Here is a 72,089-nt window from a genome sequence, read left to right on the forward strand (position 1 = left end):
ACTTAGGCTAGACCTCCAACCTGTTCTCCCCAAAATTTATAAATTGGTGCTTCCCATCTTTCCTAGTGTAAAATGCCGAATTCCAAAGCTGTTTGAAGAAGCATGATTCAATTATTCTGGGAAATGGCTAAAGTTGTCCTCAGATTTTATTTGTAAACAATTATTACAAACGTATAGAAGCAGCTGTGGTGGTTGACTGACTGCCGAGACATGAAAACATGTCAACATTAAATGGAGTGGTGTAAAGCACACAGACACTGGACTGTGGAGCAGAGGAAATGTGTTCTGTGCAGTGATTAATCCCGCTTCTCTGTTTGGTAGTCAGATGGGCGAGTCTGGGTTTGGCGGATGCTGGGAGAACGTTACCTACCTGACTGTATTATGCCAACTGTGAAGTTTGGTAGAGAAGGAATAATGGTATGGGGCTGTTTTTCAGGGTTTCGGCTAGGCCCCTTATCGCCAGTGAAGGGCAGTCTTAATGCTTCAGCATACCAAGTCATTTTGAACAATGCTATGCTTCCAACTTTGTGGCAACTGTTTGGGGAAGGCCCTTTTCTATTCCAACATGACTGTGTCTAGTGCACAAAGCAAGGACTACAAAGACATGGTTTGATGAGTTGGGTGTGGAAGAACTTGACTGGCCCGCACAGAGCCCTTACCTCAACCCCATCAAACACCTTTGGGATGAACTGGAACGAAGATGGTGAGCCAGGCCTTCTTGTCCAACATCAGTGCCTTACCTCATAAATGCTCTACAGATAGAATGGGCACAAATTCCAACAAAAACTCTCCAATATCTTGTGGAAAGCCTTCCAAGAAGAGTGGAAGCTGTTATCGCTGCAAAAGGGGGACCAACTACATATTAAAATATATATATTTGAATATAATGTCATTGGTGTAATGGTTAAGCATCTGAATACTTTTGTCCATATAGTGTATATACGGGTGGCTGTAGATTTGGACATATGTCTGCTTTTTGTGTGTGTGTGTGTGTGTAAAATATGCAGTTTTGTATTCTGCATGGGCAACAAAAATGTATACATATATGTCCACGTGCAGATTTCTTTGCATTTTACACTTATGGTTAGGGATGTGGAATGGAGGGTGGATGGGTGTGTGAGCGAGGCTGTGTACAGTAAGAGTGATTCATGTAATTGTGACTGATGGAGACCTGTGAACATATACACTTGTCAGGAGGCGTGTATCTTATAGGTGCTGGAAGGATGATGGAATGAGATGTAATGATAATGATGATGATCAGCAGCACTAGTTAGCTGATTCTGGTTGGCTGTTTGAGGATTATCCATGAGAAATGTGATTTTGCTTTGCTGACACCATCTTGTTGCCTTATAGCCATTGTGTTCTCTTATAGCTTAAAGACAGATTAGATACAGCTAGTTTGTAGGAGTTATTCATTGTTTGCAGGAGTCTGTGCCCATGACCTTGAATATAGCAGAAACAGGAGATAAACCAACTCCCCCCGGGGAGTATCCCTGTGTGAAAATGAAAGAAGGTAGCAACATCTGTGTAAAGGGAGCATGAGTGGATAAAACATTTGGTGGCATAGTTTTCTGTAATACGTGATTTTTGCTATATAGATATGGACTTGTAACTAATAAAGCAGAGCTAATTGTACACGCAAACCATGCCGTTGTTGAAGTCGTATAATTGGATGAACGAAAGTATATTGGTTTAATATTGGTTTGCCGTGCGTATTGCGAAGCGTACGCTACGTGTTATGTGACGTGGTGCGTTCGCACGGTAAAATACGCATGCACACACTCGCATTACAACAGTTAGTTATATATATAATTTCATATTGGTTCTGTTACACTGTAATTCAGGAGCAGATAGTATTCGGTTTATTATTAGTCTATATATATATATATATATATATATATATATATATATATATATTGTAATTATATGTACATTGTAGTGTTATTAAAGGTTTAGGTAATAGGAAAGGTGTCATGCCTGAAATCATATTAAAGCCCTAATCATCAGCAGCTGACCGGTGCAGTCGGCGAAGAGATCGCACATTGCATACTTTAGTTATTGATATTAGAAAGTAAACCTTTGTATGATACTGGCTATGAAAGGAGCAGACCCCCTGGAGAGAAGACCCCCACCTTTGGATTCCTTAGATTGAATCAACCTATTACCTGTCTGGCCTGGACCCACCCAACGTCTGGACCTATAGAAACAATCTACGTCATCTCTATTGTTCACAATGAAACACTGACTGTATATATATTAGCTGCATCTCACTGGGGCCTCAGTCAACTCTGACACAGTATTCTAAACAGAATGTTGTCCATCGGGTCCCGTGGGTGCGCAGCGTGCGCAAGCGATTGCATTTGGTATGTATTATCTTTTGGTATTGGCTGTGCTGTACTGTACTTTATCATAATATAATAATGTATTGAATTGTTGACTATTTACATCTGCTAAAATAAATCACTTTGTGCTTTGGACACACATACAATTGATTGGGCAATTCTTATTTTAAAACGATAGAATTACTTTAATAATTTGGGGGCTCGTGAGTTAGGAGTTACGTTACCGGCAGGTATGCAATGCTTATGATATTCGGTTCCTCAACAAAGGGTGGATTGACGGACGCGTCGCATAAAGCAGGAAAGAACGTAATGTGTTCAAGACCTGTGGTTCACTGTGTGTTGCGAAACCGAATGTCCGTTGTTGCATAGACTGAAGGAACGCTAATTAGAATCTAGGGACAAGAAAGAAAAATGTTTCTTTTTATTGTCGTTTTATGTTTTAAAGTGAATTGCATTGCTGTGCGTATGTGTACTTCCTGCTGTGCGTACGCGAACTTCCGGTAGATTTGCCACGTGGTTGAACAATCGTTTTGATAGTTATTATATGCATAGTATAATTACTTGTGAAAGCCTCTGAGACATTATTACGGTTGTTGGGAACTTTCAATTTTCTGCGCAGAAAAGGTGTATAGTGTGCAATTTTGTAACGTAGATACACTGTTATTATTCATTGTACTCAGTTGCTGTCTGACGAGGCGGATTGCCCAACTGAAGGACGGTATACAGGGCAGGTATACCGAATGCGAAAACCGGGTTTTCGCAAAAGCGCTACCAATAGATCGCAAGGTTTGCTAATAATTAGTATTGGTAGGCAGTGCGATCTAATCGCACCGTTAGTGCGAATTGGTGAAGCAGCTATGAGGAATTATATTGGAAAGGCTGGTTGATTGTATTGACTTTGTTCTCCCAGTTATAATAAACTCAGCAGATTTTGTGGTTGAGCCAGGGTATCGAGGAGCTGATAGCCCTTGGGGCCCACGGTGATATTTCTGTATTAGGGATCCTCGCCAGGGGCGAGAAAAGCGAGTGAACGCGGCTAAAGGAAATACCTTCACCGAGCATTAGAGATCTCTAGCGGTGATTATAGCAACATAGTTGAAATTGTCAGCATGGGTGCTAAGCATACGCTAGAGATTGCCAATTTACTGCCTAAGGAAGGTCCTATTGAGTCAGCGAGATTTCTCATGTGTGAAAAATATGGTGCATACGCAACTGTGTATTGTGACACGTGGGTCGAAATGACCAAAAATTGTGATAGGCCTTTCCCAACAACAGGGAGTTTTAATGCAGAGGTACTAAATACCGTAAAAGATAAAGTACGGTTGATTAAGTCAACGAAAGTGAGAAATGCACATAATCATTGTTTAAAATCGTGGCAAATGGAAGGCAACACGTGGCAGAGCAGCGAACGCACAGCGGAAATGAGTGTAGCGAAAAACACGTGTTCAGCGGAAGTAAGCGTACCGGAAACAAGCATTCCGGAAGTGTGCGTTGCAAAGCGTGGCGAACTGAGCGCAAACACGCCCCCGATAAATTCGGTCGGGGCGGGAAGTACAGCCAATACCAAAAATGTAAAAATGGTAACTAGTAACTTGTATGTTGTTTTAAGTAATGTTAAAAGTAATGTTTCAGGACAAAGAAGAGGAACGGTCCCACCAGCAGGGGCAGCTGCTGAAAGTGGTGAGAATAATGAAAAAGTTAACACAGGGGGAGACATCCATTGTACTGCAGCAGCAATTTCAGCAACTAGTTTTAATGATTTGGTAGACTTACATCCTGTCTGCACAACAGCAGTTCCCAATGGGAAAGCAGACAGGAATAGTGATGTTCCCTTAAAACATGTAGCAAAGCATGATCCATGCACTAGGCCTGAAACATTTTCAATTTTGTCTGATTTCCCTGATCCTAGGAAAGATTTGACCAAATGTCAGCAGTTTATTAGATATTATGGTAATGTGTATGAGCCAACTAATAACGATTGGCGAGTATTATTGAAGACCTGTCTTCCTCTCAATACTGATATACAAAAGTTCATTAAGGATTGTATGTTGGAGGAGGATGAATCCTTAACCGAGGATGATAATCAGGACAATATTAAACAAATAATCACACGGTTGGCCATATATTTCCCAGTGATAGTGGACTGAAGTAAAATTTTTAGTATCCAGCAAAAAGATAGTGAAAATGCAACAGACTATTTTTGCAGTGCTCTGATAGCAATGGGCAAATATACTGGGGTACCAGACATAAAAGATAATGTATATTACAGAGAGGTTGCTGTTAAAGTTCTAATGGATGGCCTCAGGGAAAACTTGAAAAGAAGGGTGCAAACTTCATTACCATACTGGAAAGGAACCACTGTAAGTGCTCTCAGGGAGTCAGCTATAGAACATGATAAAAGTATAAATAAACAGAAAGAGACACTAAGTGATATGGTAATGATGGTAAGTATCCCAGCACTAGAGGGACTGCACACACGACCACCAGCATACAACCCACATAACAGGAAACCCAGAATAGTGAGATGTTACAATTGCAGAGAAGAAGGACACATTAGGAGAGATTGTAAAAAGGAAGAGAAACAACATGAGTTGAGGAAGTGTTTTCAAGGCAATAAAATAGGACACCTAGCAAAACAGTGTGCAGACATGACAGGGACGTGTTTCTACTGCCGTAAGAAGGGACACATGAGTAGGAACTGTGTAGAGAGACGAATGGATACCTGGGTTGGAAATCACATAGACATCCACAAAGGAGACGTACACTTCTCTCAGAGGTTCCCCTACAATTGATTGCACACTCTGTAACAACTAATATTCTGGGGGGAGAAATATAGTCGATTCTAGGGTTTAAACTGTGGTAAGTAGTAGTGTGCAGGAAACTGATTTTTAAAAGGTAACCTTTGTTGATTTTGTTTGTTCATTTTATGTTGTCACATGTTTGTTTCCCTAAATCGCTAGCCGATGGCAAAGAATAGAAATGTTTGTTTTGTTTGCTGTTTTAAGATAACTATCTTGTTTTTCTTCTCACAGGTAAAGGGGACACAAAAGGAGTATAGACTTAGTGATCAAAAGGGGAGATAGAGAAATAAAAGAATCACTCTTGAAAGACAAATTAACAATAGACAATTGGAACACTCTTTTGTTTTAGGCTGCAGTGTCTCATGATAATTTGTTTGGCTGAGAATCATTATCCAACAATGAAGTATGTACATACTTTGCTCCAAAATATCGTTTTATGTATTTCAGAGAAAACATGAGTCACTAAGAGTAAATTTTTCATTTCTCTATCATAAGTTAGAAAAGTCCATTGAAAAGGTATGTAGTCAATGAGATACTGAGTTCTTAATGAACAAATGACGGACGACACTGGATTGCACTGTTAAGACCCCCTAGTCAAGTATGGGGAGGGGTCATAGTTAGCAAATAGCTAAGGGGAGCAGTGGAATGAATACAGCCATTTCCCCATAGAGTCAGAGTCCAATCCAGCTGTAATTTTGTTGTAAAAATCTCCCTTTCTACATGTATGTTTGTATTCAAACCTTTGTATTCCCATCATTCATTGCTTTCCTATTTCCCATTCTTTACACAAACACTAGTCTCTCTCTCCCTCTCTCCCTCTCTCCCTCCCTCCCTCTCTCTCTCTCTCTCCTTCTCTCTCTCTCTCTCTCTCTCTCTCTGCTCTGGTAGAGATAAAATCAGGCACAGTCTCAACAATGGGGCTAAAACATATTTTTTATTTTTTTACATGAGACAAATTCAGAGATACACACACTAGATTGACATGAGTTACAGAAACAGTCAGGGGTTTTGTTTTCATGTGTATAGAAACTGCTGATTTTTAAGCAGAAAGGTTCTGTTGTGGAAATACGATTCATGTGTTATAGATTGCATATCTGTTTTGGTTTTTTTTTATTTTGGTTCGTGCCTCCTGTACAAAAATGTGCCTTTATATGGATGCACAAAGGGTGGGGAGGACAGGAGGACAGAAGAATGCTAGAGGTTAGGCATACAGATATGCAACTCTGTATAGAACATTGGAGTAGGATTTTTACCACAAGATACGACATAATGTGAAACCCTAGAAAATGTAGAATTTTCATGTTTTATATTTTTTCACTTTTTCACAGGCATGTACTGGATACTGTTATATTTGAAGAAAGTGTTATAGAAATAAACCCCTTTGCCTTTCCCACTTAGTCAAGTAGCTGAATATGAGGTACTGAGAATGGCATGTGAGTTGGCAGAAGGAAAATCGATTGATATACATTGGTCTTTAGCATTTTTCTAGTCTAGAGGGCGATGTTGAGGTGACTGAGAAATCGTTTTATAGCAATACCAGCACATGATTAGGACACTACATAGAGGACTTTATACAGTGACACAGTTACCAACTGAAGTAGCTGCTAGTAAGGTCCACACTTACACGCACAACCATACATGGCTGTCACAACAGGGAGAACATAGCTGTCAAATAGACAGCAGGGTTTTATGTGACAGCTAACAAATCTATGTTTTGTTTTGTTTTTTGTTGTATTGTTTTAGTTTTAAAAATGTGAACACACACACACACATGCACGCATACACATATTGGTTAATATAGGAAGATTTGTGTTACCTGAGGGATAAACTGTCTGGAAGGTGAAGAGATGTGGTGAGGAGTCTGGCGGACTCTGGAAAGATGGACAAGGTAGACCAATAGAGCCATCCCATATCCCTCCTGCTGATGGGTTTTCCTCCAGGTAAAACAAATACACGTCATCCAATTACCACCATGCAGGATCCTCAAGTATACACTGGTGTACCAATGAAAAATGTCTGGGTAGAGGTGTATTGAAATGTGTCTAATGTATTACTGTATCATACTCAAAGCTTTTGTTATTTAATGTGATAGTCCTAGAGTTATAATAGATGATAGGGGTATTCATGTTATTGATAATAGAGGTATAATGTATGAGTAGTGGTAACAAATCACATACTTTCAATTAGCCATAAACCAGTGTGAACATAAAGTAGTGGTACTCGGTAGAACGAATTGAATAGAATAAGAGTTGGAACTTGATTGAAGTGACTGATAGCTTCGGCCACTAGCCCTTTCCCGCTACCAAGAGATCACCCCTGGGCAGACTCCTAACCTGTCAGTTTTTGAAATGTTTTTGACCCCTCGTGAGATAAGATTGTAAATGGGAGGCTAGGTTAGATCTTGAGAGAAGGTAAATAGTGAGACAGCAACCAAGAATGTCCAAAACACTGTTTCCTGAAAGGTCACACTAACTGTCAGGATGTTGGATCAGGAGAGTAAGTTGTGGAGCAGAAATTTCTTAAGCTTAGGTTATTTGACAGACAGGTACCAGGTGTAGGCTACCAGCATCACGGCTTCAAGGGTAGCAGAGACACACTGGTGCCCATTCCACCCACTGCAGAGGGGCCAACACTCAGAGAAGGGTCCAAGGGCACTCATGAGTTTGTACTGGAAGGCCTCGAATGCAGTTATTAGCACCTGAGCCAAAGGCTAAGACTGTTGTCCAGCATGAAATTGTAGTTTTTCCTGTTTTGTGTTCTCTCATTTCACTCTCTTCTCAGGACGGTTAATTCTTTTGATTATTAGCAGGTGACAGAGACTGGTTCAGGTAATGATAAGGAGGTATTGGGGAGGAAGAAGTTAGTAGCATAATCAGTCCAGTCAATTACTCTATTCAATTCAGGGGTAAAGGAAAATTTGGAAACCTTGGAGCTTGGAGAAAGTGCGAGGGGCTATTGTCTGAGTAGCATTACGTCCGTAAGTACGGCGACCCCATGGTTAGAAAAGAGATACACCCAGCGATGCCAGTCCAGTAATATCCGGACTTGAGCAGGCATCCTTGAGAATGATTATCATTCTTGGGAGGGTAAGGTTTTAGACCAAACAAAGTGCTGGGCGTGCTCACACGTGCCTCAGTGATTATATCAAGTAGGATTAGTTCTCTTTCCACTAAGTATTCTTGAGGTACCCAAACTATAGGCGGGAGGTCACTAAGGGAAAAAGTAGGACACCTAGGTCACTTAGTCTGAAGTCTCCCAATGCTTTGCAAGCCGATCACTGTTAAATCCGAGTATTGAGAGACTGGGAAGAACGAACAGACAATAGCCCGCCCACAAGTGTTGATGAAAAGAACTGGTGACATTATTAGATGTGTGTATATTAACGCAAGCTGAAGGAGATTGCATATGACATTATTGATAGACATAGGATGATGCTATTAATGAACATGAAGTGTTTAGATGTATTTTGAGCTTAAAGACATGCGTTGGACAGAAGAACCTGTTAAACTTGAAGAACTGTAGTAGAGAATTCTGTATAGCTGATACACGTTCTACTGTACCTTGTACCTTTCCAAATAATGTATTAAGTGTTTTATTGCACCCTTGAAGGGCATACAAAAGGTTATCTCCAAGCTCCAGAAGTGTACGGTTTATAGTAAAAGAAGAAGTCGTTTAGAGGATTAAGACTTTCTCTTATGATAACTTGTTTAGATCTACGAACAGCGTGGACATACACCAAGGGGGATTTGTATTACATAACAATGAAACGTGGTACTGAGATCCTGCTTATAACATCCTTAAGGTGATAGTTTATTGTACTATCAAAGGGTGGACTGTTGAAGTCGTATAATTGGATGAACGAAAGTATATTGGTTTAATATTGGTTTGCCGTGCGTATTGCGAAGCGTACGCCACGTGTTACGTGATGTGGTGCGTTTGCACGGTAAAATACGCACGCACACACTCGCATTACAACAGTTAGTTATTTATATAATTTCATATTGGTTCTGTTACACTGTAATTCAGGAGCAGATAGTATTCGGTTTATTATTAGTCTATATATATATATATATATATATATATATATATATATATATATATATTGTGATTATATGTACATTGTAGTGTTATTAAAGGTTTAGGTAATAGGAAAGGTGTCATGCCTGATATCATATTAAAGCCCTAATCATCAGCAGCTGTCCGGTGCAGTCGGCGAAGAGATCGCACATGGCATACTTTAGTTATTGATATTAGAAAGTAAACCTTTGTATGATACTGGCTATGAAAGGAGCAGACCCCCTGGGGAGAAGACCCCCACCTTTGGATTCCTTAGATTGAATCAACCTATTACCTGTCTGGCCTGGACCCACCCAACGTCTGGACCTATAGAAACAATCTACGTCATCTCTATTGTTCACAATGAAACACTGACTGTATATATATTAGCTGCATCTCACTGGGGCCTCAGTCAACTCTGACACAGTATTCTAAACAGAATATTGTCCATCGGGTCCCGTGGGTGCGCAGCGTGCGCAAGCGATTGCATTTGGTATGTATTATCTTTTGGTATTGGCTGTGCTGTACTGTACTTTATCATAATATAATAATGTATTGAATTGTTGACTATTTACATCTGCTAAAATAAATCACTTTGTGCTTTGGACACACATACAATTGATTGGGCAATGCTTATTTTAAAACGATGGAATTACTTTGATACCATGTATTTAATTCTCACCAGCTGATGAGCTTATAACTGATAAACTGACACTTACAGGTGAACAATCTGATTTAGATTTGACAGCATTGGAGGTCCACACCGAGACTGCTGACCTGAGCCAAGGACAGAAAAAACTGGAGGTCGCCCTGGACACAGGACTCTGACTATAACCCGGGTGAGTAGAGTTTTCTACTCGTCAGGCTCCTCTGTTTAGAGCTTCCTGATGTCCGTCTAAGGTATCAGGCACGCAGATCTGTAAGCCTCAGAATTATACAGTAATTACTAACTCAATTTGTTTACTGTAATTGTATTGGTAATTAGATTTATGAAAGATGAGTGAATTTTGAGTGCATGTGTAATACATCAACATCATCCCCAGAACTTTGTCAAGAAGTTTAGAAAGAGTTTTCAGACCTTCGTCCCAGATGCTGTTAGGCTATTCTGCAAAAGGGGCATCCAGTGCACAGAGCCCACAGAACCGGACATCCAGTGTAAGGAGTCCAAAAGGGGCATCCAGTGTATGGAGCCCAAAAGGGGCATCTAGTCTACGGAGCCCAAAGAACTGGACATCCAGTGTCTGGAGTCCAAAGAACCGGACATCCACCCCAAGGTGTCCACAGAACGGGACGTCCACTATTGGGACAACCCACAGAAACTAGAACAGAGTCTCTATTGGGACTCAAAAGTACTGTCAATATAGGGGAATATAGACAGTAAGCAGATAGATGACAGCAACCCCCCCCCCCATAGAAATGATGCGCAGATTTCTAGGATGTAAGGGGAGAAGGTCTGCAAGTAATTTGGCAAGAAAGCGGGGATAGCCAAAGAAGGAATTGATATGTGTGGATGGAGGAACAAGGGTGTTACAAGTGGTAATGTGACAAGAACAAAGGGGTATTGAGACCAAACCCCAAGAGATAGTTTGAGGTGGCAAAGGAAAGTTAAGAGATCTGGAAAGTCGCAATATATGTGGATAGGCTAAATGTATCACAAGCTAAATGATATAATGACTAAAATAATGAATCAAGTAGGTTGTGTACTAAAAATGTATGTTTAATGCTACGCAGCTGAAAGAGTGAATGTGCCCCTCCCTTATTCTGTGTAAAAGATTTCAGTGTGTTGAGATAAGAAGGACTCTATATTTTGTTATCTGGCAATGTATGTAACATTGATAAAAAGGTTCTTCAAGTATTTCAAGAGTTAAAAATATGTCCGGAGTGCTGAGTGATAATAATGTTGAAGCTAATTTGTATTTAGTCGGATGCTGGGACTTGTAGTTCCACAGCAGTAGGCTGGAAGTTAACTTTTCTTTCTCTGTATGTGAGCTTTATCTCCGTCTTACTGCGTGTGAGGGAGATCAATGTTTGTCTGTCTTTACTGTTTTAAAAGAGACATGTTTCAAGGTTGAAAAAGTTGTACATTTGAAAATGTAATGCCTGCATTGCTCAATTGTAAGCTTTTGAAGAGATACAAAAGAAGTTTTAAAATCTTTGGTCCGTCACTGCACGATTCAGTGGACGGACAAGACTGTAAATAATGTACATTATTACTACTATTATTATCAGAAGAAAGCTGGCTGGGGTCCAACAAGCCGTTTCTGTATTTGAACAAAATAATTTTGTTTCTGAAGTTGAGAAAAATAGCTTTCTCTTTAATGAAGTTGAGAATTGTGGGAGTGAACTTTTACATGCAGATATATTTGAAGCGGTTTTAATCTGTGTTCAAATTGCGTTGATGAATGTTCTCAGAAATCAGGAGGGTTTGTTATGCCCATAAATGGGACTGTCAGAATGAGGAGGATGTTGATTGTAGACAAAGGAAATTCACATGGTCCCTGCTTGGAATAGTTGGAGTGCTGGTGCTTGTGGCTGGAATTCTGGCACTTCCACACTAGGATTGTGGAAGACACAGGTAAGATTTAACCACAGGCCGCTTTAACAATCAGTAAACGCTGAGATTGTGCAAATGTTCAGTAACCCATAGCAACCAATGTCAATTAGATTTTCTCAAACTATTGCAAGTGAGACAATGGAAACCTATACCTCCTATGGTTACAGCACATGTGTACTTTGTCGGTGAGTAACCCCCAAAATGAAGATTCTTGCAGCCACTGTGTTAATGGCAATATTCTGATTTAACTAATTGGAAACCATTGTATTTTCTCTTACACCTCAGCTGAGGTTGAAATACTAAAATCTTAAATGGGAGATAATGGTTTGTAAAGAAAAAGTAATATGAATACTTGATTACATGTTTCACAATCACTGACAAGTAATGGTAACGCACTAAATCGTGGGGATCTCACTTGAGGTTTCTTTTGCCTGACTTGTAATTTCAAGTGATTTTGTAGACCAATATTATAATATTGCACATATGTCGAAAAGATAATAGTGGGGTTTATGGTGCATAGACCAATGTTAGGACCTAACTTACAGCAACCAATCAAATACCAGCTTCAATTAGTAGCAACCAATCAGATATCAAGTTTTGACAGTAGATTTCTAATATCTGATTGGATCCTATGAGCACATTATAAAAAATAAATGAAAGCTAGAATCTGGACGCTAATGGCAACATTTGCACTTTTTCAAACCTGCAGTTTAGTAAATATACCCCAAAGAGGTAATAAACCAATGTTAAAATATTGTCATTTTTTAATTAACTATTTCAACTCTATAGGATATAAGGTAAGGGTACAGACGTGCTGATATTTTTATTAACCCTTTGAGGATCAGTGGTTCCTTTGTTTTAAGATGTTGTACAGTTGTCAGATACATACATATAACATACGGACATATATAACGGTTATCTGAAACTGGATTTACGCATGTGTCCGAAACGGATCCTTCTGATTTTGATGTTATTTTTCACAGCAGTCGCACTTGGTTTAGGATCACACATGATAATTATGTCAGGCCAATTTGTGGCTAGCGCCAATAACATGATTGCAAGCGGTCTGCTTAACTGCAATAAACTGATTTACAGAGTTTCAGGCTTAGGTTAATACATAAATTAAGGAAACTAATAACATAATTTAACTTACCCCTGTGCCCCAGACCAGGACCATAACAAAAACTATAGAAGGAGAAACACGCCACCTGACCTGTCTCAAGGAACAGTGGACGGTCCAGTCTTTTCATTTGCACCCCATCATTGAGAGGGGGATGGCAAGTCACATTCTCATATAATTACACATTCACACATAATTACACTGAGACAGGGTCTATGAGGTTTTGTGTGTGTACGTATATATATATATATATTTCATGCACTTGGCAGATCATCATGATTTTGCAAATGTGTGTAACTGAGAATTCTTTCAGTAAAGTGCTAGCCACAACCCCAGTAGGTTGATCACGCCCCTTTGACAAATGTCACTCCCACTTGGATGGGGGCGCCGCTGCTCTGTCTCACCCAGGGCACTGAAATGTCTAGTTACGGCACTAATTGTGAAATAAGTGACATATAACACTTGCCGAGCGCACTATGTATTTTCTCCCTCCCTTTCCTTTTTTCCTTCCCTAAGAAATCCACAGTTAGAAGATAAAAAGGAAGCACAAGAGGCTCCATAGCCTCTCATGTTCACTGATATATCATCATCATCATCACCATTTATTTATATAGCGCCGCTGATTCTGCAGCACTGTACAGAGAACTCATTCACATCAGTCCCTGCCCCATTGGAGCTTACAGTCTAAATTCCCTAAAACACACACACAGGCAGAGAGAGAGACACTACGGGCAATTTTTGATAGCAGCCACATAACCTACCAGTATAGTTTTGGATATATGTGAAGATCTGACATCAGGACATGCATCGGGTGCAAGAAGGTTGTCGACTCATTGACCATGGACCAGGGATCATGGACTTGCTATTGGTGGGGGATGGGTTGTTCTATGTATCCAATTTTAGGCATCCCTATTCATATGTTCTGTTAGAAGGGTGTATGTGTATAAGTACCCATTAAAAGTGACAGCAAGAATGTGATAAGCCAACTCCCCCCTGGGAAGTATTCCTGTGTGAAAATGAAAGAATGTAGCAACATCTGTGTAAAGGGAGCATGAGTGGTTAAAACCTTTTGGGGCGTAGTTTTCTGTAATACGGGATTTTTGCTATATAGATATGGACTTGTAACTAATAAAGCAGAGCTAATTGTACATGCAAACCATGCCGTGTATTTAATTCTCTCCAGCTGATGAGCTCATAACTGATAAACTGACACTTACAGGTGAACAATCTGATTTAGATTCGACAACCACTTCCACTTAATTCATTATTATGGTTGCTATATTATATGATGTCACCACTGTCTATTTGTCTTACTTAATTAATATTACAATTTGGACTGTGGCAGGACAGTATATTATATATATATATATATATATATATATATTAATTATTTTATTATTTTTTATAGTATAAATGCGACTTCGGTATTTAGTAATAACACTGTGCAGACACTATTCTCTCTTGTGTATATGACACTTGTTTACATTATTGTATTTTTTGTGTAATCAGTGTTTATTGAAACAGATACAACAATGCAAACATATGCCATACAGTAAATTGGTACAATACAGTTGTCTCTATTAGCAAAAGGTATATATATATATATATATGGTCATAATCGATTCGCAAAACCTACATTTTCTTTAGCTAATAATAAAACATAAAAATAAACACCGAAAAAGCAGAAACAAAAACTAAACAAAGGGAAAAAAGATTGAAAGAGAGAAAAACAGAAGCCAAGCACATGAGGGGGGTAATGGGAAGGGAGGATGGCAGGACTATGGCTCTGCAAGGTGAGGTTTAGAAAATAAGAGGTATACTACATTATTATTTTGTGTACAAATAGGTTAATGCGACTTTAGTGTTTACTTCTAACACTGTCTACGCTAGCTATACGCTATATATACACTTTCTTTGTGCTACTGTGGTATGCAAGTATAACCACTTGTCACTCCTGATGTAAACATGGCGCATATGCCACTGATGTACAGATGAAAACATCATGAAATGTGCTACATATGGTATATATGCAGGTAAATGCGCTTGTTCATGCGTGCATGTTTCCTGCTTACTTTCAGGGTGCAAATACTACTCTGTATGATAACTCAATCAAAAGTATGGTAATTAAATTAAAGATCATAATCAACTCCAACCTGCCCGCTGCTTCATATCGCAGAACAGCTACGACCCACAGAACAAGACCACTTGTGGCCTCTTCCTGAACCCTACCTACTGCTGGCTGCCTGGACAGAGAACTTCCTACTACTATCTGTGTGTCCCTGCTACCGAGACTCACATCCTCATCATTTTCCTAGCTGGAACAACCAAGGGCCCTTCAGTTCAACTACTAGTCCTCACAGTGCCATAGCTCAATGGTGTAGAGTTACATCACTAGTATGGAGAAACTTTGCCCTGGTCCAGCCTGCTTCTGATACCCAGCCTAGTACCCAGTGGAATCTGTTTTGCACCTGTAAAACAATTGTTGGGAGAGGAGCGCTATGCTCTGTCCCTGGTGGTCTAGTGGCCCAAGTGGGGCATTGCCGGGTGCCGTTTTTTTGTTAGTTCCCAGCTCTCCTGTGATATATCCAGGCAAGCAGCATGTCTGAGCTGCATATGCCTTTATTTGTGTTCCACCAATAACGGAACATGCACGGACGTTCAGATTACCAGTGTCTCAGCCTCCCAAGTACTATTTGTGTGCTGAATAAATGTGCTACATGGCTGTGTAGTATACAACCTCCACGGAGACTGTATATATCCAATACAAGTTGTGCCTGTGTTCTGAAAGATCTACTGCATGCTGCAAGGTACATGATATTGTGTATCCCGTACAACTGTTACTTCATATATCCTGAAAATAAACCAACGTTCCTGGCTAAGTTGATAAATGTGTGGACTCATCGTCCTTCTCACATTTCGCTATAGCCTATTCAAGACCTCAGCCCAAATCATCAGCCAATAGGTTATCCCAAAAAGTTATGGGCCCAGAATCCAGAAGTGTAAGAAACATGTTGAACGGGAGACACAACTTTGAATAAAAGGAAAGTATTGCAAAGTCCTTTGTTTAAATTGAAGTAAAAATGTATACTCCAAGTGCGAGCATGGGCTTCATAAAATTGAAAGGCTCAGAGAATGATTCCACGTGGAAAACGCTATGGAGATGTAGTTAAAGCGTGAAATTTTTTTGAAGGGCACAAGTGACCCAGGAGACAACCCAAACCCTGATGATATGGATAGGGCCATTGGAACCATTGGCTTAGCTGTAGAACTGCACGTTTATTCAATCATTAAAAGGAAAGTGTCAGCAAAAGACACGTGGATTGCCCTGCAGACAGCATATAAAGATAAAGGTCTCATGAGGAGGATAAACCTGAGGCATACTTTGTACTGTACTATGTTAAGTGAATGCAAAGACATGAACAAATACATTGATAAAATATTGTCAGTTTCACAGTGGACGATGAAGAAGTTGCCATGGTCATGTTATAGAACCTGACCCCTGAGTTCGACTTATCTACAGTAGTTGTGAGGTCAAAGCTGTTTAAATTCCAAGACCGTATACCTGTGTACACTAAAGGTGAAATGACTGCATCAAAAGTTGAGACAGTTACAGTCCGCCTGAGGATAAAAGGTAAAACTGTAATGACAGATATTGAAAAAGTTTTGATTGTGCCAGATTTAGGAACCAACTTACCGTATTTCCCCATGTATAAGGCGCTCCCATGTATAAGACGCACCTTAATTTTGGCTCAGAAATGTGAAAAAAAAACACATTACGGTAGCTGTCAAAAGAGGCAGGGAGAGTGTAATGGCCGGCTGCTCTGATTGTGATCAGAGCAGCCGGGCAGCACACTCTCCCTGCAATCGCCCCCCCCCTTCCCCCACACTGCCACTGTGCCTCTGTCTCCCTTCTCCGTGATCCCCGCTGCCACTCTGCCTGTCTCCCACATGCTGGATCCCCGCTGCCACTCTCTGCCTGTCCCCGCCTGCTGGATCCCAGCTGCCACTCTCTGCCTGTCCCCGCCTGCTGGATCCCCGCTGCCACTCTCTGCCTGTCCCCGCCTGCTGGATCCCCACTGCCACTCTCTGCCTGTTCCCCTCCTCCTGGATCACCCCCGCTGCCACTGTAATGCTGCCCCGCTCCCCCTCGACCCCCCCCCTGCATCCCCGCTACCCCTTTATAAGACGCACCCAGATTTTAGACCCAAATTTTTTGGGAAAAAGGTGCGTCTTATACATGGGGAAATACGGTAATTGCCATTAAACTGCAGATTGTAGATGCTTCACTTTCACTGCGCCAAACTCACACGTTAAGTCTTAAACTATACTTATAATAAAATAACGACACTGACACAAGAATTTGTTGCCAATTAATAGGTCACACTTTTTTAAAAACAGCTACAAGTCAGCTACAACTAATAGTAGTAACCAAACAGTGTATGGCCATCCGGCACTAACCACTGACCCAAGATATAATCCTTTACAATTGGCTGGTGCTACATCCGACATCAGTGTGAATACACCTCCTCTGGACTCACAATGACGTTCCCTCACAAAGCAGGTCAAGGGATCCCCCTCGCAAAGGGACCAAGAGCTAAAGTACTTTGAAGAGGGCAGTAACCTGCCGTCAATCGGCGGAAGCACCGTATGAATTAGTCACCAACTCACAAATGCCTCGCTGCCAAAGCTGTAGTCCTTTAACGGCGTTCAGCCAACCACCAAGTAACTAAACTACCACCCAAACCTCCAGTAGATCTGCTCTATTAAAAAAAATATATAAAGCCACCGTAAGGTGTACCCCGTCTGCCCTATATAGGTGTTTCTGTTCTGAGGTGACCAGTGAGTGCCTAATGCACACACATCATAGTGCCTGGACCACTTTTCCCTTGGACCTGTTTAACTTTTTAATCACACCCTGCATTACAGGGGCCAGGATCTAACATCTCCAGACAAGTCTGGGTATTACGTCTGACTAACATATAGTTACCACTGGCCAGCGTGCCTGGTTGGTCCGCAAATAATCCCTAATGGAAATAATTAAATCAAGGGGCTTACACTTCCCCAGATCGATACCCCCCAAATGAAGGACCTGTATGTCAGGAAGACCAGCCTATAAGAAATGCATGAGGGCCGACCACCTTAATCCCCACCTACCTAGCCATCTTATGGCTACGGGACGTGCAATTGAGTACCAATTGCTTGCCATTGAGTGCATGGATGCCCAGTGCACATATGGGTGACCAACCACCCATATTCATATCTTCTCCATGCGATTATGTAGGAGCAAACAAAGCAAATGTACGTCAGAGCATGGCCATAGCCGTTCAAGCACTGTCCTACACCGACACAGAGGTAGTACTGGATCCTTAGGAGGGAAAAGAAGGGGGTAAGGGAGATATATGAAGGGGGAAAACCCATAAAACCCTGGAGACACATAGCTAATCAGGCCTTGATCAGAGGAGAAAATGGGAAAAATCCATTCATGCCCTCATTAAAAGCGATGACCAGCCAAGCCCTGGGTTATCGAAGGAGGAGGAAGGGAGGAGAGGAAGCTATCAGTGAAGTAACCCTTTCTTGTAGGCATCAGACTTTCATCTACCCTGGGATTTAATGGCTGCGATGGAAGCTCCCATCTCAGCCATGGCAGTATCCACCCCAATCCTAAAGGAGTGGATGCTGTAAAGGGCCGGGTCTAGACCCTCATATTCCATGAAACATTTTAATTAAATCAAAATTTGGTGGGGAAGGATCAATCCACATATACCAACCATAGATCACCCATAAGGGGTCAAACCATTGCAAATTGTGTACCCAGAGCCACTGGGCATTTAGTGGAGTCCCCGTGTGCAGGTAAGGCCTTACTCAAATTTCAATTGTCTTAGACTGAAGCAGTTGCCTCCAAACTTCCAGCTGCCCAGCGACTTAAATGCAGCCATGGAAGAACCTGCCACCGGTATATATAGTCAAAACTGATGTCATTTTATCAGTGTTTCTTTTTTTTTTAATGTGCAGTATCAATGCTAGTTTCAGGGACGGGCTGGGACGGGGAGCTGGGTGGCATATGCCCACTGGGCCGGACAGAAAAAAAAGACTATTTTGAGCGAGTCCCTGCACTCCTATGGAGACTGAGTCAATTAGTGATTACCACTACTTTATGACACTGATTGATGATTGCACGAGGATGACTCAAGTATATTTCCTAAAAGCAAAAAGTAAAGTTATACACAAGGTCAAAGAATACAAAACGCTGGTGGAGACTCAAACGGGTCATAAGCTAAAAGTTTTAAGATCTGATAACGGAGGAGAATAGTTGAACAAGAACTTTAACAACTTTCTTAAAAATCATGAAGTTCAACATCAGTTGACTATGTCGCACACGCCTGGTGTATGTGAGCATGCAGGTCGTACAATAGTTGAGAGAGCACGTACGATGCTGTTTGACGCTGGACTAGAGAAGAAATTTTGGGCTGAAGCTGTACAACCAGCAGTTTACTTGAAAAACTATGCACCCACTGTTGCAGTGAAAGGCAAAACACCAATTTAAGCATCATCTGTAAGAAAGTCTAACGTCAGCCACCTTAGGATGTTGGGGTGCAAAGCATACGTACATATACCTAAAGAGAGAAGGTGTAAACTGAGCTTTAAATCACATGACTGTATTTTACTTGGATATTGTCTTGAGAGTAAAGGCTACAGGCTTTGGGACGTTGTAAACAAAAAACTCAAAATCCACCGACGTCATACATATTCCATAAAACAGTACCACCTAGTGGAGAAAAAGAAAGTAAATTTTAAGAGACTTTCAATCTCGACAAGCAGCAGGAGGCAAGAACTTCTGCCTGGAGCAATAAGGGAAAACGTCCTAGGAGATACAGTGAGGAATATATGCCAAGATTGTATTGTCAGAAGCACAAAATTTGAAAGAGGCAAAAATCAGTGATGAGTGGGAATACTGGAAATCACCTGTAGATAAAGAAATGACATCTTTGGATGAAAACGAATCCTGGACTGTTGTCAACAGGCCAAGCCACTGTAAAACAATTAAAAACAAATGCATCTTCTGTAAAAAAGCTAAATACAGATGGATCGATTGTCCGTTACAAGGCTCGTGCAAAGGGGTTTACTCTAAGATTCAGAATTCATTACAGGGAAATCTTCTCACCTGCGGCAAGGTACAGTATACCTCGTTTAGTCATTGCCATATCTATGTTGCATGATTTGTTGCTCTACCAGTTAGATTTTGATTCTGGTTTCCTAAATGGGAAATTAGTTGAGGAAATCTATATGGAACCCCCTGAGCATTATAATGAGAACATGTTTCTGGAGGGAAGAGTGTGTCTATTAAAGAAATCTCTGTACGGCTTGAAACAAAGTGGCCGGTGTTGGTACATAAAACTTGATAATATGTTGATTGACATTGACTTTGTACGTTCAGAGACTGATCACAAAATGATAGATGGAAAGCTGTTCATCATTATTGTATATATGGATAACTTGTTGCTAGCAGGCCAGAAAAATGACATAGACAGTTGTAACAAAAGGAGGCATTTAGCTGGCAATATGCAGAGAAAGCAGGGAAGTAGAGTAAAACATTGGCACAGTTATGTACCTAGGTGGAGATTAAACCAGGTAAAAACATATGTGTAGTTTAAAATTGGTTTACTTACATGATTTAAAAGCTGCTTCCTCTCAGCAAACAGACAGGGTGTGTCTGATAGTCTAAACAGAGCCAGGGATGGGCGTTTCCTTTTAAAGAGAAGGTGGGTGTGTCACCTGTCCATCAAGCTAGGCCTGTGGGAGGAGTGTCAGTTATAAAACCCTGCTTGTTTCATTGTTTAGGGAGATCAACGCTGGGCTAGCTGGCTGATCTGGACAGAGAGCTGGACTATGTATAGTAAGCGTTGAGGGTCTCCATAATTGCTGTGCAAGTATACGGTGTCAAAACATTATTACCATCCTGACAATAAAGAACCATAAAAAGGAAGAAGTTGTACGCGTGTGCTTCTGCAGTAGAGGGCTCTTGCCACAAGTGGTGTCAGGAGTGGGATGCTCCGGGAAGCAAGTTTCCGCTACCCAACCCGCGCAGACGTCAACATAGAGGAAGTACTGAGAACCCTCGTGAATGTGGCCGCTGCGCAGCAACAGCAGCAAGCTCAGATGCTACAAGTCGCTGAGGCACAGGTGGAAAACACAAGGCTCTTAAGAGAAGAGTTAAGCCAGGTGAGGCATGACAGAAATGAACCACTTGGTCCTGTTCTCCAGAAAATGTCACCAGCTGATGACGTAGAAGCATATCTGGTGTCTTTCGAGAGACTTGCAAAAAGGGCAAAATGGCCTTCTAAAGATTGGGCTGAGAGACTGGCGCCATATCTGACTGGTGAAGCTCAGCGAGCTTATATGGATCTAGATGACGAACTGGCCTCTGATTTTTTGTGTCTAAAGTAGAGCGCAAGTGGCTGAGCTTTCTAACATTTTAAAGAAATGGCTGCAGCCTGAGGAGAATTCGCCTTCTCGGATTATTGAAGTTCTGGCGATAGATCACTGCATCCGAGGGCTGAACCGCGATTTGCAAAGGTGGGTTCTGCAATCAGACCCACAAACTTATGAAGAGCTTGCCACCGTGGTAGAAAGGTTTTGTGCGCTACAGCAAATGACTAAAGAACCTGCATTTGTGCCAAAGCCGCTGCCATGCCAAAAGCCGGGTTTGACAATCCTTGTCACAGGGTCCAATGGCAAAACTGCTACGGACAGAGGGCCAGGTGCAAAGTTGTCTAATCTGAAGTGTTTTGAATGTGGTGAGCCAGGCCACTTTAAGGCAGAGTGTCCTAAACTACAGGAACCCATGGACTGTTCTGTAGCACATATTGGACCTGCATTTCCAAACTGTTTTACCATGAGTCCCACATCAGGGAGTCCTTGTTTGTTCCGGGTGACTGTGCTAGTCAACCAAAACCTTGTTCTGGCCTTGGTTGACTCGGGGAGTGAACTCTCATTTGTTTCCAGCTCTGCTTTACCCTAAACCATAACTTCTCGGTTGCCCAAAGTGAAAGTTCTTTGCGTACATGGCACAACAGAGGAGTATGAAAGAACAATACTACCAGTCACACTCAAAGACAAAACTGTTATGGTGATAGCTGCCATAGCACCTAAACTCCCATATTCACTCATTTTGGGGCGAGACTTCCCACTGTTTAATGATGTCCTCGGTGAGCGGATCCGGCCGGACATGCCGGCAACTGATGCAACGGTCGGAAGCCCGGTCTTAAAGGAACCGCCTAAGAATCCACAACATCTGGACATCGATCTTTGGGAACCGAATAACCGGAATGCCATCCTGGGAGTCACAGCAGGAGTTCCACAAAAGCATCCAACTGTGGGGAAACATGGACAGTCCAAACTAGCATTGGTCGGTGATGTCGCAGATGAGCCCACCCCGCCTGTCAGTGAGGATACGGACTGGTCCGCAATACCAATTTTGTTTCCTTTGCAGGACTTTGCTCGAGACCAACTTAATGATGCCACTTTGGAATCTGCCTTTAAAAGTGTGACTGAGATAAATGGGATAGTGAAAGCCGCCCAGCCTGCAGAAGGTATACCATATTTTATTGTTAAAAATAATTTCCTGTATAGAGTTGCTAATGTACAGGGGGAAAAAGTAGAACAATTAATGGTTACTCAGGTCCATGTAACCCTAGTGTTAAAAGCAGCACATACACATGTCTGTGGGGGACACCTAGGGGAGGATAAAACATGGGAACGAGTTCTGCTTAGGTTTTACTGGCCCGGTGTACACATGGCAGTGAAAAAGTATTGCCCGTCTTGTCCCATTTGTCAGAGAACCTGTCCCAAACCCATGTACAGGGCACCTCTCATTCCAATACCAATAGTACAAGTTCCCTTTGAACGGATAGCTATGGACCTTGTGGGGCCCCTGGAAAAATCCGCACGTGGGCACCAATATATACTAGTGGTGCTTGACTATGCAACCAGGTATCCAGAGGCAATTTCAATACGAAACATAAAGTCCAGCACCATAGCTAAAGAACTTGTATTGATGTTTACACGCTTGGGAATACCCAAAGAAATTCTCACAGACCAGGGTACTCAATTCATGTCTAAACTGATGAAGGACATGTGCCAGTTGCTAGGGGTTACGGCGCTTCACACCTCTGTATACCATCCACAAACAGATGGCTTGGTGGAACGCTTTAACCGCACATTAAAGCACATGCTCAGGAAAGCAGTGGCTTAAGAGAAAAAAGATTGGGACACTCTTATTCCCTATTTGATGTTTGCCATCCGTGAGGTACCTCAAGCTTCAACAGGGTTTAGTCCCTTTGAGTTATTGTTTGGGAGACAGCCCAGGGGTATCTTGGATATGTTAAAAGAAGGGTGGGAGCAGCAAGGTCCCAGGGAGCCAAATCTGGTACAATTTGTGTCCCAAATGTATGAGAGGCTAGGAAAGAAAGGGCCCATTGTGCAGCAACATGTAAAAGAGGCTCAGGAACGACAGAAGAAAAGTTATGACAAAAGTGCTGTTGTTCGATCTTTCAAGCCTGGGGACAAGGTCCTAGTCCTGGTTCCTACCCAGGAAAGTAAACTTTTCGCCCATTGGCAGGGTCCATATGAAGTTCTAGAGGCTGTCGGTCCTGTCAATTACAGAGTCCACCAGTTAGGTAGGAGAAAGGAGGAGCAAATATATCATGTGAACCTTCTTAAACCCTGGCATGATGAGGAAACCTATGTATAGTAAGCGTTGAGGGTCTCCACAATTGCTGTGCAAGTATACGGTGTCAAAACATTATTACCATCCTGACAATAAAGAACCATAAAAAGGAAGAAGTTGTACGCGTGTGCTTCTGCAGTAGCGGGCTCTTGCCACACATTGTAAAATGTCTGCTAGGAAAAAAATTCAGATTGAAAGACTTAGACCCTGCGCAACACCTGTTGAGAATAAAAATTTGTAGCGCCTGCGGGGAACAGGACAGACGCAACACAAAAGAACTTACCTTGTCAACGATGGTCACCTCCAGTCCGCTTCCGATATCCCAGCTGCGATTCGATCCCAGCAGATCAGCAGCCGCAACCCTTGTCACCTCCAACCACGTCCCTCTAAGAAAGAGACAGAGATTACGACCGTGCCTACCAGGAAAGGGCTGTCCAAGAACACGGCAATGAACAAGGACACTCTCAGTCCAGGCTCACTTGCCTCCTCCTCACTTTGCTCTTGCCAAGGCACGGAGGACTACAGGCACTTGAGACCAGGAACAGTCCCGCCTCAAGTACCTCGCACACCACTCGGTGAGGGCCCAACCGAAAGGGGGAATCAAGCGTGATACTCACCGGGACACTCCCACTTCCGGTCCTGCTCTCCTGCACCTCCCCGACACCTGCGGATGACAAGGAACACACAGCCTCCCTCTGCGCTAAAGGTGAGACTAAAGGTGTGCACCCACAAACGCTAAACTGACTACAACAGCGACCCGACCCTAACAACGCTCTAATGGTCGGCAACGCAACTAAGTCAAACAACTATGGCTAACTAGGTGTGGTGCACTAACGGAACTACTCACTAAGCACTACGGGGAACACCAGCCGGTGTTCACGGACTATACCGGAGGGCGGTTCCTAACCCCCTCACCCAGGTCTAACCAAGGAGACTGTCTCCTTACTATGGGGTCACCCACGGACCCTAAGGACCGGCTGCACCAGGCCCGACTGAAGCTCACTGGAACAGCACACTAACCCGCGGGCCGACTGCCGCACGGAACAGCCGATCGAAACTGAACCGCCCGACTGCCTGTACTCGGTTGTTGAACACGTGTCCTTAGACTTGGAACCGCCAGGAGACCTGCACGGAATTCAGGCTTGGGGACCCTCGACCAGTACCATGGGCCGCCCCTGGAACTACCTCGAGCTGTGCTGCACTGCCACCGACTCACTCAGTCACACCCTCTGGGAACCAGCGTGACCCCCGGCACCTAAGCGGCGGGAAAACTACGTATGTTCTTCCCTGACTATGCGTAAGCTGGTAACTACACTTGTCCCCACAGCACGGGTTAGCACAGGAAAACACAGGAAACAAGAGCCTACCTTTAATGGGGGCCTGAGATCTTGCCCCTGGACACAATTATGTAGCACATCCAAAGATACAGTAATTCAGACAATACTCGCCACACAGACAGAATAAATACAGTATACAGTACTTTTACCGCTACTCACCAGAGCACACCGCTGCTAGCCAACCAGCTGGTTTCTACAGCACCAACAGGAGCCTCCGCTCTACTGTGCCTCCTAACTCCGTGTGCTCACCTCACACAGGACCACGCCTACACTCGCAAGGCTCTCACGCCTCTGTCACACCACCAGAGCCTTATGCCCTACACACCATGGGCCTCTGCCCAGCTGCCTACAGAGCCTTGATCTCTGGGGATGGGCCTCAGCCCCCTCTCTAGCTCAGGGCTCTGAGCCCACTACCTAGGGCCTTGTGCCCTGCTACCTATGGGCACTAGCCCCTGCCAACTTAGGCCTTGTGGCCTCCCTAACTCTGCCTAGCTACTAGGGCCTTGTGCCCTTTGAAGACTATGGGCTATCAGCCTCAATACCTACTAGAGGCCTAGTGCCCAACTCCTGGGCCTTGTGCCCTTATTACATGCTGCACGGGCCTTATGCCCGACCGTGGCCACGGGCCTAGTGCCCGACTTAACGCTGAGGCTACTTACCTGCTCCGCGCAGGAAACTCAGCTTGCCACGCTGACGTCCTTCTTCCTTCTCCGGGTCTTCCAGCAGGCGGCGCCTCTTCTCCCGTTCGGCGCTGGGTCTGCTGCTGCTCCGGAGGCGGGGGCGCTCTCAGCCCTTACAAGGGCTCCCAGCCGATGATCTCTGCTCCGGCGGCTTCTTCTGTTCTGTCCCACGACGTCCTTCTTTCTCCACCGCCGACTCTCTTCTCCCAAAATGGCGCCGCCCAGCGACTTATATAGTCGCACTGGCGCACAGAACAGGGCTGCATTCACTGTTGTATCTGCCGCTTTTGGGCATGCGCAGATTGAATTTGTGCATGATGCGCTCAAAATTGGCATATACGTGCCTTGATAAATCAGGCCCCATAACTGCACTTTTGCGCTTTTTGGAGGGGACTTGGTGGCAAAGGGCCTTTTTGCCCAGTGCTCCACTTGATCTAGAATAGCCCTGTATTGTAATTGGGTTTAACAGTTGCTTCTTTGTCCTGATCAGTATTCCAGACAGTAGGAAAGAGAAGACAATAAAATGAGATTGTTTACAGTGTGTCACAATTTTTCCTTGAATTAATTTCAGGAGAGAATGAATTATAATATACAGTCATTCTGTTTGTTATTTTATGTCAACATGTACCTATACTTAGCATGAAGATAAGCACACATGATCTTTTCTCATACTTGCCAACTTTTTGCATTTGACGCCCGGGAGCCTCCCTGGAGGAGGTGGGCGTGCGGGGGGTGTGGCTCCAAAATCACCTCATTTTGGACCCGCCCCCATGATGTAATGTACAGCGGGGGGTGGGGCCAAATGCCGCGATTCCTGGAGAATCACAGCATTTTGGCCCTAATTCTGCCCACTTCACTCTAGGAAGTGGGCAAATGCGGGAGATTACCTTATACTCATGGGAGTCTGTGAGACCCACCCGAAATGCGGGAGTCTCCCGGACATTCCGGTAGAGTTGGCAAGTGTGTCTTTTCTACACCACAATGACAAGTGAGGCCGAATAGGACGAATGCACTTAAAGGGCGACAGGTTTTGTAGTAAGCTGAACACTTACCTGAATGGGTTAACATAGATTTGGCCCGACCAATGTGTGCTCCAGTGGGAGGGACCTTGATTGATATAGTAGGCTGTACTTCCTGTTCTGCCTCATTCCACAGCACGAGATCCTGCAGGAAAGAAGGGACAGAGAGACCGGATAAGTACCCTGTTTTTTGCCCTTATTTCCGGTTCTTTTCTATTTTGCTGGGTTGTATTACTTATTGTTTATTGCCTGTTTTATTTTCCTTCTGCTATTCCCGTTATTCATCCGCCCATTTCCAAAGTTTGTTCCCCCTCCAGTCCTCTCCCCGCAGCTTCTTCCCGCTCCACCTAACTCACTATCTCTCCCCCTTCACTCCCCCTTCCCGTTTCCTCCATTGTCCGTTTTCTCCTTACCTCTCCACCACCAGCCGCCATGCCCCGTCCTAGACGCCCCTCCAACCGCCCTGCCCGCTTCAGGTCCCCTTCCCCCCATATTTCCGGGCGCCATGTTGCCTCGCCAACTCCCTCTGCTCCCCTCGCGGTGGACAACCAACTCCCCTCCTCACCTTCTCAGCGGGCTCTCTCCTCCAGTCTGGACACCTCCGGGGCTGCACTCAGCGGGCGGTTGGGACGTGGAGCGCTGCCGGCTACAACGGCGAGGCCATGCATGCGCAGACCCAGGCCGCCATCCCGCGCCACTGAGTCCTACTCAGTCGGCAGCAGCGGTGAGGGGGGGGGGAGATGCCAGAGGGTGCCCCTGTGTCTCCTCCAGCTGCAGTTATGCCTGCATCCTCGCAGGCTTTATATGTTTCCCCCTCTATGGGCAATTCATGGGGGAGTAGAGTGGAGGTGGGCAGCAGCCCTCAGGGGAGAGAAGGGGGGTCCAGCTTGGAGGCTTTTATTCAGTACCCCATCACCCCACCCATCTTGGCCCGCAGAGGGGACATGCAGCCATATAACCCCCCTGCCCCTCACCAGCTGCATTTCCCACCCAGCCCCTTTTTACCCCATAGTGGCAGGGCTTCTTCTTGGGGTGCGCATTTTGGGGGGGAACCTTCGTCAGACAGGGGCTCATTTAGACCTTCTACCCCGGGGGCAGATAGGGTTCAGCGCTACAGGCAGGGGCAAAAGATATGTGGGGACAGATATGTTCAATAGCGGGAGCGTGGAAGTTTTTGGAGACAGTTATCAGGCGCCTGTGTGGCCCTCCCTTCAACCACACGTTCTGCCGGCAACGGATGATTGGACGTACAGGTCTCGACGGGCCCCCTCGCCGGCGGGAGCGTACAGCAGTAGCAGTCATTTTAGCTGAGGTCTCGCGCGAGAAAACTTAGTATATGATTACAATCATTCCAGTGGCCCTAATACGTCCCAATGGTCCCTTCCGTTGCGCAACCAGTCCAGACCAAGCGTTTTTTACGAAGAATCATACCGGGCTCCTTACGACAATATCCCCTCTCAGCGTCACATAATACCGGGGGGTTCCTATAGCCCGGGTCCCGTAGTGTCATCAAGCCTAGATCCCTGCGGCCCAGACATGGGATCGGCGCGGCGATGACTGGATTACATGCCTAGGTCTCAGCTTACTGCTCCACTTTGTGTTTCAGAACCTGCGGTCACGAACCAAGAGATAAGGGGTTGCCGGTGGAGGTCGCTCCGGGTCCGAGTCACGAGACCAGAGGTCGGCAGGGATTCGTGTGGAATCAATCCCGGGACCAGCAGATGCCCAGACGGTGTCAGCCAGGGACGGAGAGGCGTCAGTCGGTGCCGGGAATCCTGCTCCTCATGGTGAGTCTTTTTCTGGTATCACACACGATGTACAAATTTTGGGGTCACCAGTTCTCTCCACGAGCAGTGGTTCCTCAGATTCTGATGATAGGCCCAGAAAACTCATCAGGTTATTGGAAACAAAATTACTAGGCAAGCGCAGCAAGCAGGCACCGCAGGCAGGGGGAGCGGAACGGACGGTGGCTAGTAGTGACTTAGGGCAGGTCGAAACCCTAGAGATAACCCACGGTATTAGGCCTAGTGTACGGGATAGAATTAGGCGCGGGAAGTATGTGGACATGTTCGCACTGATGGGTGAGGGCAAGAAGACGCTGGCCGCGGCATGTGAAAAGTCAGGCATGGGGGAGGACAGGTTCAGATCGTTCTCTAGATGGTCGAATGCCTTCTCTATTTTTGCTACCATTTATCTAGAGACTAGGCCCGGCGAGTAGGATGAGGTGTGGAGATACATCCACCTGATTAGCGGTATGGTAGTGAAAGATGGCCCGTTAATCTGGAGAGCATATGACGAGCTCTTCCGCAAGCGGATGAGCGGGCGCGAGAAGCTCCCGCTGGGGTCTAAGGACATCGACACCTGGTTGGAACTCATGAGACCGAGCAATCAGGGGGCCGAGGGTAACACGGGCAGGAGGTTTCAAGGGCCGAGGAGGGTGCAAGCGACACTCCCCACAAAAGGAAGATGCTTTGATTTCAACGCAGGCTTTTGCCAGCGAGGAGCATCTTGTAGATTTAAACACAATTGCAAGGTATGCGGAGGTCAGCATCCAGCCGCCGAATGTGCAAAGGTCCGACGAAGTGGAGGTAGCCGAAGAAGTGCAAACCCAGCTATGCCGAGTCAAGGGTCCATCACCAATTAATTTGGCTGAATTGGACAAATGGCTCGCTTGGTTCCCTGATAGAGACACCGCTGCTCTCCTACATGACGGATTTCATCTAGGCTTTAAACTCCCAGTTCAGGGCAGCATTTCTACGGCGGCGCCGGTCAATTTGAAATCGGCGCTCGCTCTCCCAGAAGTTTTAGACGAAAAAATTGGGAAGGAGGTTGGTCTGGGTCGCATTATTGGCCCGTTCATACTTCCGCCCATCCAAAATCTTTTTTTGTCCCTGGTAGGGGTAGTCCACAAAAAGACAGCGGGAAAATTCAGACTGATACAGCATTTGTCGTACCCGGCTGGCCTATCCGTGAACGACGCTATAGACGCCACCCTAAGTTCAGTAAATTATCAATCTGCACTAGCATTGGTGCAGGAATGCGGGAGGGGTTCCCTGTTAGCTAAAATCGACATTGAGTCGGCTTTTAGGTTACTGCCCCTCTACCCGGAGTCGTATCAATTCATGGGTTTTTGGCATCGTGGTGGATACTATATCGATCGCTGTCTTCCCATGGGTTGTTCGATATCCTGTGCGCTATTCGAGAAGTTCAGTGGCTTCTTGCATTAGTGCATTCAGGTGGGAACGGGGTGTCGGTGGATCGCACACTATCTTGACGACTTCTTGGTTATCGGGCCACTTGATTCCACTTGTTGCCGGGATACGCTGTTTTCCACTGAGGCTCTTTTTAGGGTGCTAGGCGTTCCCATTGCCACGGAGAAAATGGAGGGCCCAGCCACGTGTCTCTCATTCCTTGGAATTGAGATCGACACGGTGGCCGTGATCTGTGGGCTCCCAACTGATAAGGTGTCCAAGATGTGCAAGGCTATTGCAAAAGCGCTGGGTTCCAGCTCCAGTCCGCTTAGACAGGTTCAGTCCCTGTTAGGGAGGTTCAACTTTGCCTGCCGTGTGATTCTCATGGGTAGAGTTTTCTGTAGAAAGCTACAGAGAGCCACTGCGGGTAGGAGTAGGCCGCATGCGGCTGTGCATCTATCCAAGGTGATCAGGGAAGATTTGCAAATTTGGCTCACCTTCCTCAGGGATTTCAACGGGACGCAAATCTGTCCTTCATCACCCGTAACAAACTTTAATATCGACCTGTTTACGGATGCTTCCGGAACATGCGGCTTCGGCGCTTACCTGGACGGTCATTGGTGCGCGGAAAGCTGGCCTGATGAGTTGCATAGGGTAGGAATTACCAAGAACTTGTTGGTCCTGGAGCTATTCCCGATTGTCGTGGCAATTGAACTGTGGGCGCCCGCATTGGGGGTGGTCAAGTCGATCAATAAACAAAGTGCATCTGCCCATCATGCAATATCTCTGCTGCGTCACCTAGTTTTGCGCTGCCTGCAGTACGATATTTCGGTCAGGGCTAGACACGTTCCGGGGGTGCAAAATAGTTTGGCCGATGCTTTGTCCCGAGGCCAGTGGAGCAAGTTCCGTAGTCTGGCTTCCCAGGCGGACAATGTTGGTATTCCGTGTCCCTCTTGTGTTTGGCAGATCATCAAGCCGGCATAAGGGGACTCGTGGAACAAGCGGTAGTCCCTTCCACCCTGAAGACATATCAGGCAGCATGGAGACGGTGGTCACTATTCAGCGGGCAAAAAGATCAATCAGAGGCAGGTCAGCGTGACGCTATGTTAGCATTTATGTGGGAGAGATACTCCAAAGGGGAATCTAGAGCTTCTATGGCATCTACTCTGGCGAGGATATCTTTCATGGCCAGGCTGCAAGGTTACACGGATGTCACCAAAGGGTTCATGATCAGTAAGGGCCTAAAGGGGTGGGCTAGGGCTCGACCCTCGCATGTAGATGCGTGCTTACCAATCACCAACAATATTCTGGACCAGTTGATAGGGACTCTGGGTGTAGTCACAGTCGATGAATATGAGAAGCTCTTATTTAGCGCTGCATTCTCCATGGCCTTTTTCGGAGCTTTTCGGGTTTCTGAACTGGTAGCTAGATCCAGGGAGCATCAAGAGTCTGGTTTGAAGGCAAAGCATGTCAGCTTATGCGGAGGGGTTGTTGCCTGTAAAATAATTAGTTCTAAGACTGATCAGAGTGGCAGGGGAGCATGGGTGCAGTTAACTAAGCAGCCTAATAGTAACATCTGCCCGGTTAACTTAGTGTCACGGTTTATGAATATGAGACCTCAGGCTCGTTTGTTTTTATGTCACCATAACGGCATGCCCCTGACGAAATATCAATTTTCGCCCATTATGAAAAGGACCCTGCAGTCACTAAATCTTGACAGTACTATGTACGGGACTCATTCGTTCAGGATTGGGGCGGCCACATCTGCTGCCTTGGCTGGATCCTCCACTGAGACCATAAAATCCCTGGGCCGCTGGAAATCCACGACTTATAAATCTTACGTCAGGATTGACAATGTTGATATTTGATTATGTTATGCTAATCAAAATTTTGCCTTGCAGTTTCTCTTTTTCTTATTTTCATTCTCTTATTGTTACCCAAACCACCCCCACTGCCCTCCCCTTACCCCATCTTCTCCCTCCATTTGGTGGGCTACCCTGGGCTTTTCCACTCGTCGCTTTGAAGTGGGGGCGCGAAGGGATTTTCACCCGGGTTTCCCTGGGCGTAAGTCCTGATTAGTGGTGTGCTGCCGGGGTTTTTCTGGGTGTTGTTTACCTTCGCCTGGGTGGCCTGCTCCCCATTTGTGTCTCTCCTCCCCGATCCCTCCCTGTGGTCCAGTTCTTTCCGCTATACTATCCTTCTCGTGCTTTTATGCTAAGCCTGGCCTGTCTTACAAATTATGGTGGCATGGTTGTAACAATGTTTTTCTGCTTTCAGGTGATGGTGTTCCAACTTAAATGGTGTGGATCATTGGTCATTCCTTTGTGTTCTGGGCCACTGGCCACCCCAGGTCTAATGTCATCCCGAATCACGAAGGCACCATAATAAGATGGTTGGGCAGAAGGGGATTAGGTTGGCCTGATCTTGTTCCATGGTTGGTGAGGCTCATTAAACAGCATGGCCCGCCAAATGTCTTGGTAGTGCATGTGAGAGGCAATGACCTGGGGAAAGGAAAGTCACTTGAGCTCATTATTGCGATTTGGGAAGACCTTAGGCGAATCCTCGAGGCATGGCCACATATCATCATTGGTTGGTCGGCATTAATCCCCCGGCTGGCATGGAGAACGACTATCCCCTTAAAAAAGATGACAGTTATGGTCAGGAAGCTAAATAGCGCCATTAGGAAAGTAGTGCGGTCCTTGGGAGGTTAAGTTATCAATCATCCGGGCTTAGGGGTAGAGTCACCTCAATTTTTTAGACGAGACGGCGTACATCTAACGGAGGAAGCTATGGGGTTGTTTATAGCTAGCATTTGCGGGGGAGTGTCGGCGTGTCTTGATTAGTTGGTGGCGGGCTGCGGCGTCTGTAGGGCGCAGCGGGGTAGGAAGGCACTGCGTTCAGCGGCTGATTTGTGGGCGCACAGGTAGTTGTCGTAGGTCACTGCCCCCCGTTGAGGCACCAGTAACTCCCTTTTTGGCCCTTTGGTGAGGAGGGTCCCTGTCCGGCTCGGTGAGGGAGGGCAGCGTGAGTTTTAAAGGGGCAGTCACTCTGACGCCAACTCAGCGCAAAGTTATGTTGGGATTTGTTCCCTGTGGTTGTGGACGTACGGCGGTTTGCGCCAGTCCATTCGTGATAGTGTTATCAGCTTGAGAGTTGTTTCGCAGTGCCCTTTCTCCGCCACCATAGGTCTAGTTAAAGTTAAAATCATAATAAAAGTTCTGGCAATTTTTAATAACTTATACAAGTCTCGGTGTGTTTATTTGCATGCAAATGTTTAGAATTCTAAGGTTGATGTAAGGTTTACGGAAACATACACGGTGAGCCCTTTAAGGTATGTACACAGGTACAAAGTTCACTTCCAAGGCCAAGGTTGTTGCATTGTACTGCAAGAATGAACCTTTCATATATGCTACTCTGAGCTACATATATTTTGAAATGTAGTTATAGTTCATATTTAATGCTGAACTGCAGAAGCCGTTGTTATTGTCAATCAATGCCACCTCCAGTAAACAGCATCATTAACCACTACTAATTAGCACTAGGTATAACTTTGAAATGTGTTTTGCTCTTCCTTACACCACATAAAAGGTTAATAGAACAGATTTTTTTTTCTTTAAAGTGAAATCCCTTCCTTGTCATTCCACCTAATCCACATATTTGTAATTTTTTTTAGTACATAACAGAGAACTGAGCTGATGAAACAAAGGGGAGGAGAAGCAACTGAGAACGAACTACTTTGCAAATTTTGCATACAGAGAAGCAGAGGCTCAGACTAAAGAATATAGGAATATACTGTCCTTGCAACCAGAAATCTCTCAGTCAGGTAAATCACATGATAAATGATTAATGGTATCAGCTCAACTTATGGATTTTGCCTAGCTACAAAAGGGACAATTTATTGTGATAATTTATTAATTTATTATTTTTGGTATTGCATTCAGTATGTATTTGTGGGGTTTATGTGTTGTTTTCTTAAATGAAATTCAGAAAACATGACATGATGAGAATTGTAGGGCATTAGGCCATCAGAGACATTATTGCATGCGACATGCTTAGATTCACAGCATCAGCAATAATTTTTCCCTGAAAATCATTTTAAATTGTTGGCAAGTATGAGGCAGGTGCCAGACTAATCATGAAGGGAATGCTGTGATTAGTTACACAGAGCTAAAGCTGTACTTAGAAAATTCTGATTAGTGAAGTTGACTAGAAAGTACATATTAAGCACCATTGAACCAATATCACAATGAAGTTACTTTCTGCTTATATTGATCACTAAGATTTTTTTTCTAGTAAGCAGAGCTCACCATGTGATTAATTACATTACCATGTGAATGCATAAGACTATACTAAATGGTATATTGTAACTTGACAGGTCTGGGTCAAATACATCCATTTTTTTAGCCTTAAATACCCATACTCACTCTTTATATTCCCTCTGGAGCATTTTTTAGTATAACAAGGAAGTTTCATACCCCAAATAGTTACAGAAAGCAGCAAACAAATATCTCCTACATCATTGCAATATACAGTAATCCCAAATTAACTTAATCTCTCATCTCAAGGTCAAACTTGCACACTGAGTTTAAATAAGTCACGTCTGGGCTGGGTTCTGGACTACTACTCAAAATGTTCTTATTATAATCCCCTACAGATAATAAAAATCTGTTATATGTACATTAGTAAATGGGTATTTTATCTTGAGTTACAGCAAGTGTACGGAAGTGAAAGAAAAAAATGTTGCATACTTTTCTGCTAACGGGATTGTTGACGATTAAGGATGACAGATACACATGCCGGCAAAAGGCTCTTTCACCACATTTTCTTATTTATCAAAGGGTTAACGCTAGAGAAATCATAGATTTCTCTGGCATTAACTTATTTAGTTAGGCAGCCGGTGAATAGAAAGTCTTTGTTGAGGAGGGGAGTCAACACCAGGTCTCCCAGAGCTGACCCAGTACAGTAAATTGCAGCTTTGCTGCTTATGTACCTCTGCCATTTGCAGCCAGGGCCGCCTTCAGAAATCATGGAGCCCAGTACAGGCCCCCCCGTTTCCCTTAGGGCCCCCCCAATGGGCCCCCCCACCCATGACCAACAGCAACACATACTTACGTGGGGCCCCGCTGGTCTCCGCTACTCTGTCTTCAGCCTGGCTGTCACCATGACAGCCAGGCACCAGGATGCGATCGCAGGGGTGGAGGAATCATTCCCCTGCGATCATGTGATCTGCCTGTGACAGCCAAATCACATGATCGCAGGGGGAATGAATCCTCCACCCCTGCGATCGCATCCTGGTGCCTGGCTGTCATGGTGACAGCCAGGCTGAAAACAGAGTAGCGGAAACCAGCGGGGCCCCAGGTAAGTCTGTGCTGCTCTGTTGTTCCTGGCCCCCTGGTGAGCCCGGGCCAGGTACAACAGTACCCCCCGTACCCCCCTGATGGCGGCCCTGTTTGCAGCTGTACATTTTGATGGCTACCATGCTGGGGTCATAAATAAACTATACTTGCTCACTTACCTGCAATGTCTGGGTGACTCCCGAATTCCGGGAAGTAATAGCACAATACCATCAACATGCAATGTTATTCAACATGTCACAAAATAAATCACATTTTAGGAATCTTGGTTCAACAATATGCAAACATAAATCATCACAATACTTTTAATGCAATTATACCGATTCTACTTATCAGACAAAAATCAGCAGAGATGCAACAAGGATTAATCCAGCTTGCTCAGGTTAGATGCTTTCTAGTTCACTCTATGATATACAAAAATCAATGGGGTAAATTACAATCCACAGGTTTAAGCGAAGTTTCAGTTGACACATAAAGCTTATTTACTTGTACAAGTTGAAATCAGTAGTCCATTTAGCAATCCATATAATGGAACATGCAACTCTCTCCCAGAAACTGTAGGGTTAAACAACTTGAAGTTCTCTCATCAGCATCCATTTTAGGCAGTTTCAGTCAATTTATAGATAACTTTAAATACAGCAGATTTGACTGGAAGAAAGCTCTTCCTTTAGCCAGTGCTATAACACCTCTCAATAGCAATATTACATTCCCGGTCAGAGGTTTTAATCACACAGTTTGATGTCTCACTTAAATAACTTGAATATAGCAAAGCAAAATAAACTTATTTGTCTTCATATGAGTCCTGCTGACATCTCATGGGCAGTGGCAAGTTAGATCTTTTCCTATACTGCAAAGGTGCTTCTTTCTGGACTGGCTGCAAACATCCCTCAGGACAACAATTCAGCCATAGATTCAGTAGCTCTTTATGGGAAGATCCCTCATTAGTTCAGCCAGCAGCCACACACATCACTTCTCTCTCTAGCCAGTCCATTTGTGGCTCCTCCCCTTTTCCACAAGAATCTCCCTGAAGCCTTCTAGTACATTTTTGGGCTCTAGAGAGCAGCCTTGGCTGTAGTTTGCAGTCTGTCCACCCAAAAATGTCCAACACAATTTGCATTTATTCCCAGAGGCACTCTGGGGAACTATAGTTTTCTGAATGAGTGCATACAGTAATATACTTGGGATTTGCAGGGTAATACATTTAGAGTGAGGCAAAACAAAAATAGCTGAAGCTGGCTTTACTTTATATCATGCTTTTCTCTCTTTGTCCCTTCCTTTGTAATACAGCGACTAACAATGGTTGTATCAGAATCGTGGACTATGGTGAGACACTTTAAGGGTGTTCCTAAACTAGAGGACTTCAAATTGATTGAAAATGAGTTGCCACCACTTAAAGATGGAGGTAAGAGAATTTCCCCTTTCTGTGAAACAAAAGGTACTCTATCATGTGAATGTCATCTGAACATGCCTATATAACATGACTGAGCTTAAACCTTATTGGTGCAGTGGTTCAAAGCAAAATAAAATATTCAAGCAAATCATTAAACAGAAATAAATCTACTTGATAAAAGCTCAAATTACTCTATAGTCAAAAAAACATACTGGTAGGTTAATTTGCTGTTAACAAATTGACCCTAGTGTTTCTGTCTGTAACTGTGTGTCTGTCTGTGTCTCTTTCTCTGTCTGTGTGTGAGTTCTCTGTACAGCGCTGCGGAATTAGTGGCGCTATATAAATAAATGGTGATGATGATGATGATAGTCACTATCCAGTGTGAACAAAAATACTTTATTTTATTACCTTTACACTTACTATAAAATCCTCTCTATTTACCACCTTTCCACTATTCTAAAATAGACAAAAATGAAACACTGAAAACTATTAATCTGTCCAAATCAAAACGTACATTATACTGCTACAAACGATTGTTTTTCCTCATTGTAGACATATTAGATTTCTACACATCAATGTACATTAATGAAGAATACCATAACAACATGGATCTGATTGTTTATATAGGTTAAATAACCCTGACCACAACCCCAATATCAGTACTGTCTGCATTATATTTTTTCCAAAAGGGAAGTGGAGGAGTTGCCCTTAGCAACCAATCAGATTCTAGCTATAATTTATCTAGTACAGTCTAGAAAATAAGTACAATCTAATTAGTTGCTATGGGCAACAGTTTCACTTTTCCTTTTAGAAAGTTTGTTAAATCGACCGCTTTGTGTGTTTGAGCATTGAACATAGTCCTCTTTATCGGTTGCAGCTTTGCAACATAGTCTTGTGTGATGCACCAATATGACCAAACGTTTTCTGGATGCATCCACAGAAGGACCAAGCTGCCAAGTAAAAGAAAATTACAGAAACCACTGCTTTTAAGAAAAATCATATATAATTTAATTTTATTTACATATTCAATAAACATTTTTTTCAGAGCTCTTGCTGCAATCTGAATTTTGGAGTGTAGACCCATATATGAGGTAAGTAGATGACTTCTGTAGTTTCAGAGGTTTCAAATGTTCAATAGTAAGTATAACATGGATGCCACAAGCTTTTATGAAATACATACCCTGAGAAACATGTGGAAAATATATTTCTGAGGATATGCCACACATTTGCTGAAGGTAAATTGGTTTTGTACCCAGGCACCATAGGGGCAAGAGCTTCCATGGATGAAAACATAACAAACACTATACTGTACATTCTTTACACATCAATCCACCTTCTCCCTCCTAATATATATACTGCAATTCAAAATCTAAAATTTATGTATAGAATCTGGAATGTTTATTATTTTCATATAATACAGACATGGATATTAAAACCGTCTTCTACCTTTTAAGACCTTACAGTAAGGTGTCACTGAAGGAAGGTGATGTTCTGATGGGAACTCAGGTTGCCAGGTAAGATCTTTCTTTTAATATTTCCCATAATATACATTACCTGGACTTGTGAAAGTAGACCATAGGCAGCACATATGACCATATATGTAGGTCTCCATTTACTTCAACTATATTCGTGGCACTGTTACTATATCTATGAATAGTATGGTGCTCTGTAATAGTGTTAATACTGTATATTGATATGCCTTCTAATTCAATTCCTACATCATTAGTCTTCCAATAATATTTCCTCTTTATTAGCCAATACCACTGTTGCTTTTGCACCAAGGAATATGTGAGTTATTCAGCTGAGATGAATGAGATCTGTGGCACATATCACTGAACTTCATACAGGAGGCAAAATAGTAATTATGGATATTAAAAAGCATAGTGTCGATTTCCCTTCTCATGTAGCTTTCCCCCTACTGGTAATAATGCTTACGAACCATAAAATAAAGACACGGACACCGACTTAAGTTTGGAATGAAAAGGTCCTTTTATTTATGTTATTATTATTTAATGTATTTTATTTAATTTTCTATTTTATTTTATTTTATTTTGTTTCTATCAACAACTATCAAAAAGTTTCTATCAACAATTTGGATCTTTTTTTTTTATATAGGTGGCGAAGAGCAGGGCAGCCAGCTAAAAACAACATAAACCAATCAGGTGGAAGATCGTCTCCTTTCCACCAAACCATGTTACAACCTTATCTATTGGCCGGTACTTATCGACTATAATTTAACTCAATACCCTCTGGACTCAAACTGGTTAAGCCCTTTCAAGGCAAAACCTGATACTCCTTACTAGAGCATCAACGAGTCTGCTAACGACGAGGGAACCAACACTTGAGTACCGTATGTTTAACAACCATCTGACTGCCATGCTCTCCCACCGCTCACCAACCTCGTTCCTTGCGACCAGGAAGTATTGCAAATGAATATACTTGAAACAGGGCGGGTGGGTGGGAATCCGGATCCAGGAAACAGGAAGCTCTCTCTTCCTCCACTGCTGGATACATTCTTTCCACGACCACTCCCACCTCATCCCAGTTGGCTGATTTCATCACAGCCTTAACCCCCTAGTGGTAAGTAACATAATCAGCTCACAACACATGTTTTTAAACTCCTTCGGCTTGATGGCCTCTCTCATCCTAAGTAGTACACTTAAGTGACTTGCACTGTGATAGCTGCCCATCAGCATGAAATTGTAAAAGTTAAATGCCAGGATTTGGCTGTTATGCCTTCAACAGATGCCACCAAAACATCTTACGATATTATGCAATTAGACAGAATCATTGAGCAATAGTCTTTTAACATTTTTTTATAGTTCGTCTCTTTTTCTTTACCATTGTAAACAAGTGAAAACAACAACGGTTCCTGGCCCCAAAAAGAGTAAATATTGGGTGTATAGTATATAAAATGTCACCAAAAACAACTTATTACTATGGTGCAAGTAAGTGCTAATAACAATAAGTAAAAAATTCAGATTTACACAGTCCTATTAAACTAAATAATGCTTTAAAATTTTTTCAAAATGTGCAAAATAATAAGAACAATATTCATGCAGATTAAAATCATAACAGCATTAAAAGAATTTCAGCCCCTGTAATCTCCAATAGATGAATCCTAAACAGTTCTCAGTCCATTTAAATGACTCGCCAGTGGTATAGTGCAGATATTTGTACACAAGTAATTGGCATTACGTAAAAACTTCCGATTGATTTTTTCTATGTAGGTCAACTTTGATAAAGTGTAGATATTTCCGTAGGACTATCTTTAGTAGGATCGTGCGGTCCCAATCCCTGTCGTTTTCTCAATATTGGAGTCCGCTCCTTCGTTAACAAACTTCACTTGCAGTTGCACCATTGTAATAAGATGTTTTTCGTGACATTTTATATATTATACATCCAGTATTTGCTCTTTTTGGTGCCAGGGATCGTTGTTGTTTTCATTAGTATATTTTCTAGACAGTATGGATAACTGTTTTTCCCATGCCTAATTTCTTATGGGAAAGGTGCATTCTTTTGTTCTATATGATATTGAGCAACAGCAGCCTAAAGAAACACCAAAGGGAAGCAAATTATCTACTTCTGTGTTACCTTGTAAACAAGTCACTGCCAAGGAGGGAATTTATCATGTAAACTGTTCTCGTTTTGCTTTCAAAGTAGCCATTTTATTTACTATATTGAACATTTTTATATGTATAATAGCCTACTTAAAAGGTGTACTAAGTTTTCGTTTTTCTTCTTTATCCAGGGTAGTAGAAAGTAAAAATCCAGACTTTGCAATAGGTGATTATTATGTTGCACAGGCAGGCTGGACAACATACTTCATATCAGATGGCAAAAGTCTTCGCGCCTTACCTTCCAAATGGCCTGAATCGCTGCCTAGATCATTGGCACTTGGAGCTGTTGGCATGCCTGGGTAAATTAGCACCAATTATATTATATGTTGAGAGTGCACCCATCAGTTTCTTTTCCTTGGTTCTGTTGTCCCTATAGCATTCCCTAATATCTCTGAACCTTGCACTTAAACAATTTTTAAGAACTTAATGCCACCTCCTTGAACCTGTTTTTCTTCTTTGCCTTTCTTTGCGGATGAATGGACCAATCATTTAGGACACCCATGTAACCTGAAGTTTTTTTAGGCCATAAAGTCCAACATACACTTCTTTTGGGGTGTCAGTTTAAGTAAGACAGTTATAGGAAACTATCCTGTTAATTTGGGAGTCTAGATCATGGGGAAGACAGCATTGTGAGTTTTAAGCTGGATAAATGTAGACTATCCTGTGGTGGAGAGATGTGACATGTGGATCTCTATATATTTATAGTGGTTTTTTATTTTTTTCTGCATAGCATAACTGCATACATTGGTCTACAGGAAATCTGTAAACCCAAACCAGGGGAAGTGCTTCTTGTCAACTCTGCTGCTGGTGCAGTTGGTACTATAGTTGGTCAAATTGCTAAGATCAAGGTAGGTTAAATAATAGAGTGCCTCTGTGATGTTTTTTTTTCCGAAGGACATTGCTGTGAAAACTGTGACTAATGAAACTGACCAGTGATATTTATTATCTGTGTAAAGAGGATTGGGTACTATAAACTTGAATTTACTGTAATTCAAGGCATCAATTTATGTTGTTTTTATATCTAGAGTGATATAAGTTTAATTTACTTGAAAAGCTATACTCTCATTGTATATGTTATGAAAAGCATATAATTGAGCTTATAAAGTGCTTATTCACTTCATTTGTATAAACAATACTGTGCAAAAAATTTAGGAAGGTGTTGGGAAAATGCTGCAAAGTAAGAAAGCTTTCAAAAATAGAAGTGTTAAAAGTTTATTTTCATCAATTAACAAAATGTTAAGTGAATGAACAGAAGAGAAATCTAAATCAAATAAATATTTTGTCTGACCACCCTTTGCCTTCAAAACAACATCAATGCATCAATTCTTCTAGGTACACTTGCACATCGTTTTTGAAGGAACTCGGCAGGGAAATTGTTCAAAACATCTTGGAGAACTAACCACAGCTCTTCTGTGGATGTAACTTGTTCAAATCCTTGTGTGTAATCCCAGACAGACTCGATGATGTTGAGATCAGGGCTTTGTGGCGGCCATATCATCACTTCCAGGACTCCTTGTTCTTCTTTACGATAAACATAGTTCTTAATGTCATTGGCTCTATATTTGGGGTCCCTCTTCTGCTGCAAAATAAATTTGGAGCCAATCAGACGCCTCCCTGATGGTATTGCATAATTGATAAGTACCTGCCCGGCATGAGCGGGGCCCCATAAATCCCCAAGGGGGTGTGTTACTTACATGAACAATCTATTTAGGGCGCATGCTCCTCCATCACCCAAATGTTTCATAGATGGCTGCTGATTGTCCTGCTTGTCCGCCACAGCTAGATTGCCAACCCTGGAACCGAAGCCCGCCACCACTGTGACACTTCAAAGCCCAGCAAGTCCCGGGAAAAGCTTCTCTACAAAAATAGCTAATCCCTCCTCCGTAAGATGTACGCCATTATCTATGCAAGCAAGCACACTCAAATTTAAATTTGAGCAGATTTCTCCCTGGAACCTCGGGCATTAGATGGTTTGTTATGCAAACTGGCGTTATATGCACTGAGATATTCCTTTTTTTTTCATAGTGCTTCCACAGAATATTGAAAATATTGGTATCCTATTATATTATTTGTGTAAGTGTGGCAGAACATATATGGAGGCTGAAGGTTTTGCATTTTCGTTACCCAAAAGTTTTCTTTCACCAGGGCTGTACAGTAGTTGGATCTGCTGGTTCGGATGAAAAAATTACATTTTTAAAGGAAATTGGTTTTGATGAAGCATTTAACTACAAAACTGTGAACTCTTTGGAGGAAGCACTGATGAAAGCATCTCCTGAAGGCTATGATTGTTATTTTGAAAATGTAAGTTAACAGTGGTGTGTGTGTAATATACAGTGGTGTGAATTTTTTTTGCCCCTATCCTGATTTCCTATATTTTTGCATATTTGTCACACTTAATTGTTTCAGATCTTCAAACAAAATGAAAAATAAGACAAAGACAACATGGGTGAACACAAAATACAGTTTTTAAATAGTCATTTCATTTATTGAAGGAAAAAAGTTGTCCAAAACCAACTGGCTTTGTGTGAAATAGTAATTGCCCCCTCAATTACTCATTCAATCAATGAACCAAATTGAACTGATAATTGGGATCAATTAGTCTAGACACAATCAGGCTTGATTACTGTCAGCCCTTTTGAATCTAAAAATCACTTAAATAGAGCCTTTCCAGCAATGTAAACATGGCTAAAAGGTCACAACAAGCAGCACAGTATGATGTAATCAAAAGAAATTCCAGAAGAGATGAGAAAGAAAGTTATTGATATACATCAGTTTGGAGAGGTTACAAAAGCCATTTCTAAGGCTCTGGGACTCCAGTGAACCACAGTAAGAGCTATTATCTCCAAATGGAGAAAACTCAGAACAGTAGCGGGAACAGCATATTAAGTTGAGGAAGATTCAGGATTACAGGATCTTGACACTAATTTATATTCTTTCAAGTTAGATTTCCCTCCAAAAGAATTTAAAGCAATTGTGCACTCTCTTTGTAAATGTCTACTAATAATTTTGTATATTGCAGTAAGATCGAATGTGCGATGCAGATTGAGACCTCTGTACTGAAAAGCTTACAAGTGTGGTCAAAAAATAATTGTGCACATAAAATGACTATATGCTCACTGGGTTGGGTACTAAATTGCGATGATGATAACAGCAACTTTACTTACCCGGACATCCTGATGACGAAGCTGTTATTCCCGACACCTTTGTATTCCCGACTGCTGAAAAAGCTGACTTGCAAGTATTTCCACCCATGCACAGAGAATGACGTCAGTTGTAAGCGCGACCCTATTATTGGTGGCGTTAAGGGGGCAATGCAAGTAAGCGCCGGCTGGACAATACTTTTTAGTAATCCTTCTACATTGGTCAGCCAGCCTATACTTGCATTGCCCCCGTCATTCTGTGTGCCGAACTGTGCATAGGTGGAAGTACTTGCAAGTCAGCTTTTTCAACAGTCTGGAATACGAAGATGTCGGGAATAACAGTTTTGTCATCAGTATTGGGGCAGCACGGTGGCTCAGTGGTTGGCACTTCTGCCTTACAGCATTGGGGTCATGAGTTCAATTCCCGACCATGGCCTTATCTGTGTGGAGTTTGTATGTTCTCCCCGTGTTTGCGTGGGTTTCCTCCAGGTGCTCCAGTTTCCTCCCACACTCCAAAGACATATTGGTAGGTTAATTGGCTACTAACAAATTGACCCTAGTCTGTCTGTCCGTCTCTGTGTGTGTGTGTGTGTGTTAGAGAATTTAGACTGTAAGCTCCAATGGGGCAGGGAGTGATGTGAGTGAGTTCTCTTAACAGCGCTGCGGAATTAGTGGCGCTATATAAATAAATTCTGATTTCGATCTGTGTCTTTATGTATATAGGTTGGAGGAAAGTTTGCAGATGCAGCCCTTTAGCAGATGAATAATTTTGGGAGAATAGCTGTGTGTGGTACCATCTCCATGTACAATGATTCTACTCCTCAAATGGGTAATTGTCGTTTTGAAATATAATCTGCTGGTAACTGAAAACTCTGCCACTTCTTGTTAATAAACAAAATCCGAAGTATATATTTATTGTTACTGTATACAGTGCTGGCAGCTTTACAAGGCACAACAATTTTTTACTTGAACGTACAATCTACTCATGCAATTTCACCAATAAACTTTTCACCAAGGGTTTGATCTGGAGATTCTTACAGGCTTCCCTGTATCACCTGTATCCCAAGCAGCATGGATTTACTGGGGGGGGATCATGTCAAACAAATTGTATTGACTTTTTTGACTGGGTGACTAAAGTAATAGACCCAGGAGGGGCTGTAGATATATCTTACCTAGATTTTAGTAAGGCTTTTGACAGTGTTGCACATTGCAAACTGTTAAATAAACTTGAAAGCTTGGGATTGATTTCAAAGATGATGGAATGGATAAGATCTTGGTTGCAGGATAGAAAACAGAGAGTTATAGTAAATGCAGTTTATTCACAGGAAGGAAAGGTTACCAGTAGAGTACCCCAACGATCCGTACTTAGACCAGTGCTTTTTAATATCATTATTGGTGACATTGCAAATGGTATTGAAAGGAAAGTATGCTTTTTGCAGATGACACAAAGATATGCAACAGGGTAGACACACCAGGAGGGGTAAAACAAATGATTGATGATCTAGGTAGACTAGAGGAATGGTCAAGAGAAAGGCAACTACAGTTTAATGCCAAAAAATGCAAAATCATGCATTTGGGTCTCAAAAACCCAAAGGCAAAAAATATAGTATTAATAGCACTATAATGAAAACTACTGAGGATAAAACAGATCTAGGAGTCACTATTTCAGGTGACTTAAAGGCAGGTAAGCAATGTAACAAAGCAATGAGGAAGGCAAGTCAGTGCTTGGTTGCATAGGGAGAGGAATCAGTAGCAGCAAAAAGAAAGCAGTAATAATGCCACTGTATAGGTCTTTGATACGGCCTCATCTAGAATAGTGTGTTCAATTCTGGAGGCCATATCTCCAGAAGGATATAAATACATTAGAAGCTGTACAAAGAAGGGCAACTAAAATGGTGCATGGCACAAAACTTACCCGGAAAGACTAAAAGAACTTAATATGTATGGTTTGAAGCAGAGAAGGGAAAGGGGGGACATGATAGAAACTTTCAAATATATCAAGGGTTTGAACAGGGTACATGAGGGAAACATTCTTCAAAGGAAGAGAAGTACTAGAACACGAGGACATGCACTGACACTGGAGGGAGGTAGGTTCAGAGGAAATTTAAGGAAAAACTACTTCACAGAAAGAGTAGTGGATAAGTGGAATAGCCTCCCATCAGAGGTGGTAGAGGCTAATACAGTAGAGCAGTTTAAACATGCTTGGGATAGACATAAGAACATCCTTATAAAGAATAAGGAATCAAATAAGGTTTAAGGTTACCATAGGTTAATAAAACAATAGACAGACTAGATGGGCCAAGCAGTTCTTATTTGCCGTCCAATTCTATGTTTCTATGGCAACCTTACCTATTTTTTGTTAGTTCTAAAACATACTAAATGTTCTCAGTCTGCAGTCCTAGATCATGCTTTCTTCCAAATTGATTCATTTTCCCCAAATGGCATTAGAATTAGTATCATCAATGTCATATTTGAAATGTTTTGTAACCTTTTTAACACAGCCAAACAGCCAAAAAAGACATAAAGGGAGAATTCAATTAGCCGCGATGTTCTGCCAAACAATGCGGCTGTGCACATTTTCTGGTACTATGGTACTTCATAAAGGCGTTTTTCTCCTCGCACCCCATAGACGTGCGAGGAGCAATCTGCAATGTTACATCGCGTAAAGCGCCTTCACGGTCGAGCTGGAGACACTCCGCAGTTAATTGAATTCCCCCCTATATATAATCAGAATCAAAGTGGCTTTTATATATTTTTTTTAATGAAACCAGATGCAGAAATACTGTTTGCACTTATTTTTGTTTTACATTTTCTGTTTTGTAATGATATACTTGGAAATTATGTTTTAAAAGATGTATTATGTAAGAGAAATAGAACGCAAATAGGGACACAACGATTCATTAATGACTTTCCTAGATCTATCTGTAATACACTATGTCTCCATCTTTTGCATTTACCAGTACGGTATCTTCACCAGGTATGTTCAAGTTATCCACTCAATTTGTAAATAACATTGCTTTATTTAAACAAATCTAGACTGTGACATCATGAAAAAGAATATCAAGAATGTCTATTGCAGTGCCTGTTAGAAGTGTTTGCATACACACAAACACCACATTTTGATGGATATTTGTCAATTTTAGAATCCCAATTTCTAGTAAAAATTATTATTTGTGATTTTTTTTGTTGCTGTTTCAATTATTGTATTAATTTTAAATATATCTCGCACTCAGGACCATACATACAGTCATATATTCTATTTAAACAACTGCGTATGGAAGGCTTTTTGATATTCGATTGGGAGAAGAAACCTATCTATGAAGAAGCCCAGAAACAGCTCTTGGAGTGGATTTTAGAGGTATGCACAATCTGACGCAGTATGTTCTGTATTTATAGTAGAGATGAGCGCACTCAGATTTTGTGAATCCGAGCCCACCGACACCTTTCCGATCCGAGTTGGATCTGAGACAGATCCGGGTATTGGCGCCAAATGAAAACTTGAAACCGAGGCTCTGAGTCATAATCCAGCTGTCGGATCTCGCGATACTCGGATTCTATAAATTCCCCGCTAGTCGCCGCCATCTTCACTCGGGCATTGATCAGGGTAGAGGGAGGGTGTGTTAGGTGGTCCTCTGTCCTGCTATATCTCGTGCTGTTCAGTTCAGTTCTGTGCTGTGCTGTGCTCTGTGTTCTGCTCAGTCCAGTGGTGGTGTGTCCTGTGCTCTGTCCTTCTGAGTTCAGTGGTGCTGCTGGGTCCTGTGCTGTGTCCTGTTCAGTCCAGTGGTGCTGTGTCCTGTGCTCTGTCCTTCTGAGTTCAGTGGTGCTGCTGGGTCCTGTGCTGTGTCCTGTTCAGTCCAGTGGTGCTGTGTCCTGTGCTCTGTCCTTCTGAGTTCAGTGGTGCTGCTGGGTCCTGTGCTGTGTCCTGTTCAGTCCAGTGGTGCTGTGTCCTGTGCTCTGTCCTTCTGAGTTCAGTGGTGCTGCTGGGTCCTGTGCTGTGTCCTGTTCAGTCCAGTGGTGCTGTGTCCTGTGCTCTGTGCTTCTAAGGGCATAGTTATTTCCCCATTATTCCCAAGTGTTTTAAAAAATAAAAAAAAGTTATAAAAAAAAATACAAAAAAATAATGAAAAAAAAAATTAATTACAACTAAATTTGCAAAACCAATCCTGCAGTATAAGCCCATTGGTACTGCAATATTACCAAGTTCACACATTCAGCAGTAAAAGTCCAGTGGTGCTGTGTCCTGTGCTCTGTCCTTCTGAGTTCAGTGGTGCTGCTGGGTCCTGTGCTGTGTCATGGTCAGTCCAGTGGTGCTGTGTCCTGTTCTCTGTCCTTCTAAGGGCATAGTTATTTACCCATTATTCCCAAGTTTTTAAAAAATAAAAAAAAGTTATAAAAACACACAAAAAAAAAAAAAAAAAATTAATTATAACTAAATTTGCAAAACCAATCCAGCAGTATAAGTCCATTGGTACTGTCTGCAATATTACCAAGTTCACACATTCTGCAGTATCTTGTGCTACATATAATGGAGACCAAAAATTTGGAGGATAAAGTAGGGAAAGATCCAGACCCACTTCCTCCTAATGCTGAAGCTGCTGCCACTAGTCATGACATAGACGATGAAATGCCATCAACGTCGTCTTCCAAGCCCGATGCCCAATCTCCTAGTACAGGGCATGTAAAATCCAAAAAGCCCAAGTTAAGTAAAAGTAGCAAAAAGAGAAACTTAAAATCATCTGCGGAGAAACGTAAAGTTGCCAATATGCCATTTACGACACGGAGTGGCAAGGAACGGCTTAGGCCCTGGCCCGTGTTCATGACTAGTGGTTCAGCTTCACCCACGGATCTTAGCCCTCATCCTCCTCCCCCCCTACAAAAAATTGAAGAGAGTTATGCTGTCAGCAACAAAACAGCAAACAACTCTGCCTTCTAAAGAGAAATTATCACAAATCCCCAAGGCGAGTCCAAGGGTGTTGGTGGTTGTCAAGCCTGACCTTCCCATCACTGTACGGGAAGAAGTGGCTCGGGAGGAGGCTATTGATGATGTAGCTGGCGCTGTGGAGGAACTTGATGATGAGGATGGTGATGTGGTTATTGTAAATGAGGCACCAGGGGGGAAAACAGCTGATGTCCATGGGATGAAAAAGCCCATCATCATGCCTGGTCAGAAGACCAAAAAATGCACCTCTTCGGTCTGGAGTTATTTTTATCCAAATCCGGACAACCAATGTATGGCCATATGTAGCTTATGTAAAGCTCAAATAAGCAGGGGTAAGGATCTTGCCCACCTAGGGACATCCTCCCTTATACGTCACCTGAATAACCTTCATAGTTCAGTGGTTAGTTCAGGAACTGGGGCTTGGACCGGCATCGGTACAGGGACACCTAAATCCCGTGGTCCAGTTGGATACACACCAGCAACACCCTCCTCGTCAACTTCCTCCACGATCTCCATCAGATTCAGTCCTGCAGCCCAAGTCAGCAGCCAGACTGAGTCCTCTTCACTACGGGATTCATCCGAGGAATCCTGCAGCGGTACGCCTACTACTGCCACTGCTGCTGCTGTTGCTGCTGTTAGTCGGTCATCTTCCCAGAGGGGAAGTCGTAAGACCGCTAAGTCTTTCACAAAACAATTGACCGTCCAACAGTCGTTTGCCATGACCACAAAATACGATAGTAGTCACCCTATTGCAAAGCGTATAACTGCGGTTGTAACTGCAATGTTGGTGTTAGACGTGCGCCCGGTGTCCGCCATCAGTGGAGTGGGATTTAGAGGGTTGATGGAGGTATTGTGTCCCCGGTACCAAATCCTGTCGAGATTCCACTTCACTAGGCAGGCGATACCAAAGATGTACAGAGAAGTACGATCAAGTGTCCTCAGTGCTCTGAAAAATGCGGTTGTACCCACTGTCCACTTAACCACGGACATGTGGACAAGTGGTTCTGGGCAAACGAAGGACTATATGACTGTGACAGCCCACTGGGTAGATGCATCTCCTTCCGCAGCAACAGCAACAGCTGCCTCAGTAGCAGCATCTACAAAATGGCTGCTCGTGCAAAGGCAGGCAACATTGTGTATTACAGGCTTTAATAAGAGGCACAACGCTGACAACATATTATAGAAACTGAGGGAAATTATCTCCCAGGGGCTTACCCCACTTAGACTCTCATGGGGATTTGTGGTGTCAGACAATGCCAGTAACATTGTGCAGGCATTAAATATGGGTAATTTCCAGCACGTCCCATGTTTTGCCCACACCATTAATTTGGTGGTGCAGCATTACCTGAAGAGTGACAGGGGTGTGTAGGAGATGCTTGCGGTGGCGCGCAAAATTGCTGGACACTTTTGGCATTCAGCCAGTGCCTACCGCAGACTAGAGGCACATCAAAAAACCATGAACCAGCCCTGCCATCACCTCAAACAAGAGGTTGTGACACGCTGGAACTCCACCCTCTATATGCTGCAGAGGATGGAGGAGCAGCAAAAGGACATTCAGGCCTACACAGCCACCTACGACATAGGCAAAGAAGTGGGGATGCGCCTGAGTCAAGCGCAGTGGAGACTAATTTCCGTGTTGTGCAAGGTTCTCCAGCCATTTGAACTTGCCACACGAGAAGTCAGTTCCGACACTGCCAGCTTGAGTCAGGTGATTCCCCTGATCAGGCTGTTGCAGAATCAGCTGCAGAAAGTGAGGGAGGAGCTGGTAAACCATTGCTATTACACCAAGCATGTAGCTCTTGTGGATGTAGCCCTTTCTACGCTTTGCCAGGATCCGAGGGTGGTCACTCTTTTAAAGTCAGAGGATAACATTCTGGCCACCGTGCTCGATCCTCGGTTTAAAGCGTATGTTGTGTCTCTGTTTCCGGCGGACACAAGTCTACAGCGGTGCAAAGACCTGCTGGTCAGGAGATTGTCCTCTGAAGAGGACCGTGACATGCCAACAGCTCCACCCTCATTTTCTTCCACATCTATGGCTGCGAGGAAAAAGCTCAGTTTTCCTAAAAGAGGCGCTGGCGGGGATGCTGATAACATCTGGTCCGGACTGAAGGACCTGCCAACCATTGCAGACATGTCTACTGTCGCTGCATTGGATGCTGTCACAATTGAAAAAATGGTGGAGGATTATTTTGCTGACACCATCCAAATAGACATGTCAGACAGTCCATATTGTTACTGGCAGGAAAAAAAGGAAGTTTGGAAGCCCCTGTACAAACTGGCTCTATTTTACCTGAGTTGTCCCCCCTCCAGTGTGTATTCGGAAAGAGTTTTTAGTGCAGCGGGTAAACTGGTCAGTGAGCGGCGAAGGAGGTTGCTTCCTCACAACGTTGAAAAATTGATGTTTATAAAAATGAATAATCAATTCCTCAATGAAGTACAGCACTGGCCTCCAGATAGTACAGAGGGACCTGTGGTTGTAGAGTCCAGCGGGGACGAATTGATAATGTGTGAGGAGGAGGAAGTACACACTGTAGGGGAGAGGAATCAGAGGTTGAGGATGAGGACGACATCTTGCCTCAGTAGAGCCTGTTTAGTTTGTACAGGGAGAGATGAATAGCTTTTTTGGTGTGGGGGCCCAAACAAACCAATCATTTCAGCCACAGTTGTTTGGTAGGCCCTATCGCTGAAATGATTGGTTTGTTAAAGTGTGCATGTCCTATTTCAACAACATAAGGGTGGGTGGGAGGGCCCAAGGACAATTCCATCTTGCAACTATTTTTTTGGCATTATGTGACCATTCAACAGTCGTTTGCCATGTTCAAAAAGTAAAAGAAAATGCCAACAAATTCAATAAATTAAATCAAAAGTTAAATGCCCTGTCATTATTTAAAACAAGAGGTTTTGACGTGCTAGAATTAGTGTAGTGTTAAGATGCTATAAACACTAGACTTGGAACTTGGAGGAGGTATTGTGGCCCCGGTATCAAATTGGGTACCGGGGCCACCCCACTACGCAGTCCAGATACTTGTTTGGTGGAATTCTGAACAGTTGAGGGTGTATTTATTTTATTGTGGCACCGGTATCAAATTGGGTACCGGGGCCACCCCTCTACGCAGTCCAGATACATTTATTGGTGCGAATCATACAAGTTCAGGGTTTTTAAATTATATTGTGGTGACCACTCCTCTACGCAGTCCAGATACATTTATTGGTGCGAATCATACAAGTTCAGGGTTTTTAAATTATATTGTGGTGACCACTCCTCTACGCAGTCCAGGTACATTTTTTGGTGCGATTAAGACCAGTTGATGGTTTTCTTATTATATTGTGGTGACCACTCCTCTACGCAGTCCAGATACATTTATTGGTGCGAATCATACAAGTTCAGGGTTTTTAAATTATATTGTGGTGACCACTCCTCTATGCAGTCCAGGTACATTATTCGGTGCGATTCAGACCAGTTGATGGTTTTCTTATTATATTGTGGTGACCACTCCTCTACGCAGTCCAGATACATTTATTGGTGCGAATCATACAAGTTCAGGGTTTTTAAATTATATTGTGGTGACCACTCCTCTACGCAGTCCAGGTACATTTTTTGGTGCGATTAAGACCAGTTGATGGTTTTCTTATTATATTGTGGTGACCACTCCTCTACGCAGTCCAGATACATTTATTGGTGCGAATCATACAAGTTCAGGGTTTTTAAATTATATTGTGGTGACCACTCCTCTACGCAGTCCAGGTACATTATTCGGTGCAATTCAGACCAGTTGATGGTTTTCTTATTATATTGTGGTGACCACTCCTCTACGCAGTCCAGATACATTTATTGGTGCGAATCATACAAGTTCAGGGTTTTTAAATTATGTTGTGGTAACCACTCCTCTACGCAGTCCAGGTACATTATTCGGTGCGATTCAGACCAGTTGATGGTTTTCTTATTATATTGTGGTGACCACTCCTCTACGCAGTCCAGATACATTTATTGGTGCGAATCATACAAGTTCAGGGTTTTTAAATTATATTGTGGTGACCACTCCTCTATGCAGTCCAGGTACATTATTCGGTGCGATTCAGACCAGTTGATGGTTTTCTTATTATATTGTGGTGACCACTCCTCTACGCAGTCCAGATACATTTATTGGTGCGAATCATACAAGTGCAGGGTTTTTAAATTATATTGTGGTGACCACTCCTCTACGCAGTCCAGGTACATTTATTGGTGCGAATCATACAAGTTCAGGGTTTTTAAATTATATTGTGGTGACCACTCCTCTTCGCAGTCCAGGTACATTATTCGGTGCGATTCAGACCAGTTGATGGTTTTCTTATTATATTGTGGTGACCACTCCTCTACGCAGTCCAGATACATTTATTGGTGCGAATCATACAAGTTCAGGGTTTTTAATTTATATTGTGGTGACCACTCCTCTAGGCAGTCCAGGTACATTTTTTGGTGCGATTAAGACCAGTTGATGGTTTTCTTATTATATTGTGGGGACAACTCCACTACGCAGTCCAGAAAGATACCTCGTTGCAACGTTTTGGACTTATAACAATATTGTGAGGTGTTCAGAATACACTGTAAATTAGTGGAAATGATTGTTATTGAATGTTATTGAGGTAAATAATAGCGTAGGAGTTAAAATAAGTCCGAAAACTTGATTTTTGAACTTTTTATGCTTTTTTCAAAAAAAATCCGAATCCAAAACCTTAAATCCGAACCAAAACCTTTTGGCAGGTGTTTTGCGAAACAAATTCGAACCTAAAACATCGCGAGACACCAAAAGTCGCCGGTGCACATCCCTAATTTATAGCCTTAATACTTACTGTTCTAGGGCGAATAAGTCCAAAAATAGACACAAGGGGGTATATTTACTTAACTGCGGTTTTGAAAAAGTGGAGATGTTGCCTATAGCAACCAATCAGCTTCTAGTAAACATTTATTTAGTACATTCTGCAAAATAACAGCTAGAATCTGATTGGTTGCTATAAGCAACATCTCCACTTTTTCAAACCCGCAGTTTAGTAAATATACCCCTTGATGTGATACAATGAACTTTTTTTGTTTGGCAGATCATGCGGTAAATGTATTAACATGCGGGTTCTTCAACACCCGCGAGTTCAGCGTCTTCGGTGATTAAATTTAAAGCGGCGCTGCATTGTAAAGGGAAACTTCCCTTTACAATGCAGCGCCGCTTTAAATTTAATCGCCGAAGACGCTGAACTCGCGGGTGTTGAAGAACCTGCATGTTTATACATTTACCCCCATGTCTCTTTACTTAAGTCTTCATATTGAATGTCCCCCACTGAAGAGGTGTTGCCATGACAGATAAATATCAATCTCCCGAGCTAAAAAACAGAATGCAAAATAGCTTCACTAGCAAATTAATACAACTATATGACAAGGATCATAACAATTTTTTCTTATCAATATGGATGATATGCTCATGCATGCCCAGTTTCAAAGTGTGTAAGGATAGAACATATATTAGCCAATTGGATAAACAGTATTTTGGGATAGTGCATATCTTGTGGGAGGCCATGACCTGCTCACTCATGTAATTGTTTTATTGAGGACAGGGCTGCATGTGACAAAGGCAGTATCATGATGTAAGAGGGGAATGGAGGCATGCAGGAAGCCATATACTGTAGAGCAGGGATAGGCAACTTGATATACTTCAGGGGGCATATGGTCCCGGTCTTCGACCTTTAAAAGGATCACACATTACCCTTAATCTTTGTAATAAGTTAAAACACTACATTTACTCAAAGAAAAAGATACTTAATAACAGATCGGCAAGCATTCTAAACAATTGTAGCAAACTGTAACATACAAATATGACCAAAAACAGGAAGGAGCTGGGGGCCGCTGGTGAAGGCTGCTTACATATTGACCCCTCCAGCTGATAGTACTTCACTCATTAGCATCGGAGCTATATTTTATCAAATCACCAGCGTCTATAGTCATTATTTAGTTTCCACTTGAACTACTGCATAGAAGAAGATTCTCATTAAATATATAAAGGAGTAAACAACGGGGGATGTGTTTTGTATTTCATTACATTTTATATGAAAAATGTGACAGCATTTATTATGACAATATTCTCTTGTGTATAAAACACATCATTACATTATATTGTGTATGGATAGGGTAATGTGACTTTTCCTACTAACACTGTCAAGTTCCACTTCTACGCTATTGTGGGGTGTGATTATTGCACATTTGTACATCTGATGCAGAAAAACTACATTTGGAGCACAAATGGCTACATACTATAAATGAGCCCTGGTAAAATAGAGCCTTTCAATAAAAATGGCTCAGTGTTTGTCATTTGGTTGACAAACTACATTCTGTGAAACTCCCCATACTTGCTTATTGAAATTTTATTTTGTATATATTGTATTTTTTTATAAAATTAACAGGAGTTTGTCTATAACTTCACATTTATATATTTTTGTATTTATTTTATGTATTATAGAACAAAGTGAAATACCATGAACATGTGACCCATGGTTTTAAGAATATGCCAGCCGGATTCATTGGGATGCTTAATGGAGAGAACATTGGAAAAGCAATCATAAAAGCCTAAAACAACAGAGGAAACTTTTCATTAAGTCTGTGTACAATCTAAAAACTCCTACACGTCTTGTGAAATGCCTTCCTCCCAACTGTTCTCAAGCACATCAAATAAACAAATTACATACTTCTAAACAGTGTCTATTTTCTTGATGTCTGACCATTTACATTTACTTTTCTGCAACCTTTATAGAAACTTGATAGAACTTGGCTGCCATAACACTGGGGGTAAACTTGGCTATTACCTGTGCTGACCGAATGATTAAAGGATAATTTCATTTAATAGAATATTACCAAAACAAACTTTAACATTAACAACTGGCTACTGTACAATTTTATACAATATGGAGGGTATAGTTAGTGTTGTTCCCTTGAATCCCTTTCTGTCTAATTGTCAGCTAAGCAGAGGTTCAGACCAGGGGGTAATTGTATCAAAGTGCGAGTTTGCCAGCGTGTTTAAATCGCGGCAACTCGCGCAAATCGCGAGTTTTGAAAAAAAAAAATGAAATGTATCAAGCTGCGATTTTGACACTCATGTTCAAAATCGCTGGTCATCTCTGGCGATTTTGTGCGATGTAAACACTCCCGAGTTTAGCTAACTCTCCTGTGTTTGGCAAACTCTCCTGTGTTGTAACAGTGAGTTGTAAACACATCACTGTTACACTGCCCTGGCAGTGCTAAAACTGTAAAGAATAGATAAAAGTTGAAAAAAAAAAGCGCGCATATTTAATACTGTAAATATAGCTTACGCAAGTAGCGTAGCGCATGCGCAATGAGCTACGTTACTTGCGTAAGCTCTATTTACTGTATTAGGTGATTCCCCCACTAGCGTGGGAAAATCACATAATACAGTAGTTATAGCTTACGCAATGAACGTAAGTTCATTGCGTACCGGACCTCCTACCTAGTAGGAGGTGTTAGCGGCGGCTCCACAGTTTTTTTATTTTTCTTCAATCAACATGAAAGTGTTGTGGGATGTACAAATATGGGGCCCTCCCAGCCGAAGCAAAGAAGACTTCAATCAACAAGGGGCCCTTTCTGGGCGAAGTGAAGAAGATATTATTCAAGCCATTTTGGAAGTATAATTTTGCTGGGACTGGAGCAAGCCTGGACATTTTGGAAGTATAATTATTAAGGGACTGGGGCAAGCACGGACCTTTTGAAGAAGAAAGAAGACATCTTTGGTGAGTATTTGGGGTGTTTTTATTTTTAATAAATAGATGTGGTTTAAATGAGGGTGGTTCGTGTATTTATTGTGGGTTTTTTATTTTTAATAAAGAGAGGTGGTGTTTACTAGGGTGCTGTTGTTTATTTAACATTTTTTTTTGTGGAACTACAGGTCCCAGCAAGCCAGGGATGTCAGGGCATGTTGGCACTTGTGGTTCTCCAAGTGCCAACATGCCCTGGCTGCCATGGGTATGCTGGTGCTTGTAGTAATACAAGCACCAGCATGGCCACACTGTTTTTGGCAACCTGGCTAGCTGGGACTTGTAGTTCCACAACACAAAATGGCATCTGTTTATTATTTTCAATCTTTATCGCCGTATTACCTTACTACCCACAGCCCAGGGGTAGTAGGAAGCGCCCTAGTGCTATCAGCACTGGGCTGGTTCTATCTAGGGGGGGGCCCGCTTGTTTTTTTCAGCGGACCCCACTCCCTAGGGAATCCAGCCCAGGGCTGAACAGTCTAGGGTTGGTTCGTCATTATGGCAGGGGGACCCCTGCCGTGTGTCCCACTGCTATAGTGCGCCAACCCTGGCTGGTTTGCCTAGTGCTGGTAAAGTGAAAATCGGGGGGGACCCCACGCAAAATTTTTCCCCGATTTTCACAGGACCAGCACTAGTCAGGCAGCATTAGGGTTAAGCCTGAATAGAGGGGGGACCTCATGCTTTTTTTTTTTTTTTTAATTTTATCTATTCTTTACAGTTTTAACACTGCCAGGGCAGTGTAACAGTGATGTGTTTATACAACACGCTGCTATCAAGCAGCGTGTAGTATCTGGCGTGTTTTGAAGCAAACTCCCCTGAGTTTGCTAACTCACAGCTTCATACATTTGAGAGCTGTATAGCTGCAGTAGCAAACAGTCGGGAGTTTGATCTCTGGCGATTTTGCAAATAGCGATTTTGGCAGAAGCTCAACTCTGGCGATTTTACATGAAATCTCAGCTTCATACATCGGCGAGTTTCAACTCTCCCGAGAAAATCGCTGGAGTTGCAAAATCGCACTTTGATACATTTACCCCCAGGAGTCACTCCATTTTAGGCAGGCACACACCACCACAAAGACTGGTGGACTTAACCTTTATTATATGATAAGTTCACTGATCCTAAACCTTAGTGCTTATAGTACCAATTAATAAACATATAGACAGGGCCGGACTGGGACTAAAAATCAGCCCTGGCATTTCAAGTACACAGGCCCACCTCAGTTCCAGCAGGAAAAAAATTGTGAGCCGCGGTGCCGAAAAGGGCGTGACCACATTGTGTTGTGGATGGGGCATTGATACATACATTATAATAAAACATTACATTTATCACTCCCTCCCAGCCACATCACGCCATCCCTAGCCCACTGTACTATCTATGTTTCTGGTGCTGCTGACATCCATAAGGGTGGGAACTTCCTGTAGAGAGAGCAGGGAAGCTCTTTGTCTCATGAAATTACCAAATCTTGTGATACTTAGAGCTCCTCGGCTTGCTCTGCAGGCTGTGTCCTGTCCGGGGACTGGGAGCAGCTATCAGTTCCCTTCCCCTAACCAGAGGTGGATTAAGGCTCAGGGGGAGTGAGGTATTTAAGACAGCAGGGCCCCTATTATGTAACATGGTTATCATTTTAGACAAATACACAGGCAATACTGTGTGCACTACTGTTAGAAGCACACAGCTCTGCCTTCACAATCAGTACGTTGTGAAGCAGGTCATACCTCCCAACTGTCCTTGCAGTCGGACCAAATCCTGACTAAGTGAGACAGTCACCCAAATTCAAGACTGCCCCCCCCCCCCCCCCCCCCCCAGATTCAGGACCGTTGGCAGACTGTCCTGCTCTCTCCTACATGTCTTGGTCACTTTCGCCACTTGTAGCAGCTGGTTTCTTTAGCTCAGTTCTTTCTTGTCTTGATCCTGGAATATTGCATGCCCTATTTTGAAAAAAAAATGGGTATATGAGATTTAGAAAACTCCAACCAGCCCCGTGTTAAAACAATAGCACTCATGTTATATAATTAGGCCTTCCTCCAGTGCCCACAATAATAATATTCACATTTATTAATTAGACATATTTCCCTCCAACCAGCCCCAACATTAAATTAACAATATACCCATTTACTCAAAACATATTTCCCTCCCTCCAAACGGTCCCAGTAATAAATTAAATAGCATTAAAATGTAATAAATATAGCCGTTTTCCACAACCATCCCCGGCAATAAATAATTTATAGTCACATTTAATAAATAGCCCTCCTCCCCAAAATCAGCCCCATATTCAACTGATAGCCATAAACCACCACAGCATTAAATTAAAGGTTCCTTCACCTCACCTTAAATAATTAGTCCCCAACTACACTCCACCATTAAATAGCCTACCTCCCACACTATATTAAGATCCTCCCTTCCCTCACATATTATATTAAAATACTGCACGCACACGCACACTACGTGAACATGGCCTCACACGCACACTACATGAACATGGCCACACACGCACATTACATGAACATGGCCTCACACGCACACTACATGAACATGGGTCTACACGTACACTACATGAACATGGTCCCACACGCACACAATATATATGTATTGGTCCACACAATGTACTGATACTAGAGATTGTCACTGACCCCCGTGTTTTGGTTTTGGATCTGGATTACCACCTGTATTTTGTTTTTTTTGGGGTTTTGGCAAACCCGCCCTTGTGTGTTTTGGTTTTGGTTTTGTTTTGCAATTTTTGTAAAAAATAGCATTTTTTTGGTCTAAAATAACCTAATTCAGTGCTCCACCTGTTTCTTGGATAAGTGAGTCAATAGAAATGCCCAAAGCATCTTTTCTGTTTGGCTCTAGTAGTGCAAATTAAGAAGAATACAGTTTAATCCCTGGTAGGCCGTCCTTAATTCTAACACTTGCCTAAACATTATACGGACAAGCCTGGTTGTCTTCCTCTCCATCTTTGACGATTGGCAATGTAGCCACCGTCTTTGGGTGTGTATTGCACCCTACACTTATAGTTAAATAGAAAAAAAGTCAGCCGGTATAGACTGTACAATAAAAATAGAAATGGACAAAGGCAGTTTGGTGTCAGTCTGTACCCCCCCCCCTCCACTTGTAGTTAAATATGTACTATGTATTAACTATGTACATTTACATAGGCTTTACCAGATGACGTACAGGGAAGACTACCATCAGGACTGCTTGCTGATCCTGCTCATATGTGAACTGCTTTGAATCCATTTTAATGAGCCCCAAAACACTTGTAGTGCAAAATTAAATATATAGTGCTGCTAGATGATACTTTCAGCACCAGAAAAATTGTAGTTTTACACTGAGGAATATGGGACACTCCAATACCCTTGTAGTGTAAAATATTAAATAGATAGTGCTGCTAGATAAGACTTTCAACACCAGAAAAATTGTGGTTTCACACTGGGGAATATGGGACACCCCAAAGCACTTGTAGTGCAAAATATTCAATAGATAGTGCTGCTAGATAATACTTTCTGCAGCCAGAAAATAGTTTCTGCAGGAGGGAATATGACAAACAGTTGGCAATGTTTGCAAAAATACTTACTCTATCCTCCTGCTATAACAATTGCTAGAAGAATTGCTAGAAGAATTTTAAAAATAATTGCAAGAATAATGTATAGAATAATTGCTCTGTCCCTGCTCGAATGCTGCCTGTGACCTAACACTTCTTTCTCCCTCTGTCAAATGGCAATGGATTGCTGTGGAGGCGGGTATTTATTGATTTCAAATATCGCGAGAACCGAGCTCCGAGATCCAACGATGTCACGATGACGTTTTGCCTCAATTTCGATTCCGAATTGGTGCCAGAGTACCGAGCCTGCTCGGCTCGGTACTTGGATAAGTGAAGTTTGGGCGGGTTCAGATCTCGGGGAACCCAGCCCGCCCATCTCTAACTGATACACACACAATTGCCAGCCAGACACACAGCCCCAGAGAGACACACACACACAGCCAGCCCCAGAGAGACACACACAGCCAGCCCCAGAGAGACACACACAGCCAGCGCCAGAAAGACACACATAACCAGCCCCAGAGAGAGACACACAACCAGCCCTAGACAGACACACACACCTGTGGATGCCCGAGCAGCTCACTGCGCCTTGCTCGGCGGACAGAGTTTCACTGTGATGTGCAGCCAATGCAACTAATCACATGGGACGCGCACCACGTGACAGGTGCCGTCCCATGTGATTAAAATCACATAACCCACATCAATGAAACTCTGTCCGCCGAGCAGCATGCAGTCAGCTGTCCGCGCTGCTCGGACGGGCATCCTTCCCCGCTGGATCGGCCGAACTAGCCATCGGCCCTTCTGGCATTTGCCAGAAGTGCCCGATGGCCAGTCCGGCTCTGCATATAGAGAAATAAGACCATACTCAGTTAATCCCATATTATACATGGTACCAGCTGCATGTCAATATAAATGCCCCATATGCTTACATGAAGCTTTGGTTTATATTTTGATAAAAAATTTAAACCTGTATCCCAGCATTAAAGGTACATCATTGTATGCAGGTCCTATCCTATATACCGACACATATGCTTGGTGTTTGTAAAGAAAGACAATGCTTTCATTTTGTATATTCAGAGAAATATACAAAAATGGATTATGGCAACTTTTATGGGACTCAGTTGAAGTTAAGAAGTGCCATTAAATGTATAGAATATATATATATATATATATATGAAACAAAACCAGACAAAAATAAGCCCGCGCTCGGTATGTCCCACATTATATATGGTACCAGCTGCTTGGCAACAAGCCCGCGCTCGGTATTTCCCATATTGTATGTGGTACCAGCTGCGTGGCAATATAAATGTCCATATATGTATACAAAACAGAAAGAAAGTTGTCAGCGCTTATCCTTTAAACTGCATATCTGTGTGTGTCTAGCAAAATGATAACATGAGGTGTTAGTAGGGATGTGCACCGGCGACTTTTGAGGTCTCGTGTTTTGTGTTTTGGATCCGGATTTTCGTTATTTTTGAGGTTCGGATTTGTCTCGCAAAACACTTGACGAAAGGTCTCGGTTCGGATTTAAGGTTTTGGATTCGGATTTTTTTTGAAAAAAACATAAAAAGTTTAAAAATCAAGTTTTTGGGCTTATTTTCACTCCTAGGCTATTATTAACCTCAATAACATTCAATAACAAGCATTTCCACTAATTTACAGTGTATTCTGAACACCTCACAATATAGTTATTAGTCCAAAACGTTGCAACAAGGTATCTTTCTGGACTGCGTAGAGGAGTGGGTCACCACAATATATATTAAAAACCCTGAACTTTTATGATTCGCACCAATAAATGTACCTGGACTGCGTAGAGGAGTGGGTCACCACAATATATATTAAAAACCCTGAACTTTTATGATTCGCACCAATAAATGTACCTGGACTGCGTAGAGGAGTGGGTCACCACAATATCTTAAAAACCCCAAACTTTTATGAATCGCACCAATAAATGTACCTGGTATGCGTAGAGGAGTGGGTCACCACAATATCTTAAAAACCCTGAACTTTTATGAATCGCACCAATAAATGTACCTGGACTGCGTAGAGGAGTGGGTCACCACAATATATTAAAAACCCTGAACTTTTATGATTCGCACCAATAATTGTACCTGGACTGCCTAGAGGAGTGGGTCACCACAATATATATTAAAAACCCTGAACTTTTATGATTCGCACCAATAAATGTACCTGGACTGCGTAGAGGAGTGGGTCACCACAATATCTTAAAAACCCAGAACTTTTATGAATCGCACCAATAAATGTACCTGGACTGCGTAGAGGAGTGGGTCACCACAATATATATTAAAAACCCTGAACTTTTATGATTCGCACCAATAAATGTACCTGGACTGCGTAGAGGAGTGGGTCACCACAATATCTTAAAAACCCAGAACTTTTATGAATCGCACCAATAAATGTACCTGGACTGCGTAGAGGAGTGGGTCACCACAATATATTAAAAACCCTGAACTTTTATGATTCGCACCAATAATTGTACCTGGACTGCGTAGAGGAGTGGGTCACCACAATATATATTAAAAACCCTGAACTTTTATGATTCGCACCAATAAATGTACCTGGACTGCGTAGAGGAGTGGGTCACCACAATATCTTAAAAACCCTGAACTTTTATGAATCGCACCAATAAATGTACCTGGACTGCGTAGAGGAGTGGGTCACCACAATATCTTAAAAACCCTGAACTTTTATGAATCGCACCAATAAATGTACCTGGACTGCGTAGAGGAGTGGGCACTGGGCACCACAATAAAATATATAAAAAACCTTCAACAGATCTGCATTACACTACACATACGGCTGCTCCTCCATCCTCTCCATCATATACATGTTGGAGTTTTAGCGTGTGACAACCTCTTGTTTTTGATAATGTCAGTGCATTTTGAATATTTTTCAATTTGCCCCACACCACTGAATGTACTTTATCTATGATACGCATCTATCTATCTTGACTGCGTAGTGTGGTGGCCCCGGTACACAATTTGGTACCGAGGCCACAATATAATTAAAAAACCCTCCACGTGTCAGAATTCCACCAAACAAGTATCTGGACTGCATAGTGGGGTGGCCCCGGTACCCAATTTGATACCGGGGCCACAATACCTCCTCCAAACATGGTACAGACAATTCGTCATTGAGATCCCAGACAGACAGGGTCAAAGTGTTATTGTTTGACTTTGTAAACCCAAAAAACTGTCCCTGTTGCACATAGTCGTGCAATGAAGACTGACTTTTTCATTTAAAGGCACGATCTTTCAAGTGTAGTGTTTGTAAGTCTAAGTCATATTATACTTTTGGTAAAATTGGTTTATTTTGTTCCTCTTTATGGTAATTAGTAATAGAATTAAAGTATGAAATAGAATTAAAGTATGAAATAGAATTAAAGTATGAAATAGAATTAAAGTATGAAATAGAGTGGTATAGAGTTGTAGTGTGGTATAGATAGAGTGGTCCACACAATATAATAATAATAAAACCCTCCACGTGTCAGAATTCCACCAAACAAGTATCTGGACTGCATAGTGGGGTGGCCCCGGTACCCAATTTGATACCGGGGCCACAATACCTCCTCCAAACATGGTACAGACAATTCGTCATTGAGATCCCAGACAGACAGGGTCAAAGTGTTATTGTTTGACTTTGTAAACCCAAAAAACTGTCCCTGTTGCACATAGTCGTGCAATGAAGACTGACTTTTTCATTTAAAGGCACGATCTTTCAAGTGTAGTGTTTGTAAGTCTAAGTCATATTATATTTTTGGTAAAATTGGTTTATTTTGTTCCTCTTTATGGTAATTAGTAATAGAATTAAAGTATGAAATAGAATTAAAGTATGAAATAGAATTAAAGTATGAAATAGAATTAAAGTATGAAATAGAGTGGTATAGAGTTGTAGTGTGGTATAGATAGAGTGGTCCACACAATATAATAATAAAACCCTCAACTGGTCTGAATTCCACCAAACAAGTATCTGGACTGCGTAGTGTGGTGGCCCCGGTACACAATTTGGTACCGAGGCCACAATGTAATTAAAAAATTGGGCATCAACTGTCACCGTTGTTTAATATCTGATACACCTAAATATGGACTGCACAGTGGAGTGGCCCCGGTAGTAAATTTGGTGCCGGGGCCACAATACCTCCTCCAACTTCCAAGTGTAGTGTTTATAAAGACAGACAGCGTCGAAGTGTTATTAGTTGACTTTCTTAACCCTAAAATTGTCCCTGTTGCAAATATTCGTGCAATGGACAGTTACTTTTTTATTGAAAGACTCAAGCTTTCAAGTGTAGTGTTTATAAAATATAAACAACAATACAGTAGTTTTAGAGCACGTCAATACCTCTTGTTTTAAATTATGACACGGCATTTTACTTTTGGTTTAATTTCTTGTATTTTTTTAAATTTGGTTTTACTTTTTGAACATGGCAAACGACTGTTGATTGGTCATATAATGCCAAAAAAAAAGGTCCAAGATGGAATTGTCCTTGGGCCCTCACACCCACCCTTATGTTGTTGAAATAGGACATGCACACTTTAACAAACCAATCATTTCAGCGACAGGGCCTACCAAACAACTTTGGCTGAAATGATTGGTTTGTTTGGGCCCCCACACCAAAAAAGCTATTCATCTCTCCCTGTACAGACTAAACAGGCTCTACTGAGGCAAGATGTCGTCCTCATCCTCAACCTCTGATTCCTCTCCCCCTACAGTGTGTACTTCCTCCTCATCACACATTATCAATTCGTCCCCGCTGGACTCCACAACCACAGGTCCCTCTGTAGTATCTGGAGGGCAGTGCTGTACTTCATTGAGGAATTGATTATTCATTTTTATAAACATCATTTTTTCAACGTTGTGAGGAAGCAACCTCCTTCGCCGCTCACTGACCAGGTTCCCCGCTGCACTAAAAACTCTTTCCGAGTACACACTGGAGGGGGGACAACTCAGGTAAAATAGAGCCAGTTTGTACAGGGGCTTCCAAACTGCCTTTTTTTCCTGCCAGTAACAATATGGACTGTCTGACATGTCTACTTGGATGGTGTCAGCAAAGTAATCATCCACAATTTTTTCTATTGTGACAGCATCCAATGCAGCGAGAGTAGACATGTCTGCAATGGTTGGCAGGTCCTTCAGTCCGGACCAGATGTTATCAGCATCCCCGCCAGTGCCTCTTTTGGGAAAACTGAGCTTTTTCCTCGCAGCCATAGATGTGGAAGAAAATGAGGGTGGAGCTGTTGGCATGTCACGGTCCTCTTCAGAGGACAATCTCCTGACCAGCAGGTCTTTGCACCGCTGTAGACTTGTGTCCGCCGGAAACAGAGACACAACATACGCTTTAAACCGAGGATCGAGCACGGTGGCCAGAATGTATTCCTCTGACTTTAAAAGAGTGACCACCCTCGGATCCTGGCAAAGCGTACGAAGGGCTACATCCACAAGAGCTACATGCTTGGTGTAATCGCAATGGCTTACCAGCTCCTCCCTCACTTTCTCCAGCTGCTTCTGCAACAGCCTGATCAGGGGAATGACCTGACTCAAGCTGGCAGTGTCGGAACTGACTTCTCGTGTGGCAAGTTCAAATGGCTGCAGAACCTTGCACAACACGGAAATCAGTCTCCACTGCGCTTGACTGAGGCGCATCCCCACTCCTTTGCCTATGTCGTAGGTGGCTGTGTAGGCCTGAATGGCCTTTTGCTGCTCCTCCATCCTCTGCAGCATATAGAAGGTGGAGTTCCAGCGCGTCACAACCTCTTGTTTGAGGTGATGGCAGGGCAGGTTCATGCTTTTTTGATGTGCCTCTAGTCTGCGGTAGGCACTGGCTGAATGCCGAAAGTGTCCAGCAATTTTGCGCGCCACCGCAAGCATCTCCTGCACACCCCTGTCACTCTTGAGGTAATGCTGCACCACCAAATTAATGGTGTGGGCAAAACATGGGACGTGCTGGAAATTGCCCATATTTAATGCCCGCACAATGTTACTGGCATTGTCTGACACCACAAATCCCCATGAGAGTCTAAGTGGGGTAAGCCACTGGGAGATAATTTCCCTCATTTTCTCTAATATGTTGTCAGCGTTGTGCCTCTTATTAAAGCCTGTAATGCACAATGTTGCCTGCCTTTGCATGAGCAGCCATTTTGTAGATGCTGCTACTGATGCAGCTGTTGCTGTTGCTGCGGAAGGGGATGCATCTACCCAGTGGGCTGTCACAGTCATATAGTCCTTCGTTTGCCCAGAACCACTTGTCCACATGTCCGTGGTTAAGTGGACAGTGGGTACAACCGCATTTTTAAGAGCACTGAGGACACTTGATCGTACTTCTCTGTACATTTTTGGTATCGCCTGCCTAGTGAAGTGGAATCTCGAGGGGATTTGGTACCGGGGACACAATACCTCCATCAACCCTCTAAATCCCACTCCACTGATGGCGGACACCGGGCGCACGTCTAACACCAACATTGCAGTTACAGCCGCAGTTATACGCTTTGCAATAGGGTGACTACTATCGTATTTTGTGGTCATGGCAAACGACTGTTGGACGGTCAATTGTTTTGTGAAAGACTTAGCGGTCTTACGACTTCCCCTCTGGGAAGATGACCGACTAACAGCAGCAACAGCAGCAGTGGCAGTAGTAGGCGTACCGCTGCAGGATTCCTCGGATGAATCCCGTATTGAGGAGGACTCAGTCTGGCTGCTGACTTGGGCTGCAGGACTGAATCTGATGGAGATTGTGGAGGAAGTTGACGAGGAGGGTGTTGCTGGTGTGTATCCAACTGGACCACGGGATTTAGGTGTCCCTGTACCGATGAGGGTCCTAGCCCCAGTTCCTGAACTAACCACTGAACTATGAAGGTTATTCAGGTGACGTATAAGGGAGGATGTTCCTAGGTGGGCAAGATCCTTACCCCTGCTTATTTGAGCTTTACATAAGCTACATATGGCCATACATTGGTTGTCTGGATTTGGATAAAAATAACTCCAGACCGAAGAGGTGCATTTTTTGGTCTTCTGACCAGGCATGACGATGGGCTTTTTCATCCCATGGACATCAGCTGTTTCCCCCCCTGGTGCCTCATTTACAATAACCACATCACCATCCTCATCATCAAGTTCCTCCACAGCGCCAGCTACATCATCAATAGCCTCCTCCCGAGCCACCTCTTCCCGTACAGTGATGGGAAGGTCAGGCTTGACAACCACCAACACCCTTGGACTCGCCTTGGGGATTTGTGTTAGGAACCCCTCCAGCCGGCACAACACAACCCGGAGTCTACTCTGCCAGTCAGGTGTTCACTGGAGCCCCTGATGGTGGGGACAGACTGGGCCGCAGACTGACAGAGGGTCGTGAAGTGTGCACCGGCTGGGGAGAACCCAGGCAAGAAGAGTCAGGTCCACGCAGAGGTCAAAAGGTAGGCAGCAGGTAACAGAAACGATGAGCAAGCTGAGGTCAGAGGTCACAGGCAAAGTAGCAGAACGGGTAAACGAGCCAAGGATCAGGGTCACAGGAAACACCAGCGAAGTCAAATACGAAGCCAAGGGTCATACACGGGAAGTCAAAACGTAGATACAGGAACAGGAACTGGAGCAAGCAGGTCAGCAGACTGGAGCACAGAAGCTATAACCGGCAATGAGGCAGCAGACCTCATTGCCTTAAATACAACCCATAACCAATCAGAACCTGCCCCTAGACAAGGCCACACTTGTAGGCTAATTGCCAGCACCTAGCAAGACCAATCAGGGCTTAGCACTGAAATCCACACCTGCAGGCTAATGCCTGCTAATTCAGCCACAGGCTAAATCTGCCTGATTGTCCCTAGAGCGCATGCGCGCCTGGCTGCCAGGACACGGCGCTGAGGAAGCGTCCGACCGTTGCCTTGGCAACGGTCGGGAGTTGGAAGGAAATGACGTCCCGGTCGTCATGGTGACGGCCGGGACGTTGGGACCTACAGGAAGCGAGCCGCGGCGGCTGTGAGTACCGCCGCGGCTCGTGACAGTACCCCCCCCTTGAGGAGGGGTTAAGGAACCCCGACATCCCGGTTTCCTTGGAAATTTTTTAAAGAACTCCTTCAACTGTTTAGGAGCATCGAGTTGTCTCCGTGGGATCCAAGACCGTTCTTCTAACCCACGATTCCTCCACTGCACTAGGAAGTGCACCTGACCTTGCACTTTTTTGGAATCCAAGATCTTCTGAACAACGTATCTTGGTGATCTGTTTGATTTTCTCTCAGGCAAATTTGAAGACTGGATTTGAGTAGGATATAATACCGGCTTCAACAGAGAACAGTGAAATGTGTTGGGAATTCTCAATGAGCCCGGAATTCTTAACCTAAATGCAACAGAATTAACCTGCTTGATGATAAGGAACGGGCCGATGAACTTGGGACCTAACTTTTTGCAAGGCTGTCTGAGTTTAATGTTTTTTGTAGACAGCCACACTCTCTGGCCCACCTTGAAGGAGCAGATGGTACGGTGGCGATCCGAAATTTTTTTTGCGACAACTGAAGCCTGTTTCAGAGATGCCTGTACTTTCCTCCAGATAACTCTGAGATCTCTTGCAGTGGAACGGATCTCCTGGACACCAACTGGGTTAAGTGAATACAGGGAGTTAGATCTGGGGTGAAAACCATAATTGCAGAAAAACGGAGAAGTTTTAGTAGATGAATGACAGGAATTGTTACAGGCGAATTCTGCCCAGGGTAACAAGGAAGACCAATTATCATGGAACTCTGACGTGTAGCATCGCAAAAATTTTTCCAAGGACTGGTTAACTCTTTCGGTCTGCCCATTGGACTGAGGGTGATATGCGGATGATAAACTAACCTTGATTCCGAGGAGGGTACAGAAAGATCTCCAGAATTGCGCTATGAACTGGGAACCCCGATCGGAAACTATGTCAGTAGGGAGTCCATGGAGCCGGAAAATATGTTGAATGAATAAGACGGCCAAATCCCGAGCTGTAGGCAGTCTGGGTAAGGGAACGAAATGGGACATCTTACTGAACCGGTCTACCACGACCCAAATGGTATTGTGTCCTGCAGAAGGTGGTAGATCCACTATAAAGTCCATGGACAAGTGGGTCCATGGTTTTGCAGGTGGTGCCAAAGGAACTAACTGGCCTATTGGGCGGATCCTAGGAACTTTGTTTCTGGCACAAACCTCACATGAGAGGATATGACTCCTGACGTCAGCAGACATAGATGGCCACCAGACTGTACGGGAAAGGATTTCTAACGTCTTGAAAATTCCAGGATGCCCTGCAACCCTACTGTTATGCGCCTCTGCAATAACCGCCTTCCTTAGATGGACTGGAACAAAGAGACGTCGCTCCGGAGTAGTATCAGGGGCTAATTTCTGGAATCTCTGAAGTGTGATACTCAGATCTTGGGTCAACCCGGCATGGATTACAGAAGGGGGAATAATCGGCTCTGGGATAGTGACTGGAATGTGGTGTGCCGAGAAACTTCTGGAAAGGGCATCTGCCCGGACATTTTTGGAGCCTGGTCGGTAGGTGATCAGGAAGTTAAACCGGGTAAAGAATAACGCCCACCGGGCCTGTCTGGGATTTAAACGTTTGGCTGACTGTATATATTGTAAATTCTTGTGATCGGTAATGACAGAGATCTGATGTGAAGCACCCTCCAACCAATGCCGCCACTCCTCGAAGGCCCATTTGATTGCCAATAGTTCTCTATTACCGACATCATAGTTGGCCTCCGCTGAAGAGAACTGACGGGAGAAATAAGCACATGGGTGCAGACGATTAGTATGAGGATCCTTCTGCGATAGGATGGCACCGGCACCGATGTCAGAGGCGTCGACCTCAAGAATAAATGTCCTAGCTGGATCCGGATGTCTGAGGACCTGAGCGGAGACAAAGGCCCTTTTCAGGCTTTCGAATGAGGCTACTGCTTGGGACGACCAATTAGTTGGGTCCATTCCTTTACGGGTCAGAGCGACAATGGGAGCCACAATGTCGGCAAAGTTGTGAATGAATCTCCTATAATAATTGGAGAAGCCCAGGAACCTCTGCACCGCCTTAAGATTGTTGGGTTGCACCCAATCCAGAATAGCCTGGACCTTAGCTGGATCCATGGAGAATCCCTCAGAAGAGATTACATAGCCTAAAAAGGATACTCTCTGTACCTCGAACTCACACTTTTCCAGCTTAGCGTACAGGTGGTTCTCTCGTAATTTCTGTAGAACTTGTTTGACGTGAGTCTGATGGGCGGGCAAAGATCTGGAATAGATGAGGATATCATCTAAATAGACGACCACGAAACAACCAAGGAATTCCCGAAGAACTTCATTGATCAAGTCCTGGAACACTGCAGGTGCATTACTAAGGCCAAACGGCATGACCAGATACTCGTAGTGGCCAGAGTGCGAATTGAATGCCGTCTTCCACTCGTCTCCTTCTTTGATACGGATGAGATTATATGCTCCGCGAAGGTCGATTTTAGTGAAGACAGTGGCCCCTCTTACCTGATCAAACAAAACCGAGATGAGCGGAAGGGGATAGGTGTTCTTGACTGTGATATGATTCAATCCCCGGTAGTCAATACAAGGTCTTAACCCTCCATCTTTTTTTGATACAAAGAAGCATCCCGCTCCTACGGGAGACTTAGATGGCCTGATGAAGCCTCTCTCCAGGTTTTCATCGATGTACTCCTGCATGGATTTTGTTTCTGGAGCAGAAAGGGAATACAAACGCCCCTTAGGTAACTTGGAACCAGGAATAAGTTCGATGGCACAGTCAAAGTCACGATGTGGCGGTAAGGTATCAGCAGCCTTCTTGGAGAACACGTCCCAGAATTCATGATACTGTGAGGGAAGCCGCTCCGGAATAGGCTGAATCATACGCAGAGACAGTGACAAACAAGACTGTGTACAATAAGTACTCCACTTGACAATCTCTCCTTTTACCCAGTCTATGACAGGGTTATGACAGGAAAGCCATGGGTGGCCCAAGATCATAGGAACCGACGAACAATCGATCAGGAAGAAGGTGATTGACTCAGAATAGAGAGCTCCGATCTTCAACTGTAGTGGCGGGGTCTCCCAGGAAATCTTGCCACCAGGCAACGGACCTCCGTCTAAGCCACAGACAGTAATGGCAGAGTTGAGTTTTACCATCGGAATTCCGGCAGAGCGGGCAAACCCAATATCAAGGAAGTTGCCTGCAGCTCCGCTATCAATGAAGGCCGACAGGTCCACAGAGCGAGCCCGGAAGGTGAGCTGTGCAGGGATTAATACAGCATTTTTCGGGGAGATAATTTGCAGACCTAGGTGAACTTTCCCCTCATTCCCTAGGCATGCTCTTTTCCCGACTTATTTGGGCAAGAACGGGAGAAGTGGCCTTTTATGCCACAGTATAGACATAGACCTTGCGAACGTCTCCTGTCTCTCTCTTCCGAAGAGAGACGATATGCTCCTAATTGCATAGGCTCCTCACCATCCTGGGAAACAGGAACGAAGGCGAATGGAGGTGATGATGCTTCCTTTTCAGTTTTCCGCTCCTTATATCTCCTGTCAATTTTAATGGAGAGGTGCATCAGATCCTCCAGAGAACTAGGAGACGGGTATTGCACCAAAGAATCTTTAATCTGTTCAGATAGGCCGAGACGGAACTGACTCCGTAAGGCAGGGTCGTTCCATCCACTATCAGGTGACCATCTACGGAATTCAGCGCAGTATTCTTCTGCCGACCGTCGGCCTTGTTTCAAGGACCGTAGATGAGCTTCCGCGGAGGCCACTCGATCCGGGTCATCATACAGTAGACCCAGTGCCTCGAAGAAGGAGTCTACGGACTGCATGGCCGGACTGGTCTGCGGCAAAGAAAACGCCCAGGACTGGGGGTCACCCTGTAGAAGGGAAATAATAATCCCAACTCTTTGCTGCTCTGAACCGGAGGAGCGAGGTCTCATCCGAAAATAGAGCTTGCAGCTCTCCCTGAAGTTCCGAAACAGGGTTCTATTTCCGGAGAACCGATCTGGTAAGTTCATTTTGGGTTCACAGATGGGACCTGGAGTCGGTTGTGAAGCTTTTGTGGCTTCTTCTTGAACAGACATACGCTCAGCCAATCCCTGCATCATCTGATACAAGGACTCAACGTGGCCTGCTAGAGTTTGTGCTGGAGACGGTGTGGATCCACTTGTATCCATCCTAATCTTGTCTCCGTGAGTGGGCCGGTTATAATGTTAGGAACCCCTCCAGCCGGCACAACACAACCCGGAGTCTACTCTGCCAGTCAGGTGTTCACTGGAGCCCCTGATGGTGGGGACAGACTGGGCCGCAGACTGACAGAGGGTCGTGAAGTGTGCACCGGCTGGGGAGAACCCAGGCAAGAAGAGTCAGGTCCACGCAGAGGTCAAAAGGTAGGCAGCAGGTAACAGAAACGATGAGCAAGCTGAGGTCAGAGGTCACAGGCAAAGTAGCAGAACGGGTAAACGAGCCAAGGATCAGGGTCACAG

The 72,089-nt window shown here is 43.4% G+C and overlaps 1 pseudogene; it reads left to right on the top strand.

Annotated features, from left to right (window-relative positions):
- Nucleotides 1-11,632: 11,632 nt before the first annotated feature.
- On the top strand, nt 11,633-54,987 carry LOC142153627 (prostaglandin reductase 1-like; annotated as a pseudogene).
- The last annotated feature ends 17,102 nt before the right edge of the window (nt 54,988-72,089 follow it).

The sequence above is a fragment of the Mixophyes fleayi genome, chromosome 1, assembly GCF_038048845.1.
Source record: "Mixophyes fleayi isolate aMixFle1 chromosome 1, aMixFle1.hap1, whole genome shotgun sequence".
Lineage (NCBI taxonomy): Eukaryota > Metazoa > Chordata > Amphibia > Anura > Limnodynastidae > Mixophyes > Mixophyes fleayi.